At 43.9% G+C, this 72,089-nt stretch overlaps 2 protein-coding genes across 2 annotated transcripts; one reads left to right on the forward strand and one right to left on the reverse strand.

The window, feature by feature from the left end:
• Positions 1-23,750: 23,750 nt before the first annotated feature.
• LOC100285849 (uncharacterized) lies at positions 23,751-25,637 on the forward strand. Its single transcript, NM_001372345.1, has one exon. The coding sequence runs from the start codon at positions 23,965-23,967 to the stop codon at positions 25,348-25,350; it is 1,386 nt and encodes a 461-aa protein (NP_001359274.1). The 5' UTR covers positions 23,751-23,964; the 3' UTR covers positions 25,351-25,637.
• A 40,381-nt stretch (positions 25,638-66,018) lies between these two features.
• LOC100191264 (uncharacterized) lies at positions 66,019-67,303 on the reverse strand. Its single transcript, NM_001136698.1, has one exon. It carries the CDS (start codon positions 66,479-66,481, stop codon positions 66,110-66,112), a length of 372 nt encoding a protein of 123 aa, NP_001130170.1. The 5' UTR covers positions 66,482-67,303; the 3' UTR covers positions 66,019-66,109.
• Between the last annotated feature and the right edge of the window lie 4,786 nt (positions 67,304-72,089).

A 72,089-nucleotide genomic window follows, 5' to 3' on the forward strand; every position in this document is an offset into this window, starting at 1 on the left:
CTGCTCACCAGGATCCTCGGCAACGGGCTCTTCTACTCGCCACAATACAAACAAGCACAGTGTATATAGAGAAATTAACATTACACCAAACATATAAATAAAATACACAGTAATAATCTACATATTAAAATAAAATCCTAGGAACAGGAATCATAATTTTTGGAGTTATAGAATTTAAGTTATGGATTTTCAAAGGTTTTATGTGTTTAAAATAGGATTAAGTGAGAATTACATTTTCTTATTGTTTTCATGACAAAACAGAGACTCTAAGTGATAGATAATAGAATTACAAAATTTTAGGAAGTGGAATGAAGTAATTTGGAGTTCATATGCATTTTCTATGAATTATTGAAGTTCTAGCCATTATTTTCCTATTAAAAATCCATTTATAAATTATTTTCTCTGGTTTTATTATGTTCTGGACTGGGCCTCAAATCCTGTAAAGTGCAGGGGCCCAGGCGCAAAAGATCCTACGACTCAGAATACTATGTAGTAGGACGGCGGGTTGATTCAAACATTTTCCAGGGTCTCTTTTGAAATTATGGCTCGGTGAAGGGGTATCGGCAATCACGGACGGTCCGATCATCTGCTAGCGGTCAGGATTAAATCATATCTAGATTTCTCACCCGCGCCCCACGATTTGGAATCAGTGGCTTGGATTCAAAGTTCTGAATCGGTAAGCTTTCACAACCGCAGGACTCCTAATCTACGGTCACGATTTACTCAAGCGAAGGGTTATTCGTTGATCTAATCTACACCGTCCAAAACGGATCAGACGACCTAAAGTCTTTCTTCCCTACTCAACTGACCCACCGCCGGCGCAGAGCACACCACAGCGGGGCATCGCCGGCGCGTGATAGATTCGCCCCCACTGATCGCAGATCCCTGATTAAAATGGTGCTACGCACAGCCTGGACGATAAAGACAATCATAGGGGAAATCTCACCTTGACTGGTGTGCCCAGGAGTCCCAGCCACGACGGGATGCATTTAGCGGCGGCGCCTGGCGACTGCAATCGACGGCGAGCAATACCCCGGTCACCGTCGACCGATTGCGCCCACATACGGCTTCTCCGGGACCCGCATGATCGCCCGGTGTCCCGATTGGGGTCCAATTCGAGCTGTAAGTGGATGCCCGCGGCGGCGGCGAGGAACACAAAGGCGGCGGGGGCTCTGGGGAGCGCTACACTCGCGAGAAGGTAGCAGGGAGGGAAACACGGTTCACGAGTCGCGTATGAGGAACCGCGGAGAACCCAGGGGAAGATCTTATCCCCACGACGCGGTAGACCCGGTCGAGCTCCAGGATTTCCGCGCACAAGTGGCTGAAGTCCCACGCCCGAGTTCGTGCGGAGAAGAAAGCGCTGACTGCGCGGGACCACAAGTCAGCGGAAATACTGGCGCGCGTAGCTTGGCTGACGACTGGGGGCCATGGCGCAGCGTCCGACCGCGCGCAAGCTGCACAGCAGGCGCTGAGCAACGGCGAATGACAACGTGGACCCACAAGCCAGTGAAGCGAGTGCGAGAGGGGAACAGGGCTGGGGTTTGGGCCGCGCGCGAAAGTCACGGTTGGGCCGCGCGGAGAGGAAAAAGGAATGGGCCGTACTCAGGGAGTTCAGCCCACCCGCCATTTACCTTTTCCTTTTCTATTTCTAATTTCTTTTTTTTCTTCTTTCCCAATTCAAACTTCAATTTGAGTTTAAATTCGAATTATTTGGCAAGTTTGTATCCAAGTTAAATGTCCACTTAAAACATGGTATGAGATGAGTTTATTTATTTTATTTTATTAAGATTTTATTTTGTGTTGACTAATGTTTTTTTTTCTAAATTCTTGAATTTCTTTTAGATCTTAAATTCCCATCTAGTTTTTTTAACTTATTCATTTTTATATTGTTTTTACATTGTCACAAGTAATGCACACACAATAAAAGCCCAGCATGATGCATGTGTCACTTTGGGTGTCTTTGTTATTTATTTATTTGTTTAAGTGAGATGTTCACATGTGATAGTAAAATAGAAGTAACACACACATATAGATAAGGGAAATCAAACAATTTCCACTTTTTATATCTCCTTACCAACTGGGTATTACATTGTTCTTGACATAGGAGGTGAACATCTTCTTCTCCCCCGTCATGTGGTTTGTGCATCCGCTGTCGATAATCCAGCTTGAACCCCCGGATGCATAAACCTGCAAGGCAAATTTAGGCTTGGGTCTTAGGTACCCAACTCTTGTTGGGTCCTACAAGGTTAGTCACAATGGTCTTAGGGACCCAAATGCAAGTTTTATCTCCCTTGCATCTTGCCCCTAATTTCCTAGCAATTACCTTCTTATCCTTTCTACAAATGGTAAATGAAGCATTGCAAGCATGATATATTGTCGAAGGTTCATTAATTTTCCTAGGAACATTAACAACATTTTTCCTAGGCATATGATGAACAACATTTCTCCTAGACATATCTCTACCATGCATATAGGAAGAACTAGAAGCAAACATGGCATGAGAATCAAAAACATCATAACTTCTATAGGCATTCCTAGAATGTCTCCTATCATGATCTATGAAAGCATGGTTCTTTTTAGCACTACTAGCCATAGGGGCCTTCCCTTTCTCCTTGGCGGAGATGGGAGCCTTATGGCTTGTTAAGTTCTTGGCTTCCCTCTTGAAGCCAAGTCCATCCTTAATTGAGGGGTGTCTACCAATCGTGTAGGCATCCCTTGCAAATTTTAACTTATCAAATTCACTCTTGCTAGTCTTAAGTTGGGCATTAAGACTAGCCAATTCATCATTCAATTTAGAAATTGAAGCAAGGTGTTCGCTACAAGCATCAATATTAAAATCTTTACACCTATTGCAAATTACAACATTTTCTACACAAGATGTTGATTTACTAGCTATTTCTAACTTAGCATTCAAATAATCATTTATTCTCTTTAAGCTAGAAATAGAGTCATGACATGTAGACAATTCACTAGAAAGCATTTCGTTTCTTTTAATTTCTAAAGCAAGGGATTTTTGAGCCTCTACAAACTTATCATGTTCTTCGTACAAAAGATCCTCTTGCTTTTCTAATAATTTATTCTTATCATTTAAAGCATCAATCAGTTCATTGATTTTATCAATTTTATTTCTATCTAAACCTTTAAATAAACTAGAATAGTCTATTTCATCGTCATCACTAGACTCCTCATCACTTGAAGAAGTATAAGTGGTATTCCGAGTGCATACCTTCTTCTCCTTCGCCATGAGGCACGTGTGATGCTCGTTTGGGAAGAGGGATGACTTGTTGAAGGCGGTGGCGGCGAGTCCTTCATTGTCGGAGTCGGAAGAGGAGCAATCCGAATCCCACTCCTTTCCGAGATGTGCCTCGCCCTTGGCCTTCTTGTAATTCTTCTTCTTTTCCCTTTTGTTCCCTTTTTCCTGGTCACTATCATTATCGGGACAGTTAGCAATAAAATGACCAATCTTACCACATTTGAAGCATGCGCGCTTCCCCTTTGTCTTGGTCTTGCTTGGCTGTCCCTTGTGACCCTTTAGCGCCGTCTTGAAGCGCTTGATGATGAGGGCCATCTCTTCATCATTGAGCCCTGCCGCCTCAACTTGCGCCACCTTTCTAAGTAGTGCCTCCTTGCTTCTCGTTGCCTTGAGAGCAACGGGTTGAGGCTCATTGATTGGACCATTCAACGCGTCGTCCACGTATCTCGCCTCCTTGATCATCATTCGCCCGCTTACAAACTTCCCAAGAACTTCTTCGAGCGACATCTTGGTGTACCTAGGATTTTCACGAATATTGTTCACCAGATGTGGATCAAGTACAGTAAAGGACCTTAGCATTAGGCGGACGACGTCGTGGTCCGTCCATCGCGTGCTTCCGTAGCTCCTTATTTTGTTGATAAGGGTCTTGAGCCGGTTGTATGTTTGGGTTGGCTCCTCTCACCTTATCATTGCGAATCTTCCAAGCTCGCCCTCCACCAACTCCATTTTGGTGAGCATGGTGACGTCGTTCCCCTCATGTGAGATCCTGAGGGTGTCCCAGATCTGCTTGGCATTGTCCAAGCCGCTCACCTTATTGTATTCTTCCCTGCACAAAGATGCTAAAAGGACAGTAGTAGCTTGTGCATTTTTATGGATTTGTTCATTTATAAACATGGGACTATCCGAGCTATCAAATTTCATTCCACTCTCTACAATCTCCCATATGCTTGGATGGAGAGAGAACAAGTGACTACGCATTTTGTGACTCCAAAATCCGTAGTCCTCCCCATCAAAGTGTGGAGGTTTGCCAAGAGGAATGGAAAGCAAATGTGTATTTGAGCTATGCGGAATACGAGAATAATCGAAAGAAAAGTTCGAATTAACCGTCTTTCTTTTGTCGTAGTCATTGTCGTCGTTGTCCTTTTGGGAAGAAGTGGACTCGTCGCTGTCGTCGTAGTAGACGATCTCCTTGATGCGCCTTGTCTTCTTCTTCTTTCCATCTTTATGTTTGTGGCCCGAGCCCGAGTCGGTAGGCTTGTCATCCTTCGGCTCGTTGACGAAGGACTCCTTCTCCTTATCGTTGATCACGATTCCCTTCCCCTTAGGATCCATCTCTTCGGGCGATTAGTCCCTTCGTGAAGAGAACGGCTCCGATACCAATTGAGAGCACCTAGAGGGGGGGTGAATAGGTGATCCTGTGAAACTTGAAAACTTAATGCCACAAAACTTGGTTAGGCGTTAGCACAATAATGCCAAGTGGCTAGAGAGGAGCCTCAACAAAACACAATAACCACAAGAGATCAACACAGAGATGGCACAGTGGTTTATCCCGTGGTTCGGCCAAGACCAACGCTTGCCTACTCCATGTTGTGGCATCCCAACGGACGAGGGTTGCAATCAAACCCTCTCAAGCGGTCCAAAGACCCACTTGAATACCACGGTGTTTTGCTTTGCTTTACTATATCCCGCTTGCGAGGAATCTCCACAACTTGGAGTCTCTCGCCCTTACAAAGATGTTCACAAAGAAGCGCGGAGTAAGGGAGGGATGAGCAACTCACACAAGACACAAAGATCACAACAAATACGCACACACAAGACCCAGACTTGAGCTCAAGAGACTATCATGAGTTTCTCACTAGAACGGAGCTCAAATCACTAAGAATGTCGAACAAGTGCGCAAGAACGAAGTGTGAGTGATCAACTATGCTCAAAGAATGCTTGGATGTGTTCTCCATGCGCCAAGGGGTCCTTTTATAGCCCCAAGGCAGCTAGGAGCCGTTGAGAGCATTGTAGGAAGGCAATTCTTGCCTTCTGTCGACTGGCGCACCGGACAGTCCGGTGCACCACCGGACACTGTCCGGTGCGGATTTCTTTCCTTGTTTGGCGAAGCCGGCCGTTGGAGATTCAGAGCCATTGGCGCACCGGACACTGTCTGGTGCACACCGGACACTGTCCGGTGCACACCGGACAGTCCGGTGCTCCAATGTGACCGTTGGCTCGGCCACGCGTCACGCGCGGAATCCTCGGCCGACCGTTGCCCCGGCTGATCGTTGGATCACCGGACAGTCCGGTGACTCATCGGACAGTCCGGTGAATTATAGCCGTACACCGTTGATGGCTTCCCGAGACCGACGACTTCGCCTGTGAATGGCTCACCGGACAGTCCGGTGCACCACCGGACAGTCCGATGATTTATAGCCGTACACCGCCGTCGAAGTCCTGAGAGCAGCAAATTCGCCAGAGCCAGCCTGGCGCACCGGACACTGTCCGGTGCACCACCGGACAGTCCAGTGCACCCAGACTGCACAGACTTTGGCTGAACAAAGCCATCTCTTTTCCAATTCGATTTCTCCTGTTTCCAGCACTTAGACACAATACATTAGTCCATAAAACAATGTACTAAGTCTAGAAACATACCTTTTGACTTGATTTGCACTTTGTCCACCACTTTGCATAGATTAACACAAAAGCACTTGTGTTGGCACTCAATCACCAAAATACTTAGAAATGGCCCAAGGGCACATTTCCCTTTCAGTTGGCTCCTCTCCCCTTATCATTGCAAATCTCCCAAGCTCACCCTCCACCAACTCCATCTTTGTGAGCATGGTGACGTCGTTCCCCTCATGTGAGATCCTGAGGGTGTCCCAGATCTGCTTGGCATTGTCCAAGCCGCTCACCTTATTGTACTCTTCCCTGCACAAAGATGCTAAAAGGACAGTAGTAGCTTGTGCATTTTTATGGATTTGTTCATTTATGAACATAGGACTATCCGAGCTATCAAATTTCATTCCACTCTCGACAATCTCCCATATGCTTGGATGGAGAGAGAATAAGTGACTACGCATTTTGTGACTCCAAAATCCGTAGTCCTCCCCATCAAAGTGTGGAGGCTTGCCAAGAGGAATGGAAAGAAACTGTGCATTTGTACTATACGGAATACGAGAATAATCGAAAGAGAAGTTTGAGTTAACCGTCTTCTTTTTCTCGTAGTCGTTGTCGTCGTAGTAGACGATCTCCTTGATGCGCCTCGTCTTCTTCTTCTTCCCATCTTTTCGTTTGTGGCCCGAGCCCAAGTCAGTAGGCTTGTCATCCTTTGGCTCGTTGACGAAAGACTCCTTCTCCTTATCATTGATCACAATCCCCTTGCCCTTAGGATCCATCTCTTCGGGCGATTAGTCCCTCCGTGAAGAGAACAACTCTGATACCAATTGAGAGCACCTAGAGGGGGGGTGAATAGGTGATCCTGTAAAAACATAAACTTAAAGCCACAAAAACTTGATTAAGCGTTAGCACAATAAGGCCAAGTGGCTAGAGAGGAGTTCTTGCAAAACACAACAACCACAAGAGAATCAACACAGATAGACACAGTGGTTTATCCCGTGGTTCGGCCAAGTACAAAACTTGCCTACTCCATGTTGTGGCGTCCCAACGGACGAGGGTTGCAATCAACCCCTCTCAAGTGGTCCAAAGACCCACTTGAATACCACGGTGTTTTGCTTTGCTTTTCTATATCCCGTTCGCGAGGAATCTCCACAACTTGGAGCCTCTTGCCCTTACACTTTGATGTTCACAAAGAAGCACGGAGTAAGGGAGGGATGAGCAACGCACACAAGACACAAAAATCACAGCGACAACACGCACACAAGTCGCAACAAGAGCTCTCAACACAACCCGACGAGTTCACAACTCAAATAGAGCTCTAGTTGCTCTCACAAAGAATCAAATGCGCGGAATCGAAGTCTTGGTGCTTTAGAATGCTTGGGGAATGCTTGTTGTACTCCTCCATGCGCCTAGGGGTCCCTTTTATAGCCCCAAGGCAGCTAGGAGCCGTTGAGAGCATTCCAGTAAGGCAATTCTTGCCTTCAGTCGCCTGGCGCACCGGACAGTCCGGTGCACCACCGGACACTGTCCGGTGCGGATTTCTTTCCTTCTTTGGCGAAGCCGACCGTTGGAGATTCAGAGCCGTTGGCGCACTGGACACTGTCGGTGCACACCGGACAGTCCGGTGCCCCCTTGTGACTGTTGGCTCGACCACGCGTCACGCAAGAAATCCTTGGCCGACCGTTGGCCCGGCTGACTGTTGGCTCACCGGATAGTCCGGTGCACCACTGGATAGTCCGGTGAATTATAGCCGTACGCCGTTAATCATCTCCCGAGAGCGACGAGTTCGCCGGTGAATGGCTCACCGGACAGTCCGGTGCACCACCGGACAGTCCGGTGATTTATAGCCGTACACCGCCGTCGAAGTCCCGAGAGCAGCAAGTTCGCCAGAGCCAGCCTGGCGCACCGGACACTGTCCGGTGCACCCAGACTGAGCAGACTTTGGCTGAACAAAGTCATCTCTTTTCCAATTTGGTTTCTCCTGTTTCCAGCACTTAGACACAATACATTAGTCAATAAAACAATGTACTAAGTCTAGAAACATACCTTTACTTGTGATTTGCACTTTGTCCATCACTTGGGATACTTTAACACTTAAGCACTTGTGTTGGCACTCAATCACCAAAATACTTAGAAATGGCCGAAGGGCACATTTCCCTTTCACCTGTGCCGCAGACCGTCCGCGCCTGACTAGAGAGCACCGCCGCTGGTTCTTTTGATGTGATTGGCGCCTCCAAAAAAGGTGTCAACATACTTTTTAGCGACTCTGTTGGGGAAAACAAATATAGACGCATCAAATCGGCCCTCAATGGCCGGTTCAAGAGATAGCTCTGATATTTCCCCAAGCAACATCATAGAGCCAACTTGGGAGACCTTGCCGGCTGACGAACAGCTCCAATTCGAGGAGCACAAGGAGCAGATGATCCAGGAGGCAAAAGCAAAGTTCTTGGCCAACTTCAAAGTGGACAGGAACAACAAGGTCGTCCGACATAGGGCGACGGATCCGGCTTCGCTCCCACCCACACCAGAAAACCCCAATGTAAGTAATACAAACGAGCTACAATCTCTTAGAAATTATGTAGATGAACAGCGTGAGCAAATGCAAAATATCATACGGGATATGCAAAAGGATTATAGGAGACTAGTACGTGCATTTGATAAATCTAGTATAGCAAATTTTCCTTCACACGAGGTTGAATTAGGGGATAACACATGTAATACATCGGCTAGAGGTTGTCACGACCAGTCACAACCCCTTTATGGGATGCCGATGGACACGTACCCTGAGCAACCGCAAATCGGCAGCAAATCAGCCGATCTGCACATGCCTGGACCGTTTGCACATGAGCGCGGACCGTCCGGGCCTATTTTTAATGAATTACCTAGATATGCGCCCGAGCCACCACATACGGCACAAAATCTAAACTACCCAGTCGGACGGTCCGCATACAACGACGGACGGTCCGCATATAATCACGGACGGTCCGGGCCAATGTCCGGACAGTCCGCGCATGACCTTTTTTAGGAGGATTGTTACCTGAATCCTCACCCGTCCCAGCAACATATCCCATCGCACTATGCAATGCATCAACCCATTAATTCAAGGTCTAGAGCCCAGGAAAGCTTTCCGGCCCCACCTAGAAGGCCGGAAAGGAACGATCAAACATATGAACCATATAGGGCAAATGGCAATGCACCACGTAGCTCAAACCAATGGGGGGAAAGACAACATGCTAATATCCAGCCAACCCCACCTATGTTTGACCAGAGAGCCGGTGGTCTCGCATCGGCTGCTATTGATATAGTGAGGGAAGAAATAGCTAGGGCGTTCCGAGATAAGCTCGGAGTAAGCATGATCCCTGGGGGGCAATCATATCGGAGACCTTACGACAGCCGATTTGATCATCACCCATACCCACAGGGAACCAGGATACCCGAATTCTCAAAATTTTTGGGTGACCAGGAAAAAAGCACGCACGAACACGTAGGCCAGTTCCTAGCACAATTAGGAGAATTGGCCAACACAGAAGCATTTCGCGTGCGTTTATTTTCATTATCTTTAACAGGAACTGCATTCACATGGTATGCCACTTTACCTCCTAATTCTATTTCGTCATGGGGGGATTTAGAACAAAAATTCCATGATCATTTTTTCTCCGGTGACTATGAATTAGATCTGGTAGATCTAGTGGCCTTGCGACAAGCGAAAGATGAATCGGTTAATGACTATATCCGGAGGTTCTGAGATACCAGAAACCGATGCTTCCAAATTCATTTAGCTGAAAAACAGCTAGCAGGATTAGCCTTTAATGGTCTACGATATTATTTAAAAGAAAGATTAGAAGGCATCCAATTTTTTACACTAGCACAGTTACACCAGAGAGCTTTGGCTTGTGAAAGCCGAAGCAAAGAAACTGCTAAAACAGTTTGTCACAACGTGCATATAGTAGAGTGCGACCAAAGTAGCTCAGATGACGAATCAGCAGAAATGTATGCTGCTGAAATGGTTTGGCCAAAGCAGGCCAAATCTTCAGCTTGTTCCTCCTTACAGCCGGTTCAAAAGAAACGGCAAGAGGAGGTTAAGTTTACGTTTAATGTTGGTAAGTGTGATAAAATATTTGATGAATTATTCAAAAATGACAACATTAAAATAAATCACACTATTCCATCCTCCGACGAGCTAAAACGTCGTGCATACTGCAAGTGGCATAACTCATTTTCTCATGCCACAAATGATTGTAATGTATTCCATCGACAGATTCAATCGGCCATTAACGAGGGACGATTGAAATTTCAGGAAATGCAGGTGGATACAGAGCCCTTTCCGATGAACATGATCGACTTCGAGGGCAAGAAAGTCCTGGTTCGGCCAAATGCAACCGATAAAGGCAAAGGCAAATAGATAGTCATCGGCAATGCAAGAAATGCCGATGAAAATCATAAAATTTCTTGCAGGAAAGTGGTGGCAGAAACGACTCCTGACTGAGGGGAAACTCTTAAGGTGACCATCACGTCCTACGGCACTAGGGGGCAAGCACGGGCTAAGGAGCAGGAACCCGTGCTACGCACCCCGGACGGTCCGGCACACAGGCGCGGACGGTCTGAGACCCCGCCGGATGGTCCGGAGAACTCCAGCGGACAGTCCGGCCATGCTCAAGACTCACAACGGCCACGTACTTTCAAACCACGACGACCAGAGATAGGTACGTGGAAAACAAATACATTCAAGGCGGCTGGTCGGTTGGTCAAAGCCGGCCCAACTTTCGATCAATTGTTGTCTAAATACGTGAAAAAGAAGGCCGGCCCCAGTGACCGGCCAGCAAAGCGACCCCGCTCACCCATTCATGAGCAACGTCTGGTCAGGCCGATTGGACCACCCCACCAATCGAAAGAAATGAAAGGTCATACTGTACAATTGAGACCTAACATACCGACATGGACACCTCCACCCCCTTATCCGCCTATGCCATATCCATACACATATTTACCTCCACCATATGTCCCAAATCAAATGTGGGGCATGCCACCATATCCATTTGGGATGCCACAGTACCCCGCCTGGGGGGCACCCCAAACATCTGTTTTTGACAGGTTGACGCCACCAGTACAAGACCGATTGAGCACCGCTCAATCCGGTCACCAGGCACAGACCCAACAGGATTGCCGGACTACTCGGCCTCCAAGGCCGACCAATCCGGCAGGGGGGGCATGTACCTGCAGCAACCAAAAGGACAACAAAGAAGGATGTCATCAAAATAGGTACTGCAGATGTTGTCATATAGGAAGATAATAAAGGGCCGATGATTTTTGGTGAATCGGCCAACACAACCAAAAAAGAAGATACGGCTACCATCAAAACAACCGATCCAAAATACTCCATGCCTCGATGGTGCCCAGCGGGATTGACATGGTCCCAAAAGCGGAAATTACAGCGCCTAAGAGCGAAGGAGAGCCAGGAAAAGGAGGCGGAAAAGATATTCAATGACACACATCCACAGTACCCGCCACCGCAAAAGAGATGGAGACCAAAGGCCGTTGAGGAAAAACAAACGGCCACAAAAATAGAAAATGAAACAATACTTGTACAGCACCCTGCAGGTATGGTAGGTAGCCTGGCCAGCAAGACTAGGCAATCTGCACCAGGCGCGGACCGTCCGCCCTTGGAGTCTGGACCGTCCGCACCACACCAGGAAGCCTCCAACGACACGCCAACATCAATGGAAGAAGACGACCTGCTGGGAGAAGACTTGGTCGACTACGAGGCTTCTCCAGAACGCCCAGGTATGGATGTAAATGTTATTACATTTTCTGCCGATTGTACTATTATCGGCGACGATGAACCTGTTGTTGCCCAGTTAGATTTTGGTCCTAAAGAAGCCGCCTTTACTAAACCAAAGGAATTGGTAAATCATTTAAAACCGCTCTTCGTGCGCGGTCACATTGATGGAATACCGATTGCTAAGATGTTGGTAGAAGGAGGGGCGGCTGTAAATCTAATGCCTTATTCATTATACAGAAAATTAGGTAAACAAAATGACGAACTTGTCAAGACCAACATGACCCTCAGCGGTGTTGGGGATAGTTCGATTAAAGCCAGGGGAGTCACGTCCGTTGAATTAACCATCGGGACTAAGACCCTTGCTGCTGCATTCTTCGTCGCTGATGTAGAAGGAAATTACAGTTTAATCCTAGGCAGAGATTGGATTCATGCCAATCAATGTATACCTTCTACATTACATCAAATGCTAATACAATGGGTAGGCGATGATGTAGAACAAGTACATGCTGATGTATCGGCCTGCATCGCTTGGCTGATGCCCCTGTACTCTGGACTTATGAGACTGCTACATGTCTCACAGGAGTAGATTTTTCTGATTATCAATCATAAGTATAGATAAGAAGGGTTTCATTCCTGTAATGCTAGAGCCGATGGAGAATCGGCTAAATCCTAAGTAAAGTTTAAATGATGAATACACACAAAGTTTATGAGTCTTTGGTCACGGACAGTTCGGCTCCCAAAGCTGGATGGTCTGGTCTTTCACAAAACAGTTCGGATTTTAAGATCGAACATCTACCACAGCGAAAAGACAGTATTACGGATGATCCGGTCCCTGAGACAGGAAAGTCCGCCATCATACAAAGACCATCTGATTCCTCTGTGGGGGACATGATAGAGGAATTCAGAGACCTTGATAAACTAGGACAGGGATTTATATCGGCCGATCCTTTGGAGGAGATTGACATAGGAGATGGTAACACTCCAAGGCCGACTTTTGTAAACAAGACCCTGGAGATCGATCCTAGAAATGAGATGATCGGTCTATTGAAGGAATATCCAGATTGTTTTGCTTGGAATTACACTAAAAATGCCTGGACTAAGCCGAGAGATCGTCGAACATCGGCTGCCTATTAAGTCCGGTTTCAGTCCTTTCAAGCAGAAAGCTAGAACCTTTCGTCCAGATCTCCTCCCACGAATCAAGGACGAAATCCATCGGCTGCTAGAAGCTAATTTTATTAGACCTTGCAGGTACGCGGAGTGGGTCTCCAATATTGTGCCGGTAGAGAAGAAGGAGTCAGGTAAGCTTAGGGTATGCATTGATTTTCGCAATTTAAATATAGCAACTCCTAAAGATGAATATCCCATGCCCATAGCCGACACATTAATCAATAATGCATCAGGAAATAAAATTATTAGCTTTCTTGATGGTAATGCCAGATATAATCAGATTTTCATGGCCGAAGAGGATGCGTCTAAAACGACCTTTATATGTCCAGGCTTCCTTGGTTTATTTGAATGGGTTGTCATGACATTCGGTCTTAAAAATGCTGGTGCTACTTATCAGAGGGCTATGAATCTGATCTTCCATGAGTTGTTAGGAAACACTGTGGAAGTCTACATTGATGATATTGTAGTCAAATCGGCTGAGTTTAGTTATCATATAGCTGATTTGCGCAAAGCCTTTGATAAAATGCGTCGGTATGGTTTGAAAATGAACCCACGTAAATGTGCTTTTGGAGTGTCGGCTGGTAAGTTTTTAGGATTTGTCATCCATGAACATGGTATAGAAATAGACCCTGACCGAATTAAGTTTATTCAGAATGTGGGGCCTCCGACTTGTAAGGTCGAAATGCAGAAGTTTCTCGGCAAGGTGAATTATTTACGGAGGTTTATTTCTAACCTAGCCGGGAAGATTGATGCCTTCACCCCTATCCTTCGGCTTAAGAATGATGCCGAATTCACTTGGGGGGCAGAGCAGCAGGAAGCATTTGATCTCATTAAAAAATACTTGTCTTCGGCTCCCGTGTTAAAAGCACCACAAGTAGGAGCACCATTCAGATTATACATTGCAGCTGAAGATAAGGTTATTGGGGCTGTTCTGACACAAGAAACTAAAGGAAAGGAGCATGTGGTGACATATCTAAGTCGGAGGTTGGTGGATGCTGAAACAAGGTACACTTTTATTGAAAGGTTATGCTTATGCTTGTTTTATGCATGCACCAAGTGTAGATGTTATTTACTGTCTAGTCATTGCACTGTTTCTGGTCAAGCCGATGTAATCAAATAAATGTTGCATAACCCAATTATGAGTGGTAGAATTGGTAAGTGGGCTTATGCGCTTATAGAATATGACTTGGCCTATGAACCATTGAAATCTATGAAAGGCCAGGTCATAGCGGATTTTATTGTAGAACATCGGATTAATGATATTCATAAACTAGACATGACATACCTTACTATTACTCCTTGGACTTTATATTTTGATGGATCGGTTTGCAATGAAGGGCAAGGCATTGGCATCGTACTTGTTTCACCAAGTGATGTCTCCTTCGACTTCTCTAGCCGATTGAAAACTTATTGCACTAATAATCAAGCCGAATATGAGGCCCTCTTATTCGGCTTGGAACTTTTAAATTGTATGGGAGTAAAACATGTGAAGGCATTTGGTGATTCTCAGCTGGTTGTCCAATAAGTGTTAGAAGAATATCAATGCTTTGATGGTACTCTAAATAGTTACCTTGAAAAATGTTGGAGCATAATCCATTCTTTTGACGAATTCAGTATCAGCATATTTCTAGAGTTGGGAATCATAGAGCTAACAATTTGGCACAAGATGCATCAGGTTATCGGATAAAACGAGGGAGATTTCACAACGCTGAAAATATGATAACCGGTGTAGGGCCAATTCCCTAGGTCGCGGACCATCCGCGTCGAGACACCGGACCGTCCGGGGTTACCAGAAATGTTCTCTTAATTGAATCGGCTGATAATGAAGCCGATGCAAGTGATTGGAGGACACCTATACTTAATTATTTACGAAACCCCAATGTCAGGACAGATAAGAACATTCGGCGTACAGCTTTCAAGTATATCTTGGTGAGTGATGAACTTTATCGCCGAACAGTCAACGACGTCCTGCTTAAGTGCTTGGGCCCAGATGATGCTATATTAGCCATGGCCGAAGTACATGAAGGAATTTGTGGTACCCATCAATCGGCTCCAAAGATGAAGTGGTTGTTGCGAAGATCTAGTTTTTATTGGCCTAACATGATAGCTGATTGTTTCAAGTACTACAAGGGTTGCCAAGTGTGTCAAAAATTCGGCGACCTGCAGTTGGTCCCTGCAGCCGAATTACATCCTATCATCAAGCCTTGGCCTTTCAGAGGATGGGGATTAGACTTTATTGGAGAAATCCATCCTTCATCATCAAAGGGGCATCGGTTCGTGTTAGTTGCCACTGACTACTTTACCAAATGGACTGAAGCCGTTGCTCTGAAGAACATGACACACAAGGAGGTAATTGAGTTCATAACTGAGCATATCATTTATAGATTCGGCATTCCCCAGACCTTGACTACAGATCAAGGAACTTCTTTTATGTCAAAAGAGGTACGTGAATTTGCTGAATTATATAGGATTAAGTTGCTTAATTTATCTCCATATTATGCTCAGGCCAATGAACAGGCCGAGTCTAGTAATAGGACGTTGATTAATTTGATAAAAAAGAAGATATCTGATAATCCTAAGCATTGGCATAAGATTTTGTCCGAAACCTTATGGGCTCATAGAATATCTAAACATAGTGCTACTAAAGTATCTCCTTTTGAGCTTGTCTATGGGCAGGAAGCAGTGTTGCCTGTGGAAATAAGTTTGAATGCTGTCAGGTTTGCCAGACAAAATGATCTAACCGTCCCTGATTATTATGATTCAATGATGGATAATATTGATGAGGTAACCGACAAGAGAGTGATAGCTTTGGGAGCAATAGAAAAGGACAAGATCATGGTAGTCAGGGCCTACAACAAGAAGGTCAAAGCAAAGTCATTTCAAGTAGGGGATCTGGTGTGGAAGACCATCTTGCCTCTAAGGAATAAAGACCGGAAGTTTGGGAAATGGTCGCCAAGCTGGGAGGGTCCTTATAAAGTAAAACAGATAATGTCTGGTAACGCCTATTTGCTACAAACATTACAAGGCAAGGATTTGCCTAAAGCTTTGAATGGACGTTTCCTCAAGCAGTATCATCCTAGTATGTGGCAAGATGCTTAAGAAAACCGATGTAATAACATCGTGTTAAGATGCTTTTGGTTCGCTCAGCTCCACCAAAAGGCAGGAGGGCATATGTTGAGTCCCATTTTGAGCGAGCGGACGGTCCACGCGTGTGGGCCGGACGGTCCGCGCGTGCGCAGAGCAGTTTAGGGTTCCGAGTTCTGTGCTACGGTTGTTAGCTAGATTCGCGGGATTCGCTCGAAAATTAGTTTGTAAAGGGTCCAGTCCCCCTCCTCTATAAATAGAGGTATACGGCCGATTTGAGCAACGAATCAAACCTTCAATCAATACAATTTACATTTTATCCTAGGAGTAGTTCTTGTCTAGTTTAGGTTTAGTCTTCCAATCCCCAAATATTCCGCTTCTCTTCGACTCTACGTCGATTAGAGGAGTCTAGGTCGGTCTACCCGAGCCTAGACGCCACCTAGGATCTCTCCTCCCCGACGGGGTCCCTCCCGGGGCCGCCGGTGATCTTCCGCCGCCCCTGCGCACGCGCGGACCGTCCGGCCCTAGGGCGCGGACCGTCCAGCCGTCAGGCAGGGAACCCTAGCTCCTGCGCCAGGTCGCGGACTGTCCGGCCCTGTGCCGCGGACTGTCCGCGCCTGACCAGAGAGCACCGCCGCTGGTTCTTTTGAAGTGATTGGTGCCTCCAAAAAGGTGTCAACAGTTAGTTAATATACATCAATATGCGAGTTAATTTAATGATCTAGTTAGCTAATTATGTGACCCATTTAGTTTTAGTTCACTTAACTACTTGTATATGCAATAACTTAATTACTTTTATGTATTTGTATCTAATATAGATATTTATGTATATAGGATAAGAACTAGAGAACGTTGTTAAAGATGAGGAGATATAGAGGACGAAAATATAGAGAACACTGCTGGAGAAAACTCATCTGGCCTCATAAGTTACGACGCCAACACATTAGATGAAAACAAAACTAAAACGCAAAGAAATCTAAATCTAAGAGCCGGTTTGGTAGCACTCTCAAGTCTCACGCACGCCTCTCCGCTCCGCTCTTTGCTCCCTACCGCTTTCAGTCCCCTTTGGCTGCACTTCTCCGGCTCCGCTCTAATCGTAGTCGCGATGGGTTAGCGTGCAACGACGCGACAGTGCGAGAATCAGGTGACGCGACAGTGCAAAATCGGGGAGCAGATGAGCGATTTCTAGCCAGAGCGGAGGGAGTTTTTATCCTTTGGTAGCGAAGGAGCGAATCGGGCGAGGAGCAGAGCTGGGAAAGAGCTGCCAAACGATCCGCTCGAATAAAAAATGTTGCATCACTCGTCTGATCCGCTCGAATCTGGACCCCTTCCATGCTCGAACCTCGCCGGCAACAACCACCCACGACCACGAGGCCACGACGCCATAAGGCTGTCCGCAGCCGTTCCCCCTAAATTTTTCCCCCTAAATCTTACTATGCAGCCACGTCAGCAAGATTCCCTCCCCTATATTTACTCGTCCCGCAACCGTTCCCCCTAAATTTTACCCTACATATCACTCTACTCATTAAATATACATTTCCCTATAACTAACATAACCAACTTGTTTTTTTATTTTTATTGTTTTGTTTGAACACGTATTCATTACCAGATGATACTTGTTGAACAAAATTTTTTTTAATTATCCTCTTAATTTAGACATACTATGTACAACATCAAATATTATATTATTTAATTGTAATCCTTCTTACATCATTTCATTTAAGATTACAATGGTACCATGGTCACATTAATTAACCTTAGCGGTATGCGGAAATGTTCCATTGATATGTGCACGAACTTTTCTGAACCACACTTACGTTGGAAGACAAACCATCTAGTCGTACGGTATAAGCCACGACTATCTTACGATGCAAGACACCGTTGGCTTTCATACGAAGCCACGGATGGCTTTCAATGCAAGCCATCTCCCCCCCACCTTTGCTCTCCCCTATATATATTCAATCAACCTCTCCCATATTGTTCGCCCATACTACTGAGTCAATCAAGTTATCCATAGCTCGGTATGTCTCAGAGTCATCCGGAAGATGAGTTTGGTTCGAGTGATTCGAGTGATAGTGAGGACGAAACTCTTTTGCTTGTGAACCTACTAACCCTCAACATTGCGGCTCAACACCATCACCGCCGACGGTCGGGTTTACCCCGCCGTGTCATTCACAGAGATCATTTCGCTGGAGAAAACCTCATCCAACATCACCTTCGTCGCTAACCCAGTGTATCCACCGCATGTGTTTCGTAGAAGGTGCGCAATTCATACATTTGTCTTATGTTATAATTTGTTCAAGTTATGACAATTATGCAATACCATTTATATAGGTTCCGCATGAGTAGGCCTTTGTTTCTCCGCATTCTGCATGGTCTTCAACAACACGATATTTACTTTACACAAAGAGTTGACGCAACTGGTATGCCCGGACTAGGACCATTACAAAAAGTTTGTGCGGCCATGCGGATACTTGCTTATAGCTTACCTTCTGATGCGGTAGACGAGTATATTCAAATTGGGGAATCAACGGCTAGGGAATGCCTCCATCATTTTTGTCGCGCAATCATTACCTGTTTTAGTGCCTGGTATTTACGCACTCCAACTCAAGATGACATAACTCGCATCATGCATAATAGTGAGTCGCGGGGTTTTCCTGGCATGTTGGGATCCATCGATTGCATGCACTGGGAGTGGAGGAACTGTCCAACGGCATGGCGAGGTCAATTTTGTGGTCGAAATGGTAGGGCATCCATGATACTTGAAGCAGTTGCATCGTATGATCTATGGATTTGGCATGCATTTTTTGGCATGCCTGGAACAAACAATGACGTTAACGTGCTCCACCGATCCCCCGTATTTGACCCAATGACTAGTGGACGAATGCCACCTGTCAATTACACAGTTAATGGTCATGCGTACAACTTCGGTTATTACCTCGCTGATGGTATTTACCCGAACTGGCCTACTTTTGTCAAAGCAATCCGACACCCATACGAGGAAAAGAAAGTGTACTTCACTCAGATGCAGGAAAGTTGCCGTAAGGATATTGAGCGTGCATTTGGAGTTCTTCAAGCCCGCTGGGCGGTGCTCCATGGACCAGCTTATGGTTGGGATCGTAATCGTTTGACAGAGATAATGACGGCTTGCATCATCTTGCACAACATGATCGTCGAAGACGAAGGGCCTTTTGCTGCAAACATTGATTTCGGAGACAACTCTTCAAGGATTGATTCATCTCAAATTATATCGGAAGGCCGTGCCGAATGGGTTATTAACCACTTTGATCTACGTCGCCAAGAAAGATCGTGCTCACTTCAAAATGATCTTGTCGAGCATTTATGGGCTCGCCGTGGAAGTATGTAATAATTATGTGTCGTAGCTGCTTAGTTCGCACTTATATTCAGTACTTCTAATGTGTTTTCGTGTAACTAAGTATTCGAATAAATAAGCTAAGTTTCCGAAATTTTGCATACAGCCGACTACATTTGTGTTGACATACTTCGATTTTGTGTAGCACACACAAGAAAACATCAGAATTCATGTTTTCTTCTACAATATATAACATACCATTCAATAGGCAATAATCTTGTTCAAACATTTATGACATCTGAGTTCATTATTGTCTAATACAACAGCAAACAACTTAAGATACACTAGTTCGACCAAACAAATAGTGTTCTCGATAATACAATTTCTTTAACGAAGCAAGATAAAATTGTCTCAAGAAGTCTCAACAACACAAGCGCACATCGAACAGAAACGTTCAGGATTGCTCAAAAGTAAATATGAACTGCTGCAATTTTTTTTCTGTTCCTTCATGACAATCCAAACTTCAGGATCTACATCTTCTTCGTTTGTGGACAAAAGCATCTGCAAACGTTGTTCTGCCGATTTGAGTTCTTCAAGTTTCAGTTCCCTTTGTCTAATGCTTAACTTTTGGGCTTCCAATTCCAATCTCTTCTTCTATATCTCCCTGTCTTCTTCAGTGCTCTTTTCTTTTTTTCCCCCTTTTCTATGGACCTCTGTATTTGTTTCTCAGTAATTTGTTGTAATCGGCTTAAGTACTCAGCGGACGAAGAAGAACCAGCTTTCTTTCTCTCAGCTTTACTGTAATCACGGCCACGGGGCCTTTTTCCTGTCAGCCCAGCGGATCCACTGTCAGTCTCCGGTGCTTCCACAGATGGACACCCCGAAGATGGTATTGATCTTGCATGTAATCCTCTAAACGAGTGTCCTTGACATATGCTCTCCCATTTCGGTTCCCCCTTCAATTGATGCCAGCAGTGCATATAATGAAATGGTTTGCTCTCCTCATGAGCGAACAAAGTTGCTGCCTTGGATGTCTGCAAAATTGGAATTTCATATATAATTAGTTGCAGCACAGACACATGTACTACATAAAATCATCGTTTCACTAGTCATACCTTATCCTCGTCACTTAGACCACTTTGTTTCTCTCTTAGGACTCTGGCGTAGTATCCAGAGAATTTACTGACATCAGCCCTGATCTTGTCCCATCTGCTGCTAAGTGCTCTGTTAAGTCTACAAGGAAATTCCCCCCTTTGTTCATTGTACCTTTTTTCAATTCTGGCCCAAAGACCCTCCCTCCTTTGTCCAGTATGGACAATAGGGTCACTACTTATTTGCAACCATGTAGTACAAAGGAGTATGTCTTCTGGAGCTGTAAAGTTTTGTTCCTTCGATTTCTTGTGTTTTTGAACTGGAGGTGCAATTTTCCCAGGACTATTGATGTCCTGAACACTTTGTTCAGCATCTGACTCCAAGTGTACAGGCATTTGAGGTATAGTGTTCGAACCCTGCAACGGTGTACTTGTATGTGATGCTGGATAAGAATCTGTGTATGGACTCACTCCAACTGAACCTAGAGGGTTCCTCACAAAATTCATGTAGTGATTCCAATAGACTGCAGATTGCGAAGCAGGGATCATGGTAGATTGGGAACTAGTATTCCCTGGCTGAATTGGAGCCCACATTGTAGTTGGACCTTGACCAGGACTAGGAAAATTAATGTTTCCCATGATGTTGCAATCGACAGGATTCTGGTGCATGTACCCCGTTGGCCATAAAGGGGGTGGTGGTGGAAATTGCTGGGCATTTGAGGGATTTGACATCGCCTGCGACGATGTCGCATTGTTGGCAGGGTCCATGCTAGGATATGTGGAGATGGCACACATTTAGTCATATGTTATAAAGTGAAGCCAATCGACAAAACGAGGTACATATACATCAGACAAAGCATATGAACAACGGTAATAATAATACCATCATGTAATGAACTTGTTCAGGAGGACCAGCAGAACATTTAAGAGTAAACATAGTTCACATACTACAACGATCTTAACATCATAATAACTTAAGGTGACGAGGTAGCATTGAGACTTAGACATACATCAGACGACTAGTTCGACAACATCACAAGTAGGAGAACCCGAGTACTTGGATGTTCAAAAGCCTATCCTTCTTGTACTGGTGGAATACATGGAACTAATAAATATTCCAATAGCTATTACGAGTTGACCTATCTGAGTCGCTGAAGTACCACTCGTCACTCACATCCGGGCAGTAGAACTCCTCTTCGTCGACAGATGGTTCAGTAACTGTTGGAGGGGTCGACGGAGATGTCGGTTCAACAGTTATGTCATCCCCCTCGTACTTAGCAATTTCAGGAAAAGCTTGGACTTTAGCCTCTAAGGCATCTTGGTGAAGCAAATCAAGTTTTTCTTTCATGGCAAAGAGGGTTCTAGCTAATATCTCTTCATCAAGCATGTGGTCTAATGCATGATCTACTAATCCACGAAGGGATTTTGCGGCATCCTCGGCACAGTCGACAAGTACTTTAAGCAAAGACTTCATGGTATCTTCTTTTGAGGATGCCATTCGGAACTGTGCTGCAAAGAACAATATATGAACAAACACGTGCATTTGCTTATGTACCATAAAGGCTATACGAATATAATATCTCCGAAAACCTTTAACAACTATGATGCCTCCGACATGTAATGATTTGAAATGTAGCATTCAAATAGCAGCATGGAACATAAAATATTTACACAAGTATGACTGCTAAGGGAAACGTGTGACAATGAGAATTAAATAAAATGTAGTAGTAGGGTATACAGATGTTTGTCATAGCTGCCTATTGACTTATAAACATTGTTGTTGTATCATTAGTTCATGGATTGAATATGCAAGCAATGCACTCAATGTAAACCAGAAACATAACTTTCATGACAGGGTTGTACAAAACATATCAAGGATACAAAAAAACAAGCAATGCACTCCATGTAACCACAAACATAACTTAAATGTGACGGTTGTAGAAAACATTGAAGGATACAAAAAACAAGCTATGTAATCCATGCAAGCACTAACATAATGTACATAATAAAGAACTGTGTGCTCATACCATAAGATGCTGTAGAAAACAAAATGTTCATGGTCAGATATTGTGAAATACGTGAGGGGTGTACACATTAGTACAAGAAAACATAAATTAGTTGTTGTAAGAATAAACAAACCTACTATATGAAGGTCCACAATATTTTTGTATCCTCCAGTCGTATACAAGGGTGACAAAAATATTTGGGATGACATACACCTAACAATATGAATGAACATCATTCATAGTAACTAACGAAGTAATGGACCATCTGATATGTTGATGACAGTTTTAAGAAGTTTAATAAACAATGAACATTACCCTTCGTTGGCTAAGGTAACACATTTTGCCTGACCCTACGACGAATCTGTGTGGTACATTAGTAAAATGAGCTGTTGTTCTGGACAGTGGGGATCAAAAATTAATTCGCAGAAGACTTGACACTTGAACGCACTATCCAAGTGAGTCCGTAGTGTAGGGATTACAAATTAATGGAATCTGCAGACGTTGTGGCCGTAATAGTAAGAACTACCATTAGTTGCAGTAAATATGGAGGATATTAAGCGGGTGAGTACCATAGAAATGTGTAACCCTAAAAGGCACACCAGATCCGTGGAGTTCTTTGAACTGCGGATTAATCGGGTCTTCTAGGATGAAATCACTTACGGTCCAAAGGATTAGTGAGTTGGTGTACAAATTACTTGTTCAAATATGCGCGCAAGAAGAACATAAACAATAGGAGTCGAAGGGCGTACCTGAAGATCCGGAGATTTGGGCGGAGAGAAGAGGAATCGAAGCGTTGATTCCCGGAGCCGATGAAGGCGTCGATGCTCGGAGCGGCAAACGAAGCTAGCGCTCGCGAGGAACCTCGACGGAGCCGGATTTGCGGCCGCTTCGTCTTCGCTCGCGACTGGAGGTGGTTGGTGACCAACTCCACTTCGTCTTCCACAGCCCCGACGGGGACCGGCGCGGTCGCAACCTTTCCGCGCACGAATCGCCGACGCCTCGTCCGAAATCGCAGACGCCTCCAACGGGACAGAAGACGACCGCGAAGGTTCCGGTCGGTGGCGCGGGCGGAGTCTTCCGCGTGAAGCCGTGGAGGAGGAGTGCACAGTCGCGCGCTGCATCTGGGGTGAGAGAGAAGAGGGTCGCGGCGGAGGGGGCGCGTAGCAACGAGCGTTGCGGCTTCAAGGGGTGAACAGTATCCCCTATACCGTCTACAGTGATAGGGGAGGGGAGGGGAAGGGGGGAGCGCTGCAGTCAGTCTAAGGGGCCCTTCCCCGCTCCCGCCGCCAATAGGGGGCTCCCACCTCACCCCCTCCTCGCGGCTCCACCGCACGGTTCAACTGAGCCGACCCCACCCGTCAGGTCCGCGTGCCCGCCTCCCGTTGGTCCGCCGAGCACCACATCACACCGCTACATACAAATAAATAAGCGAGACACCGGCGCCCAACGACTTCCCAAATCCCGTGTGCTGGCGTGCTCGAGCCCACATCCCAACCATATACGAGACGAGCCGACGTTCCCCCGGGCCCCCAAGGAAAACCATGTGCTGTGCCCGCCAGGTGCCACTAAATCGGTAGCGCATGCTAGCACTGAGACGGAGCTCCCAGTAACGGCAACAACAAGCAGCAGCAGCCAGACAGCCAGTAGTAACACAGTAACCGGCAGAGGCCATGGCGAGATCAAGGCAGGAAGGGGAGGCCGGAGGAGAGGAGCGGAAGCTGGTCCTGGGCAAGTACGAGCTGGGCCGCCTGCTGGGGCAGGGCACCTTCGCCAAGGTGTACTACGCGCGGGACCTGAGCGCCGCCGCCGGCACGGGCAGCACCAGCGTGGCCATCAAGGTGATCGACAAGGCGCGGCTGCGGCGCATGGAGGGGATGGTGGAGCAGCTGCGCCGGGAGATCTCCATCATGCGGATGGTGCGCCACCCCAACGTGGTGGGCATCCGGGAGGTGCTCGCCAGCCGCTCCCGCGTCTTCGTGGTCATGGAGTACGCGCGCGGCGGGGAGCTCTTCGCCAAGGTGGCCCGGGGCCGCCTCACCGAGGACCACGCGCGGCGCTACTTCCAGCAGCTCGTGGCCGCCGTCGGCTTCTGCCACCGCCGCGGCGTCGCGCACCGGGACCTCAAGCCCGAGAACCTGCTGCTCGACGGGGACGGCCGGCTCAAGGTCACCGACTTCGGGCTCGCCGCGCTGCCCGAGCAGCTGCGCCACGACGGCCTGCTCCACACGCAGTGCGGCACCCCCGCGTACGTCGCGCCCGAGGTGCTCAGGAAGCGCGGCTACGACGGCGCCCGCGCCGACCTCTGGTCCTGCGGCGTCGTGCTCTACGTCCTGCTCTGCGGCTTCCTCCCGTTCCAGCACGACAACTGCGCCAAGATGTACCAGAGGATCTTCAAGGCCGAGTACCAGGTGCCGCCCTGGGTGTCCGGCGACGCGCGCCGCCTCATCGCGCGCCTGCTCGTCGTCGACCCCGCCAAGCGCGCCTCTATCCCGGAGGTCATGTGCACGCCGTGGTTCAGGAAGGGCTTCGTGCCGCCCGTCCTTTCAGTTTCACCCCCGATGACGCCCAAGAAACGGCTGGACGGAGATGACGACGGCGGCGGTGCGCTCTTCGACAGCAGCAGCAACTCTGGCGCCACCTCTCCTCGGTCGTGCAACGCGTTCCAGCTCATCTCCTCCATGTCCTCCGGGCTCGACCTGTCGGGGCTGTTCGAGAACGAACAGAAGGCCGCGACCGTGTTCACGGCCCGCGCGCCGGCGGCCACCGTGGTGGAGAAGCTCGAGTCCGCAGCGCGCGCCCTGGGATTCGAGACCACCAGGGGGAAGGGCTGGAAGGTGAGGATGGAGGCTAAGGCCGGGGGCACAAACGGACGGCTCGCTGTCACCGCCGAGGTGCTCGAGGTGGCCGTGGACGTGGCCGTCGTCGAGTTCGCGCACGACGCCGGGGACGCGCTGGACTTCAACAAGTTCTGCGCTGTGGACGTCCGTCCGGGGCTCGCGGAAATCGTCTGGGCGTGGCAGGGCGACAGCCCGGCCGCCGTCGTTGGGACCGCGTGAACCTACGGCCGCCCGTTCGTCCTGGCGTCCACGCCTGTTGGAGCCAGCCTTACACGGCTGCATCGGCATCATGTAAAGTTTCCGTTGTTGCTTCGAGACAGCCATGGCTAGTTCGTTATGAGTCGTATGTTGTACAGGAAGAGAACAAGTGCAAAACTGAAGAGAGGTTTCTGTCGACACGAGAGCCGAATCGAGCCGGGAGTGTTCGATCGGCTTGCAAAGTTTTGTAGATCATATAATCGCTATTTTGTGGAGATGCGCACATACACAATTTTGTTTTGGTCGCCATATGATTTTTGCCCATCTGAATGATTGTGCCATTCGCAATTAAATCAAATTATTACTATGTGGTTTCCAGAGCAGCTAAGGGGACTGTTAATAAGAATATGCAGATTCTTTTGGTGTACGTTTTTTTTGGTGGGTGGGGTTCTTACTTTTAAGACTAGTTTGAGAGCCACAAAACCTAAGTAGATTAGAGATGCTATAATCCTCTTCTTAATCAGCTAGAATCTCTTTTTTATTTACATTTGAATAAGGAGAGGATTCTAGCTTCTTTAATCCTCTCTGGTTTTGTGGCTCCCAAACGAGCCTTAGTATCTAGGTACGCCGATATACGGTAAGAAATTAGGAACGAGATCCTCTGACGTGAGGAGAGGGCACTGCCGCGTGGCCCCCGCGTGCGACAGGGCCCGCGTGCAGTGACCCTACTGCCCCTGCAGTACGTCAGAGGAACCTCCTCCAAGAAATTACGGGACGATGATTGGATGATTATGCTGGCATCCAGCGGAAATTAGGAGGGTGCTTTCAAGCCTTGTTCACTCATTTCCACTCTATTTGAATTGGATGAGATAAAAAAAATTAAGACCTCGTTCGGTTACAAGGAATAAAATCTCATAATGAATTTAATTTTAATCTTAATTGTGTGAATCCATACCTCACACCCAATCCCTTCATAGATTATAATATAAACTTGTGCAAATATCTTCATAGATTTGTTCCATACCTAATGAGCCATGGATAGAATTATAGCATCATGTCTTCCATAGTTTAAAAAATTCTTAAAACATTGGGTTATAATCTATGATGGGTCTAACCAAATAAAAAAATTAAGTAGGCTTGAATTATTTTGGGGCATGAATTGTGACAAGGATTTAATTCCAATCCATGATAATTTAAAGTTGGATTGGTATAAATAAACAAGGCCAAAGAAGGATTGTGACCCGTTAGGATTTTAAGTCACTCAATCTCGTTCAATTCATATAAGTTGAGATTAAAACCAGCAGGCCCTCAAGGGAAACCAATCTTGATTAACTGGTTTGTCTATGTTTATGCTATCTTTTTAAAGTATGTAAAGATTTTCCCCAATAATTAGATAACTACGGATCGTAACATGAGTAAAAAAAACATATAGACATGAATACATGATAGGTGGTGTCCTATTAACAAATCTTTGACATAAATGCAATACACACCAGAAGATTCTCAGTTTTGGAGTGGCCTTACCAAGGACGAGAATGATTTTTTGGCCGATGAAAGATTCAAAGTACGAAGCAGCAGGAAATTAGCTTTTGGGAGGATACTTGGTTGGAAGATAAGCCTTTTAGGTAGATATATCTCAATCTGTATAGGATAGTAAGGAGAAAGGGTGATACAATAGCAAATGTTCTATGGATTGTACCACTTAATGCCTTGTTCGGTTGTGTTTGGATTGAAGAGAATTGAGGAGATTAAATTTCCTTCTATTTTGAATAGAAGGAAATTTAATCTCCTCAATTCTCTTCAATCCAAACACAACCGAACAAGGCCTAATGTGTCATTCAAGATAGGTTTGCTTAGCCAAAAAAATGACTTCTTGGTATGGTCTAGTGTCTAAAGTAGTCCCTGTAAACCTTACGAACGAGAGGAATGTGTTTCTTTGGAATCTTAGTAAGAACGACGTATTTACAGACTGATCCATCTATAAGATTATGATATACTCCTTTCGTCTCAATATATAAGTCGTAACCACCTCTGCTTTAAAGAACAAAAAATACATTTAATTCTTTCTATACTACTGTATTGATGTGCGTATGCTTAAGAGAGCACGCCTTATATTATGCGACAAGAATAAAAAGTGGTTAGCTTAGCAAAAAAACAAGAAAAGTGTCAAGTGTTACTTTGTACTATTTTTGAGATTATTCAACATTTTTATTACCACTTTGTGAGATCTGTTTGGAATATTGTGCCTTTTGTATTTGGAATTCAACCATCCACTAGCATTGCTAATATATTTGGTTATTGGCTAAATGGCTTGTCTCTTTAGTTCAGAAGCCAAATTTGTTAGGGTCAGTTGCACTGTGCTATGTTGGGTTCTATGTTTGAAAAAAAATGATATAGTCTTTATTCTTTAACAACACCAAGTCTGTTATATATTGTAGGTAATTTTTAGGAGGACATAGTAGATTTTACAGTGGTCTCTGCACTCTGCTACACAAGAAAGAGTAATAACTAGCGTTCAAATATGGATGCACAAACTTAAAAATAATGACCATCGCGGTCTTCAAAAAGTTCGAGTGGAGCTTTAGGAACTAAATTGAGTCCTAATTCATTTTCCAAGCTGGTAGTCGTTTGGCTTAGATGGGTTGAACTTTGTTGCTTTTATTTCCTTCTCTTGGATATAAGAGTTTAAATTTCATCGCTTTGAATTATATTTGACTTTTAGTTGTGTGCCATCTACGGATGGTAGATGCTGAAATTTTAGTTCCATTATCTAAAAAAGGTTATTCTTAAACAGCCATGGATATTTGGCTATTCATATAAGTCTTCAGGACTACCAGTCTACCACCACGACCAGATGTTCAGTGAGGTGGAAATTTTGGTGCTCCAAAGTTAATTACACGATAATGATTTAGGGTCCTTGCAATTATTTGATATATTTAACTTAAAATCCTTTTCTTGCGGAAGTGGTCATTATAGTAGTTCCTCTCACGTGTCCTATTCGAAATTGATTATGGCTCCGACTTCGTTTTTTGGTTGATTAATTAAGATGCACAATTCATGATGGCAAGCAATAATCAAATGGCTTTTCGCCCTTTCCCAACCCCGAGTTAAATTAATGTCACATTTTTCGTTGGAACCTAATAACTGTGCTTGTGTATTATTGATAACGAAAAAACTAAGGACCACTAGTATGATCTTTGATAATAATAAAGTGAGCTGAGTATCAGATAGTTGAAAGCCCCATGTTGGCGAGGTTTAAAGCGATATGTTTAGTTTTGGTAGCTGAGACAACCAGTAGATTAATCTTTACCCTAGTGACATTGCTCTAATTTATTTGACAAAACGTTTGAGAGTTAGTAGAGTTAGTATGCTTGCGAATAGACGAGAGTATGCTCTCAGTGCAATTGATTTATATGCACCTGACGTGTTGGGTGGTACACCAAACATGTGCACTAGATACATGATTTGTTCTCTCACTCACTATAGTTTTCGTCCGAGTACCAAGAGGTCCAATGTGCACAGGATGTGCCTAACCAGATAGGAGACACAGAGAGTAGTAAAGTGAGTTATTCAACTATAACATGCATCAGACGTGTCTGGTGCTAGCACTTGATGCCACACCGAACAAGAAACTCAAAGAGCATTTGAATTGGTATTTCAGCTCTAACAAGTATCGAACTTGTGACAAGCAATAATGTCTAGTTTTGAGCTGTTGGGATGTAACCATTGGAGATGCACCGAATGTGTCCAGTGCGATCATCGATGGTCCACCAGTTATGTTTGATGCCATCACAATCAACCCACCAAGAGGATAACAACTATATTTCTTTGGGATTCCATAAATAGATCTTGTGGCTTGCTTTGGCCATACTCTTAGCATCCTATACACTTGTGCACACCTCTTGAGGGATGAGTAACACACTCCACGCACTTGCACCTCTTGAGGGATGGTGAATCACATTTAGTTTATGCATCTTGTGACACTAGTTGAGTGACTTAGGCTAGTTATTCTCTTGTTACTCTTAGTGATTCTCATCACCTAGCTAGTCCGAAGTTTGTGGAATCCCTGAGAGGCTACTGGAGATTGTTGCCAACTCCAGTCGTTGAATATAATGGGCTCTTATGGTCATCCCTCACTAGAGATTCAAAAAGAGCAACTCTAGTGGAATTGTGGATAGTTGTAGTGCCTCTCTAGTGTGGTTCTTACGATGCCCCATTGTTGGGATGGCATGTTATATCAATTATTACATCAACCACATAGCTTAGACTCACCACAATGAGGACACAAACCACCAACAAGAAATCAAACCTCGGGATAAATCATAGTCATTATTCTTTTGTCTTGTTAGGTTTAATCGCTATCACACTTTCATTTATATTCATATGTTTGTCTTGAGTGGTAGTTGCTTGAGTAGCTCTAGAGTAGCTTGTAGTTGTAACTAGTTATTAACTCTCTAGTGTATTTGTGTAGTTGCTAGTTTGTGTGCTTGAGTGAAATCAACTTAGAGACATAGCAACTAGATTTGTTCAAGGGGTATGCTTGTTGTGAAATAGATCTAGAGCAAGAAGTAGCATTAACACCACCTTCTATACTAATTAAACTTTGTTGTAGTGTTTTGTGGTCATGTAAGAAATTTTTATAGGCTATTCACCCTCTCTAGCCATTTAGGTACTTTACTAAAAAATGTTGCATATTTTGATTTGATTACCTCTCTTCATGTAGTTTATACCAAAAAATGCACATAAAATATCAAGAGAAAAAAATCCAAGAAAACAAAGCCATCTAACAACTCTAGACATAACATAGAACTCTAGATGGCATTGGAAAAAATTCCTTCTTATTTCTCATTTTAATTTTATTATTTGTTTTCCTTTCAAATTTACTAGAGCATCATGGTAACAAATTTTTTTCAAGGTTAACATATGAGAAAATCCACAACTAATTCCATTCATTCATTGTGTAGCAGCCTAAAATAGTGTGTTCTGCATTTTCTACTACAATGTAATGTAGAAGGAGACAGAAAAATTGTCAATAAGCTATGAGCACATCTTTTCATTGGTCATTAATGGTTATATACACACACAGGGGAAGAGGAGATTCTAGGAGAATGGCCCAGCTGCCATATCCCAAGATGTGAATTGTGCACATATATGTGGTCATGGGAATTCTAGTGCATGAGAGGAACTTCCACATACTACAGAACATGAGATCGTGGTTTGACTAGCAAGATATTTCCCCATCGATTTAGTCTAGATGATGAGACCATACTACAAACTATTTGTAACAATACCCCTTGATTGAATATATTTTTGAGATTAATGAATGGTATAATTCCTCCAAAAATTCCCATAGGACAAAAAGGATAAAAATATTGATAGACATGCCACTAAAACTCCTTAAAACACAATGGGAAAATAAGGAGAAAGATATAGCATATAGTGATTACTGTCTCATTATAAACTTATATGAGAAAATCTTTTGAAGAAAAAAAGTCAAGTATAGTTTAGAGGTCAATATATTTATTTGTTATCTCTTAAAAAACCCTACAAAGGAAACAAGGAATATGACATATACTTATGTTAATACTTCTGATTAAAATCTTTATATGAGAAACCTTATGAGAAAAATACATTAAAGAAAAGAGTGTAATATATATGATGCTCTAGACAAACCATGTCTAGGGAATTTCTCCCCTTGAACCTTACAGTACAAGTCTATAAGTCATCGCATACAAAGTTTTAACATATTTCTCAAATAATAAAGCTAACATGGACTTAGTGAACAACTTAGCAAATCATCACATGATTTAGTTTGCGAGATATTTATTTCTCCTCTCTATTGTAATTCATGGGGATAAAACAATATGGGAGAAATATGCTTGGCGATATTTCTTTTGATATAACATATCTGCATCTGTGTAACAAGCTACATTATCTTCATAGATAATCGTTGGTGAGTCAAGAACACCAATATTACAAGACAATTGTATGTGGCTAATCATTCTGTGAAGCCAAATACATTCATGTGATGCCTTATAGTGCAACTAATTTTAGAACAATTTGTCGATGTAGTCACCAAAGTTTGTTTGATGTTCCGACTGCCCATGTCAACTAAAGCTTTCTAGTAGTTTCAGCTGTTGGATCAAACTCTTCTAGGGCAACAACTTACAGAGAACCCTGATAAATGGTTGTATGTCTGGGGGCCAACACTACTCATAGAAATCATACACACACATGATGGGCCACTTGATAGTACAACCAACCTTTATGTTGATGTGGAAATCAAAATGCCAGCCCAAGCAAAAAATTCTTGTTTTGGATGATTCTTCAAGATAAACCGAATACAAGATTAATGCTTAGGAGAAGGAATATGGAACTGGAATCATACAATTGTGAAAACTGCATACTGTTGAAAGAAAAAACCATGTCCCATCTCTTCTTAAAATGCAATTTTGTGGGAAGATGCTAGAACCTGATTGGAGTAACCTCGTCATATACCTCCAATATTCATGTGGCAGTACACCACATGCGAAGGCAAATAAATAGGCCCGAGAACATGGAAATAATAATCATAATGATGTGGTGTACTTGGAAATGTAGGAATGGATGGACTTTTGAAAACATCCTCCAACAACATCAAGCTACAAAGAACTATTAAAAAAAGAGATGTTTCTCATTTGTTATAGAATAAAGCAAAATGTAGTTGTTGCTACCAGACTTTAGATAAGGCACTTGTAATATCTAAAACACACATGTACATATGAATTTATTTAATAAAATATTGTATGGACGCCCCCTACAGTGATTAGATAAAAAAACCAAAGTCTGTTTGGAAGACTTCTACAAACTAGTTGTTCCATTAGGTAACGAAGCCTATTTATAATTTACCATTATGGAGATCAGATAAATATACATCGTAAGTGTATCCAACCATATTAGAAATTGAGCCCCTTTTAAAAAATAGTACAACATAACATATATGAGGTTATGTTTTACCACAGTCCAATAATGTTTGGTAGGAGTGGCGTTGTGTTGATCTAGCAAGTCTACTACAAATCACAACAAGAGCTACAGTTATTTTCGGCGGCCCCCAATATTTTCGGCGGCCAGGAGAGGGCCGCCGAAAATAAGTTGTTATTTTCGACGGTCTAACACAGCCGCCGAAAATAATACTATTTTCGGCGGCCTCTGACACAGCCGCCAGAAATAGGGTGCTATTTTTGGTGGCCCTACCCTAGCCACCGAAAATAGCGTTTTTAAAAACCGTCGGGTCCCTTCTTCTCCATTGTTTCTCTCCTCTCTCTCTCACCCGAACAGAAAGCCGCCGCGTGCCTCCTCGCCACCGCGCCGCCGCCTACTCCGCCACCGTGCCGCCGCCTGCGTCGCCGCCCGCGCCCGCCCCTGCGCCGCCGCCCGCGCGCGCCGCTGCACGCCCCGCGCGCGTTGTCCGCCATCGCCGACCATCCCCTGCGTCGTCCGCCACCCTGCCCGCACGTCGCCGACCGTCCCCACGTCGTTCGTCCCCGCGCTGCTCGCCCGCCGGCCTGTCCGCCACTCCGCCGCCGTCGTCGAGCCGCCGCATCGAGAGAAGGTAATTTTTTTTGCGTATTTTATTTCTTATTTTCGGCTGTTGTTATTTAGGTGCCGCCGAAATTATTATATATTTGTAATTGCGTTTGTTTGATTACTGTTTGTGGTTCGTATTATTGTTTAATTTGATTTCATTAATGTATTAGTGAATATGTGATTTAGGGATTAGGGGCATATTGTATTTAGGCATTAATTTCATATTAATATGTTGTACTATTATATTATTAGCTTTAATAGTATATTATATTGGTACGTAGAATAGTTGCATAATTAGTGTATGTGGTACTTAGTTTCATTTGATTAATATTATATCATTGTTTGTTTCGTATATAAGTAATATTATTTAGTGGCAGCGAAGTTATGCAGCCGAATTTTTTTGGGTCCTGCTAGGTTCATGTGGGTTTAGAACCTATCCTTGCCTATACATGTAGGATCGATACCTTTGACGAAGTTGAATAATATTTTCATGATATGGTTCGGTTTAACAGTCTCAGGAATGGCTGACGATCGTGCAGGGATGTACAATGGTTGGAGTGGGAATGGATGTCATTCTGATGATTGGGTAACCAAGACCAAAGATTTTGTGGACCATGTATTCTCCTTGTCATTAACCGGCACTGTCAGATACCCTTGTAGGCGGCAAGAAAACAATATATTTCTTAATAAGGAAAGAGTTAGTCTAGATCTTTGTCAGTTTGGATTTATGCCCGGATATGAGGTGTGGAAACATCATGGTGAGGTAGTATCCAATCGGAATGTAGAAGAGGAGGAGAACAATGTTTGGGCTAGCGATGATGCGATGCATGAGATGCTAGATTCGCTACATCCAGAATTAAACCTAAGCTCCGAGGATCCTGCCACACCAGAGGTTTCTAGATTTTTTAAACTACTAAAAGACTCTGAAGAGCCGTTGCATGAACACACAGATGTGAGTATACTCACTTTTGTGACTCGGCTCATGGTCATTAAGTCTAAGTACTTTTTCTCGAACAATTGTTACAATGAGATTTTAAAGTTATTAGGAGATGTGCTCCCAAAGCCCAATAAGTTGCCTAAAGACATGTACCATTCAAAGACAATTATCAAAGGTCTCGGTATGGATTATGAGAAGATTGATGTGTGCAAAAATAATTGTATGCTTTTCATGAAGGAGCATGCGGAAGAGAAAAAATGTCTAAAATATGGACAATTTAGATTTGTGGAAGTTGTTAATGATGAGGGTGAGAAGGTGATGACAGATGTTGCACATAAGCAGCTCTGCTACCTGCCACTAACTCCTCGAGTGAAACGGATGTTTCTATCTAAAAAAACCGCTATGCACATGCGATGGCACAAAGAAGGTGTCCGTGATAACGATGACCTAATCATGCACCCTTCAGATGGGGATGCATGGAAGGCTCTCGACACGTTTGATCCTGACTTTGCAGCTGATCCGAGGAATGTTCGAATCGGCCTCGCGACCGATGGCTTCACACCTTTTGGTCAAATGGCATCATCATACTCATGTTGGCCGTCTTTGTTATTCCATACAACCTTCCACCTTCTCTTTGTATGAAATATGAATTTATATTTATTTTCTTAATCATTCCTGGCCCAGACTATCCAATTTGTAAGAAACATGAGTTCTCCAACAACACTAAGACATAGAAATTTAGGTCCCATAATTTCTTCCCCATCATCCGCGGTATCTAGGTTTAAAGACCAAAGAACCACATGACTTTAGGAGGGATATGATTTGTCCCTATTAAATTTTCCAATACCTTTTGGATATAGGTAAATTGATGCATTAAAACTCCAATTAAAAGGTTCTCAAGGTACAATACTAATAAAAATTTGGTGTGACCTAAATCATCCAAATTAAACTCTATCTATAGTTGATTGCATGCCTTATCAATATCTTATTGGTTGTCAATCGGTGTTTAAAAGTTGACTATACCTCTAGGTGAGTTGTGATGTGCCCCCAGTAAAATTAGTCTAGATGATGTGCAAACTATTTGTAACAGTTTTGTCATCCTTCATACTAATCTTGCACGTCCGCGATCGTCTTACAATGCAGGTTAACATGTCATGCATTTAATTCTCCCTTGCACTTAACAACTAAATTTAGGTAGCGTGAAGCTCTTCTAGACGAAGTTGGCTACACGATGAGCATCACCACTCTTGGAATTGAGAAGCTTTACCAGACACTTCCGAGTATCTGTGCTACATGTTGAAATGGAGTACCATGTACAACTTGTATTTTAGTTCAGTGAACTCTATCATAAGTTAGCAAGTACCCCACGTGTGTGGCAACACTTGTAGAGTACTGCTCATGCAAAGACCTTTCTCACATTTGATATCCTTGCGGTTGTCTCCAGCAGATCGTGCATATGGTCGTACAAAACACACATCGGTGTTTGTGTCACATTGAATGTTTGAATATCAGTTATGAATACTAAATATAAGCTTAATTAGGTTTAATAAATTTGTCTCGCCTTTTAGTCTTCAGCTGTGTAATTTGTTTTATAATTAGACTATATTTAATGTCAATAATTATCATTCAAACATTCGATGATATCAAGACTAAAAGGGGAACCAAACACCAATCTTCTGTTTCTTCGCGGATGGAGATGCTTGTGTAGCTCGTCGTCGATTTGATGTTTTCCTAATGATGAGTCACAACCTCAGGAGCACCAAGTGGAACGACCATGGAATTGTGAAGCTAATCCTAAGGTCACTTTTTTTTGCAATCCTACACCAGTGCAATTAATTCGTGAAAATCCTAGGTATGTGGAGATGTCTCCCAATGAGGTGATTAGTAAGTTTGTGAGTTTTGAACTTATGGTGAAAGACTCCAAATACATTGGGAACAAGGATCATGGTGCCACCTCCACTCTTGAGCCACAACCCATTGCATTAAAGGCAACCAAAGAAAAGGAGGAAACCACACCAAACAAGGGGCTCCAAATCAACACCTCCAAGCTTGATAAGGAGGAGATGGGTCCAATCATCAAGTGCTTCCGATAGATCTTCAAGCAACGGAAGGCGAAGGAGTACAAACCCCATTCCAAGAGGTTTTGCGATCGATGTGGTAAGTCTGGTCATTATATAGCTAAATGTCCATATGCTAGTGATAGTGATAGGGACGATAAAAGAAGGGAAAGGAGAAGACGGTGAAGAAGAAATTCTACCACAAGAAGAAGGGCGACGAGACACATGTTGGGAGAGAGTGGGACTCTGACGAGGCTGCCGCCAATATTGTCGTCAACAAGGGACTTCTCTTCCCCAATATCGGTCACAAGTGCTTCATGGCCAAGGAGGGCTGAAAGTCGCCTAGAGGAGGGGTGAATAGGGCGAATCTGAAATTTATAAACTTAAGCACAACTACAAGCCGGGTTAGCGTTAGAAATATGAACGAGTCCGAGAGAGAGGGCGAAAAAAACAAATCGTGAGCAAATAGGAAGTGAGACACGATGATTTGTTGTACCGAGGTTCGGTTCTTTCAAACCTACTCCCCGTTGAGGTGGTCACAAAGACCGGGTCTCTTTCAACCCTTTCCCTCTCTCAAACGGTCACTTAGACCGAGTGAGCTTCTCTTCTCAATCAAACGGGACACAAAGTCCCCGCAAGGACCACCACACAATTGGTGTCTCTTGCCTCGGTTACAATTGAGTTGATCACAAGAAAGAATGAGAAAGAAAAGAAGCAATCCAAGCGCAAGAGCTCAAATGAACACAAGTCACTCTCACACTAGTCACTATTTGATTGGGAATGATCTTTGGACTTGGGAGAGGATTTGATCTCTTTGATGTGTCTTGTATTGAATGCTATAGCTCTTGTAAGGTGTAGGAAGTCTGAAAACTTGGATGCAATGAATGGTGGGTGGTTGGGGGTATTTATAGCCCCAACCACCAAAAGTAGCCGTTGGTGGAGGCTGCTGTCGACGGGCGCACCGGACAGTCCGGTGCGCCACCGGACACTGTCCGGTGTGCCAGCCACATCACCCGACCGTTAGGGTTCGACCGTTGGAGCTTCTGTCTTCTGGGTCACCGGACAGTCCGGTGGTGCACCGGACAGTCACTGTGCACTGTCCGGTGCGCCTTCTGGCGCTGCTCTGACTCTATCGCGCACTGTAGCGCATTGAATGCGTTTTGCAGACGACCGTTGGCGCGAAGTAGTCGTTGCTCCGCTGGCACACCGGACAGCCCGGTGGTGCACCGGACATTCCGGTGAATTATAGCGGAGCGGCTCCCAAAATTCCCGAAGGTGAGCAGTTCGGAGTGGAGTTCCCTAGTGCACCGGACACTGTCCGGTGGCACACCGAACAGTCCGGTGCGCCACACCAAGGCACACTTCGGTTGTCTTTGACTCTCTTTGTTTGAACCCTTTCTTGGTCTTTTTATTGGTCTATTGTGAACCTTTGGCACCTGTAAAACTTATAATCTAGAGCAAACTAGTTAGTCCAATTATTTGTGTTGGGCAATTCAACCACCGAAATCAATTAGGAAAAGGTGTAAGCCTATTTCCCTTTCAATCTCTCCCTTTTTGGTGATTGATGCCAACACAAACCAAAGCATATATAAAAGTGTATAATTTAACTAGTTTGCATAAAGTAAGTGCAAATGTTGCTTGGAGTTGAAACCAATATACTTATCTCAATAGATGTGCATGGATGGTTTTCTTCTTTATTGAAATTTTGGACCACATTTGCACCACTTGTTTTGTTTTTGCAAACTCTTTTGGAAAATCCTTTTCAAAAACCTTTTGCAAATAGTCAAAGGTATATGAATAAGATTGAAAGAAGCATTTTCAAGATTTGAAATTTTCTCCCCCTGTTTCAAATGCTTTTCCTTTGACCTAAACAAAACTCCCCCTCAATGAAATTCACCTCTTAGTGTTCAAGAGGGTTTTAAAATTTTTTGAAGATACTAGAACTTTCTCCCCTTTTTGAACACAATAAGATATCAATTTGAAAACTTCATTTTTTAAATTTGGTGGTGGTGCGGTCCTTTTGCTTTGGGCTCATACTTTCTCCCCCTTTGGCATGAATCGCCAAAAACGGATACTTGTGAGTGAAATATAAGCCCTTTTCCAAACTTTCTCCCCCTTTGGCAAACAAAAAATATGAGTGAAGATTATACCAAAGTGGAGAATGATGCGGAGTACCGGCAAATACAATTTGAGTTGAGTGGAAGCGCCTTCTTTGCCAAATACTCCATTTCCCTTTCAATATCTGTGACTAAGCATGAGATGACACTTGAAAAACACATTAGTCATAGACATAAAAGAGATATGATCAAAGGTATAAAAATGAGCTATGCGTGCAAAGAATCAATCAAAATTCCTGGAATCAAGAATATTTAGCTCATTTCTAAGTTTGGTAAAGGATTGCTCATCTAAAGGCTTGGTGAAGATATCAGCCTATTGATCTTTGGTGTTTATATAGGCTATCTCGATATCCCCCTTTTGTTGGTGATCTCTCAGAAAGTGATACTGAATGGCTATGTGCTTAGTGCGGCTGTGTTCAACGGGATTATCCGCCATGCGGATAGCACTCTCATTATCACATAGGAGAGGGACTTTGCTAAACTTGTAGCCATAGTCCCTAAGGGTTTGCCTCATCCAAAGCAATTGCGCGCAACAATGGCCTGCGGCAATGTACTCGGCTTCGGTGGTAGAAAGAGCGACCGAATTTTGTTTCTTTGAAGCCCAAGACACCAAGGATCTTCCCAGAAACTGACAAGTCCCTGATGTGCTCTTCCTATTAATCTTACACCCAGCCCAATCAGCATCGGAATATCCTAATAAATCAAATAAGGATCCCTTGGGGTACCAAAGACCAAACTTAGGTGTTTGAACTAAATATCTCAAGATTCGCTTCACAGCCCTAAGATGAACTTCCTTAGGGTCGGCTTGGAACCTTGCACACATGCATATGGAAAGCATAATGTCCGGTCGAGATGCACATAAATAGAGTAAAGAACCTATCATCGACCGGTATACCTTTTGATCTACGGATTTACCTCCTGTGTCGAGGTCGAGATGCTCATTGGTTCCCATGGGTGTCTTGATGGGCTTGGCATCCTTCATTCCAAACTTGGTAAGAATATCTTGAATGTACTTCGTTTGGCTGATGAAGGTGCCCTCTTGGAGTTGCTTCACTTGAAACCCTAGAAAATACTTCAATTCCCCCATCATAGACATCTCGAATTTTTTAATCATGATCCTACTAAACTCTTCACAAATAGATTTGTTAGTAGACCCAAATATGATATCATCAACATAAATTTGGCATACGAACAAATCATTCTCAATGGTTTTAGTGAATAAAGTAGGATCGGCCTTTCCGACTTTGAAGCCATTAGTGATAAGAAAATCTCTTAAGCATTCATACCATGCTCTTGGGGCTTGCTTGAGCCCATAAAGCGCCTTAGAGAGTTTGTAAACATGGTTAGGATACTCACTATCTTCAAAGCCGGGAGGTTGCTCAACATAGACCTCTTCCTTGATAGGTCCGTTGAGGAAGGCACTCTTTACGTCCATTTGGTAGAGCTTAAAGTCATGGTGAGTAGCATAGGCAAGTAATATTCGAATTGACTCAAGCCTAGCTACGGGTGCATAGGTTTCACCGAAATCCAAACCTTCGACTTGTGAATACCCTTTGGCCACAAGTCGTGCCTTGTTCCTTGTCACCACACCATGCTCATCTTGTTTGTTGCGGAAGACCCACTTGGTTCCTACAACATTTTGGTTAGGACGTGGAACTAAATGCCATACCTCATTCCTCTTGAAATTGTTGAGCTCCTCTTGCATCGCCATCACCCAATCCGAATCTTGAAGTGCTTCCTCTATCCTGTGTGGCTCAATAGAGGAAACAAAAGAGTAATGTTCACAAAAATGAGCAACACGAGATCGAGTAGTTACCCCCTTATGAATGTCACCGAGGATGGTGTTCACGGGGTGATCTCGTTGGATTGCTTGGTGGACTCTTGGGTGTGGCGGCCTTGGAACTTGCTCATCCTCCTTGTCTTGATCATTTGCATCTCCCCCTTGATCATTGCCGTCTTCTTGAGGTGGCTCATCTTCTTGATCTTATTCTTCTTCATATTGAGCCTCATCCTCATCTTGAGTTGGTGGAGATGCTTGCATGGAGGAGGATGGTTGATCTTGTGCTTGAATGGGCTCTTCGGATTCCTTAGGACACACATCCCCAATGGACATGTTCCTTAGCGCGACGCACGGAGCCTCTTCATCATCTAATTCATCAAGATCAACTTGCTCCACTTGGGAGCCGTTAGTCTCATCAAACACAATGTCACAAGAAACTTCAACTAGTCCAGTGGACTTGTTAAAGACTCTATATGCCCTTGTGTTTGAATCATACCCTAGTAAAAAGCCTTCTACAGCCTTAGGAGCAAATTTGGATTTTCTACCTCTTTTAACAAGAATAAAGCATTTGCTACCAAAGACTCTAAAATATGAAACATTTGGCTTTTACCCGTGAGGAGTTTGTATGATGTTTTCTTGAGGATTCGGTGTAGATATAACCGGTTGTTGGCGTAGAAAACAGTGTTGACCACCTCGGCCCAAAACCGATCCGAAGACTTGTACTCATCAAGCATGGTCCTTGCCATGTCCAATAGAGTCCTATTCTTCCTCTCCACTACACCATTTTGTTGTGGCGTGTAGGGAGAAGAGAACTCATGCTTGATGCCCTCTTCCTCAAGAAAGCCTTCTATTTGAGAGTTCTTGAACTCCGTCCCATTATCGCTTCTGATTTTCTTGATCCTCAAGCCGAACTCATTTTGAGCCCGTCTCAAGAATCCCTTTAAGGTCTCTTGGGTTTGAGATTTTTCCTGTAAAAAGAATACCCAAGTGAAGCGAGAATAGTCATCCATAATAACTAGACAGTACTTACTCCCGCCGATGCTTATGTAAGCGATCAGGCCGAATAGGTCCATGTGGAGGAGCTCGAGTGGCCTGTCAGTCGTCAAGATGTTCTTATGTGGATGATGAACACCAACTTGCTTCCCTGCTTGGCATGCGCTACAAATCATGTCTTTCTCAAAATGCACATTTGTTAGTCCCAAAATGTGCTCTCCCTTTAGAAGCTTGTGAAGATCCTTCATCCCAACATGGGCTAGTCGGCAATGCCAGAGCCAACCCATGTTAGTCTTAGCTATTAAGCAAGTATCGAGTTCAGCTCTATTGAAATCAACTAAGTATAGTTGACCCTCTAATACTCCCTTAAAAGCTATTGAATCATCACTTCTTCTAAAGACAGTAACACCTGTATCCGTAAAAAGACAGTTGTTTCCCATTTTACACAATTGAGAAATGGAAAGCAAGTCGTAATCTAATGAGTCTACAAGAAAAACATTGGAAATGGAATGGTCAGGTGATATAGCAATTTTACCCAATCCTTTGACCAAACCTTGATTTCCATCCCCGAATGTGATAGCTCGTTAGGGATCTTGGTTTTTCTCGTAGGAGGAGAACATCTTTTTCTCCCCTGTCATATGGTTTGTGCACCCGCTGTCGATGATCCAACTTGAGCCCCCGGATGCATAAACCTACAAAACAAATTTAGTTCTTGATTTTAGGTACCCAAACAGTTTTGGGTCCTTTAACATTAGATACAAGAACTTTGGGTACCCAAACACAAGTCTTTGATTCCTTGTGTTTGCCCCCAACATATTTGGCAACTACCTTGCCGGATTTGTTAGTAAGCACATAAGAAGCATCAAAAGTTTTAAATGATACATTGTGATCATTTGATGCTTTAGGAGTCTTCTTCTTAGTCAATTTAGCATGGGTTGATTGCCTAGAGCTAGATGTCTCACTCTTATACATAAAAGCATGATTAGGGCCAGAGTGAGACTTCCTAGAGTGAATTCTCCTAAATTTGTGTTCGGGATAACCGACAGGGTATAAAATGTAACGCTCGTTATCCTGAACCATGGGAGCCTTGCCCTTAACAAAATTAGACAATTTTTAGGCAGGGCACTAAGCTTGACATTGTCTCCCTTTTGGAAGCCAATGCCATCCTTAATCCCAGGGCATCTCCCACTATAGAGCATGCTTCTAGCAAATTTAAATTTTTCATTTTCTAAGTCATGCTCATTGATTTTGGCATTAAGTTGAGCTATGTGATCATTTTGTTGTTTAATTAAAGCTAGGTGATCATGAATAGCATCAACATTAATATATCTACATCTAGTGCAAATAGTAACATGCTCAACGGAAGATGTAGAGGGTTTGCAAGTATTAACCTCAACAATCTTAGCATGCAAAATATCATTCTCATCTCTAAGATTGGAAATAGTAGCATTGCAAACATCTAGTTCCTTAGCCTTAGCAATCAATTTTTCATTCTCATTCCTAAGGCTAGTAAGAGAGGTATTCAATTGATCAATCTTAGCAATTAAATTGGCATTATAATTTCTAAGACTAACAATTGAATCATCACAATTATCAACCTTCCTAACCTTAGCAATTAAATTGGCATTCTCATTTCTAAGGTTAGAAATAATATCATGGCAAGTGCTTAGCTCACTAGTTAATTTTTCACATTTTTCAACTTCTAGAGCATAAGCATTTTTCACCTTAACAAGATTCTTGTTTTCTTTAATTAGGAAGTCCTCTTGGCTATCCAAGAGCTCATCCTTATCATGAATAGCACTAATTATTTCATTTAATTTTTGTTTTTGTTGCATGTTTAAGTTGGCAAAAAGAGTAAACAAGTCATCCTCATTATCACTAGAATTAGCCTCATCGCTAGATGTTGCATATTTAGTTGAGGATTTTGATTTTACCTTCTTCCTTTTGCCGTCCTTTGCCATGAGGCACTTGTGGCCGACGTTGGGGAAGAGAAGCCCTTTGTTGATGGCGATGTTGGCGGCGTCCTCGTCGGAGGAGGAGTCGGTGGACCTCTCGTCGGAGTCCCACTCCCGGCAAACATGGGCATCGTCACCCTTCTTCTTGTGGTGCCTCTTCTTTTCTCTCCTCTTTCCCTTCTTGTCGTCGCCCCTGTCACTATCACTAGAAATTGGACATTTAGCAATGAAATGACCGGGCTTACCACATTTGTAGCACACTTTCTTGGAACGGGGCTTGTAATCTTTCCCCTTCCTTTGTTTGAGGATTTGACGGAAGCTCTTGATGATGAGCGCTATCTCCTCATTGTCGAGCTTGGAGGCGTCGATGGGGATTCTACTTGGAGTAGAATCTTCTTTCTTCTCCTCCGTTGCTTTGAATGCAACGGGTTATGCTTCGGGTACGGAGGAGGATGCGCCTTGCTCGATGATCTTTTTGGAGCCTTTGATCATTAGTTCAAAGCTCACAAATTTACCTATTACTTCCTCGGGAGACATTAGCTTGTATCTAGGATCACCACGAATTAATTGTACTTGAGTAGGATTAAGGAAAACTAGTGATCTTAGAATAACCTTGACCATCTCATGGTCATCCCATTTGGTGCTCCCGAGGTTGCGCACTTGGTTTACCAAGGTCTTGAGCCAGTTGTACATTGCTTGTGGCTCCTCCCCTTGGTGAAGCATGAATCGACCGAGCTCCCCCTCGATCGTCTCCCTCTTGGTGATCTTGGTCACCTCATCTCCTTCGTGCGCCGTTTTGAGTACGTCCCAAATCTCTTTGGCGCTCTTCAATCCTTGCACCTTGTTATACTCCTCTCGACTTAGAGAGGCGAGGAGTATTGTGGTGGCTTGTGAGTTGAAGTGCCGGATTTGGGCAACTTCGTCTGAATCGTAGTCCTCATCCCCTACGGATGGTACCTGTACACCAAACTCAACAACGTTCCAAATACTAGTGTGGAGTGAGGTTAGGTGATGCCTCATCTTGTCACTCCACATGTTATAATCTTCACCGTCAAAACCGGTGGTTTGCCTAATGAAACGGAAAGTAATGGAGTACGTTTAGAAATGCGAGAGTAGTGTAGGGGAATCTTACTAAACTTCTTGCGCTCATGGCGCTTAGAAGTTACGGACGGCGCGTCGGAGCCGGAGGTGGATGGCGATGAAGAATCGGTCTCGTAGTAGACCACCTTCCTCATCTTCTTCTTCTTTTCACCACTCCGATGCGACTTGTGTGAAGGGGATTCCTTCTCGTTCCCCTTGATGCGGGACTCTCCCGATGGAGCCTTCCTGTGGCTTGTAGCGGGCTTGTCGCCGGTCACCATCTCCTTCTTGGCGTGATCTCCCGACATCACTTCGAGCGGTTAGGCTCTAATGAAGCACCGGGCTCTGATACCAATTGAAAGTCGCCTAGAGGGGGGGTGAATAGGGCGAATCTGAAATTTATAAACTTAAGCACAACTACAAGTCGGGTTAGCGTTAGAAATATGAACGAGTCCGAGAGAGAGGGCGAAAAAACAAATCATGAGCAAATAGGAAGTGAGACACGATGATTTGTTTTACCGAGGTTCGGTTCTTTCAAACCTACTCCCCGTTGAGGTGGTCACAAAGACCGGGTCTCTTTCAACCCTTTCCCTCTCTCAAACGGTCACTTAGACCGAGTGAGCTTCTCTTCTCAATCAAACGGGACACAAAGTCCTCGCAAGGACCACCACACAATTGGTGTCTCTTGCCTCGGTTACAATTGAGTTGATCACAAGAAAGAATGAGAAAGAAAAGAAGCAATCCAAGCGCAAGAGCTCAAATGAACACAAGTCACTCTCACACTAGTCACTAATTGATTGGGAATGATTTTTGGACTTGGGGGAGAGGATTTGATCTCTTTGATGTGTCTTGTATTGAATGCTATAGCTCTTGTAAGGTGTAGGAAGTCTGAAAACTTGGATGCAATGAATGGTGGGTGGTTGGGGGTATTTATAGCCCCAACCACCAAAAGTAGCCGTTGGTGGAGGCTGCTGTCGACGGGCGCATCGGACAGTCTGGTGCGCCACCAGACACTGTCCGGTGCGCTAGCCACGTCACCCGACCGTTAGGGTTCGACCATTGGAGCTTCTATCTTCTGGGTCACCGGACAGTCCGGTGGTGCACCGGACAGTCACTGCGCACTGTCCGGTGCGCCTTCTGGCGCTGCTCTGACTCTGTCGCGCACTGTAGCGCATTGAATGCGTTTTGCAGACGGTCGTTGGCGCGAAGTAGCCGTTGCTCCGCTGGCACACCGGACAGTCCGGTGGTGCACCGAACAGTCCGGTGAATTATAGCGAAGCGGCTCCCAGAATTCCCGAAGGTGAGCAGTTCGGCGTGGAGTTCCCTGGTGCACCGGACAGTCCAGTGCGCCACACCAGGGCATACTTCGGTTGTCTTTGGCTCTCTTTGTTTGAACCCTTTCTTGGTCTTTTTATTGGTCTATTGTGAACCTTTGGCACCTGTAAAACTTATAATCTAGAGCAAACTAGTTAGTCCAATTATTTGTGTTGGGCAATTCAACCACCAAAATCAATTAGGAAAAGGTGTAAGCCTATTTCCCTTTCAAGGGCAAAAGAAAGGTACAAACTAGAACCACGCCCAAGTATACTGTTTTCGATGATGAGGGTAATTCTAGTGATAATGAAGAAGATTTTTCTTTGCTCTTTAAAGACCTTAGCTTCAAACAAATTGAGAAAAATCAATGAATTAGTAACATCCATTAATGAGAAGGATGGAGTCTTGGAATGCCAAGAAGATCTACTCGTTAAGGAAAATGAGAAATTTGTGAATCTTAAAGATGCTCTAGCTCATGAAAAGGAAAATTCAAGAATTTGACTAATGGGATAAAAACTTGCAATGATTCAATTTCTTGTCTTAAAACTAAGAATGTTGATTTGATTGCTAAGGATGAGAATTTGAGTGCTTGCCCTGTCCCTACACCTACTGTTGAGCATGTTAATATTTGTACTAGATATAGAGATGTTGATACTATTAGTGGTTACCTTGCTTTAATTAAAAACTAAAATGATCACATAGCTAAGTTGGATGCAAAAATTGCCGAGCATTAGGTTGAGAATGAAAATTTTAAATTTCTCGTAGCATGCTTTATAATGGGAGACGCCCCAACATTAAGGATGGTATGGACTTCCAACCTGGGAGCAAAGACAACACTAAACTTAAAGCCTATGAAAACAAAGTTTCTCAATTTGTTAAGGGCAAGGCTCCTATGGTGAAGATAGGAAAGGTTACATTTTATATCCTAACAACTATCGTGCTCATAAGATTCCTAGGTAATCACATGCTAAGAATGCTCATGTTCATCATCATGCATCTATTTATGCAAATGATGCATCTAGCTCTAGGCGTTCTACCTCACATGCTAAAACTACTAAGATGCCTAAAAATAAGATTGTTCAAGCATCCCATAAGCCTAATTTGTCTTTTAAGACCTTTGAATCTTTTGTGCTAACTAACAAATTAGGCAAAGTAGTTGTCAGATATGTTGGGGGCAGGCACAAGAGTCTAAAGACTTGTGTCTGGTACCCGAGGTGCTTGTTTTTAATGTGAAAGGACCCAAGACAGTTTGTGTACCTAAAGACAAGGTCTAAATAGGTATTGTTGGTTTATGCATTTGGAGGGACAAGTTGGATAATCGGTAGCCGGTGCACCAACCATATAATAGGAGAGAAGATGTTCTCCTGATATCACAAAAATGATGATCCCCAAAGGGCAATCACAATTGGAGATGGAAATCAAGGTTTGGTTACAGGATTGGGTAAAATTGCTATATCACCTAACCATTCCATTTCTAATATATTCCTTGTCGACACTTTATGTTATAATATGCTTTCTGTGTCCCAATTATACAAAATTGGCTACAAATGTTTATTTGCTGATGTTGATGTTACCATTTTTATAAGAAGTGATGATTCATTAGCCTTTAAAGGAGTAGTAAAGGGACAACTATATTTAGTTTATTTTATTGATGACAATGCTGAACTAGACACTTGCTTAATTGATAAGACTAGTATGGGTTGGCTCTTGCATCGCCGACTTGCCCATGTTGAGATAAAGAATCTTCACAAACTTCTAAAAGGGGAACAAAATTTAGGACTAACAAATGTTCAATTTGAAAAAGACATGATTTCTAGTGCATGCCAAGTAGGAAAACATGTTCCAGTTCATTATCCACACTAGAAGAACATGATGATTGAGATGTCGCTTGAGTTACTCTACATGGATCTATTTGGCCTGATCGCTTTCATAAGCATCTACGAGAGTAAGTATTGTCTTGTTATTGTGGATGAATATTCTTGCTTCACTTATGTAACGCCCTGAATTTGAGGGGTATAATTTTTCTTCTCTGATACTCACCAATTTTAGGCGTTACTCTCTTTTCTCTTCCCGTTTCGCTCCTTCCAATTTTCAAAGTAGTAGTGACTGGTGTCCGTATCGTGTGTAAACAAAAACCTAAGTTGACATGGGTGTTGCATCATGCCGAAGCATGTTTATTTGTCTGATGTTGTGTTTAATCGCGCGTCTGTCTCGTTTTGGTTTTTGATTCGCGATTTGATTCCGATTAGTGGTCGTGCGTGCAGTGGGTTTTCGGCCCGGCCCGTGGTCCGGCCTAGACCGCGACCTGACCTGGCCCGGCCCCTAGCGCGTGCCCCTGGTGCCCCCACCCCCCATGCACGCCCCCTCTCCTCTCCCTCTCATTTTCTTTTCCCGCACAGCAACTTCCTCTCCCTCTCTCCCACCTCTCTTCCACCTCCTTTGCCCTAGGTGTGATCCGGTGGACGCTTGCCACGATCGTCGAGCCCCGAGGTGAGCTCCCACCTCCCTCTCTCTTCCCCTCTCCTCTCCCTCCTCCTCCCTTCCCCGTGCACCCCTGCTGGCCCCCGGCTGCGCCCCCGCGCCCTCGAGCGCGTCCTTGGCCGCGCCCTTACTGGGCCCTGGCCGCGCCGCTCCCTGGTCGCGCGCCCCTAACGCCCTCCCCCGCTCCGTGCGCGCGGTCCCATTCCCGCACGTGTAGCCCTAGCGTGCAATGTTTAAAATTCAGTTTAATTTTACATTATTTAGTGTGCTACATCGCGTGCTTCGTCGCGCGACGATTAATTTTATTTTAGATTATTTAATGTGTTGTGTCACGCGTTTAGTCGCTCGACGATTTATTCTAAATTCAGTTTAAGTGGCGTATGCTGTTGTGCGCTTTGTCGCGCGACGCTTTGCGTCATTTTCATATTTAATTCAAGTGTTTCGTTGCGCGCTTCGTCGCATGACAATTCATTTAATTTCAAGTTTAGTCTAAGTGTTGTGTCGCGCACTTCGTCGCGCGACGACTCATTTTATTTTCATCTTAGTTCGAGCGTGCTGTCGCGCGCTTCGTCGCGCGGCAACTCGTCCCAATTTTCCAGTTTAGTTCCCATGTGCTATCGTGCGTTTCGCCGCACGACAATTCTTTTGAATTTACCTTGACCTGTTTATAATAATTAAACGTGTATCGTAACTTTATTTTATGCATAGCGCGATTGTCAAAGTAATATGGTTATGTTTAGACAAGTATTCTAATCCATAACTGCTTAACATAATTGTCTTTCGACCGTAGCCTCGACCGTTGTGTTCTCTTTCTTGCTTAGTCGTAGGTGTGAGCCCTATGCCAAGCGTCTGCTTATTTGTTATATTCTACTGTGTGATGTACTGTTCTTTTTATATTAAATTTATGGTATGTATGTTTGAACTCGTATAGATAACGGTCAGTTGGCGGAGTCCGAAGGAGTTGCAGGTGAAGACACTGAGCAGCAGCTGGTTGGTGAAGGCAAGTGTCCTTTGACCCATCTATGTCCTACTCATTTTATAATTCACTCCCCGCATTTACACAATTTATACCTAAGGATTGACTCGCTTTGTTTATCATGTCCTTGTTTACCTATATGGGTTGGGTTATTTTGGTTTAGCTCTATGCTAGTACCTCAAACTAATCAATGAACATGATGAGATTATTTATGATACGTTGTTTCCCCTTTTAATTATGATGATAATATTATGACTCGAGCGGTTTCTCGAGTGCCTCTCCATAAGGACTGGTTCGTTGGATGACCGCCCGAGAAAACAGTGCAACCATGAAGGTTGTATGGGACGCCCTTAGCTGAATAATTAGAGGAACTGGGTGTAGTTCGCTTCGCCGTCGTGCCGTCAATAGGGCTCGGCGTATGCGGCTCGCTCTGCCGAGGGTGGGGAGGAGTGCGGTACGGTTAGGAAACCTAACGGGTGGCTACAGCCTCAGGGAATCTTTATAAAGGCTACGTAAAGAAGCCTTGCCTGTTCACCTTGGTACTGTTTAAGGGTTTGATCAGCCCGAGGCAAAAGGGAATCACAACTTGTGGGTAAAGTGTTCAACATCTGCAGAGTGTTATGAAACTGATATATCAGTCGTGCTTGCGGTTATGAGCGGCCAAGGGAGCTCCATTGATTAGAGACACATTGATCAGAGATGTTTGGTTTATAGGTGATAATGAGGATGATGGTTTTGATTATCATTATGGTAATGGTTTCTGGTATTCTTTCCGTTTGGAAAGGGTACTTTTGGGCTAACAACTTGGGTTAACGCTAAAACATGGCTCTCTACTAGTAATAATAACCTGACCAACTAAAAGCAACTGCTTGACTTAACCCCACATAAAGCTAGTCCACTACAGCCAAACGGGACAATTGCTGAGTATGTTGATGTGTACTCACCCTTGCTTTACACACCAAACCCCCCCAGGTTGTCCACGTTGCAACCACCACTCAGGAGAAGATTAAGTCGTGGAGGAGGACTTCCAGGAGTTCCAAGCGTACGATGAGTTCTAGGCGTGGGTTAGCGGTAAACCCCAGTCGGCTATCTGTGAAGGCCGTGTTTATCTACCTTTCATTTTCGCACTTTGATAATTGTTAATGACTATGTGGATGTCTCGGACATTATGATGTAATCAAATATTACCCTATGTTATAATTCGAGCACTGTGTGATGATGTCTGATTATGTAATTGTTGTGTACGTGAATTGCTGATCCTAGCACATACATGGTTCGCATTCGGTTTGCCTTCTAAAACCGAGTGTAACTGTTGGGGGCCTTCGGCTTCCGAAGGTCCTCAAAAACATAATTTAACAATGTTTCTGGAGTAAAGTACATTAACAGGTATCTTCGAACTTGGATCAGAGCCACAGTATGAAGAAGCACAAGGAACACGAAGGTTGGCGCAGAGCCGAAGCTGTGTGTAGAAGAGCTTCGGGAGAACGACGGAAAAGGAACCCGACTTAAAGATGAAAAACCAGATTAGACCTCGAAGAATTATCATAGAGTTATTGATAAATGTAAAGGGCATTAATGTAATTTTGCATGGGCTGCGACCCGTGTCTATAAATAGGTGAACAGTATCCCCGTACTGTTCACGCTGATTTGGCACTGGCTTTTGTGTCACACTTGTACTTTTACCTTCTTACAAGCTGAAGGTACATTTGTAATTTGATATCATTTCTATTTATCCATTATAATAAAATAGAAATGAGTTATCAATAATACTTATATGTTTCATATGATTCCTTCTTCATTATTATATTTTATGCTGATGAAGGTATGTCCTTCATAACCTTCGTCCGAAAATCATTATATCCTGAGGGAAATAATGCTTCGAAGGGCGAAGGATATTAACATTTAACATTTTGTGTTGCCTTGTTCTTAATTCATAGCATTTGAGAACAAGTCCCCAACATTGGCGCCCACCTCCGGTGAACTCACTTCCATTTCTTGAGTTTTGAACAACTTCGGCAAGCATCACCTTCGTCATGCCGCCGAAAAAAGCTTCAGCGACAGGGGCTGGTACATTACAGCCGCTGGATCCCAATCAGGATGTCCTTTCTCTCAGAGTGGCCCGAAGCCAGAAGAGGAAGGCTGTTAGTCCAACACCCCCGGAGGATGACCTGGATCAGGAGATCCAAAACCTGGAGATCCTTCATCAACAAGTGCAACGCAAGAAGGAGAAGATGGCTCGTCTAGCTGATCTTCAGAGATAGATAGACGAAGCTTCTGAGGAGGTTCGTCATCTTGTTCAAGATGATCAAAGTCGAAGGCCTCCACACAGAGAGCTTCATCAGGAAGGCTTCCACAATGAGGATGACTGGTATGAAGATTTCCATCATGGAAACTTTGCTTTTGATGATGCTTCTCCTCTCTCAATAGAATTGCAGGCTACACCATGGCCACAGTCTTACAAGCCACCCCAGCTCCCCATGTATGATGGTCACACAGACCCGAAGCAATTCCTAATGAGCTATGAAGCAACCATATCTTCGTATGGTGGCAATACGGCAGTCATGGCAAAATCTTTTGTCATGGCCGTCAGAAGCGTTGCTCAGACTTGGTACTCTTCTCTTCGACCAGGGACAATCACTTCTTGGCAGAAATTGAAGGATATGCTGATAACTAGCTTCCAAGGGTTTCAGACGAAGCCAGTCACCGCTCAGGCTCTCTTCCAGTGTACCCAGGACCATGAAGAGTACCTTCAGGCGTATGTCCGGAGGTTTCTGCGCCTGAGGGCACAAGCGCCAACAGTGCCCAATGAAATTGTCATTGAGGCCATGATTAAGGGGCTTCGGCCGGGACCATCAGCGCAGTACTTTGCCAGGAAGCCACCACAAACGTTGGAGAAGCTGCTCCAGAAGATGGACGAATACATTCGAGCTGACAATGACTTCCGCCAAAGAAGGGAGGAAGCATTCAGGTTCTCTAAAATGACCAGGGGCTTCGGAGGAAGATTTCACCCGAGGCATGTTAGGTCAATCCATAACTCTGCTCAAACTGATGATCGAGGGAGCCAGCAGCAAAGGCCACAACACTCGTCACAAGCTTCGGCCCAACAGCAGAGTTCTTTTCGGCCGCCAGCGCCAAGGGGCAGAGGCGCCAGGGGCTTCGGGGGAAGGTTTGGAGACCAGCCAAGAAAGATATATTGCCTATTCTGTGGTGAAGACAAGGGCCATACTACCAGGATGTGCCATGTTACCATCCAGAAGCAGAAGGAAATAGCGGAAGCAGCAGCGCAACAGAGTCAGCCGAAGCAGGTCATGCATACTGCTTCGTATCACTCACCTTATATTCCAGAATATGTAGGCAACCACCCTGCAGCTTCTGTTGCTTCGGCGAGCCAACCCCAAGCATCTTGGCAGCAACCTCCACCGCCACCGCCGACCCAGCGAGGACAACAGCCAGAAGGGAGTCAGCATAATCATCTTCAGAGGGATTTCAGAGAGGAGTCCGAAGCTCGCACAGTCAATAGCACTGTGCCAGAGTCGAAGCACATTTATTGACAAATATCCTACCTCAACAGCAGTTCTTTTGCATTTTCTATATTCACTATTACCCTTTTGTCAATAAGAAACAATTATGAAGAGTTTAAATGTCTTTTATTGAATTTCAATTCCTTGTAATACTTTCGTCTTTTACCATAATAAAAATATGTTTTTTCCATAGGCTTGAGTTGCCGAAGCATACGAACTTATACTGATTTGGAGGACCTTTGAGTTATCAAAAATTTGATCTAACGGACACAGTACAAATTGTTCGAAACAGTAAAAAGTCGTTCCTAAGGGAGCGCAGTGTAAGTTTTCTAAACCTACAGCGAAAAATAAACGCTGATTCCGCTGAAAGTAAAAGGCGAAGAAGCTCCTAAGGGAGGCTTACAGCGAAAAATAAACGCTGATTCCGCTGAAAGTAAAAGGCGAAGAAGCTCCTAAGGGAGGCTTACAGCGAAAAATAAACGCTGATTCCGCTGAAAGTAAAAGGCGAAGAAGCTCCTAAGGGAGGCTTACAGCGAAAAGTCAGCGCTGATATAAAAAGTGTGTGTGCTTTATTACAGGGATATGTATTTGCGACACAAAAATCATTTTGCATAACATAACATCATCACATCATTTTTGCATAACATAAGCATCATACAACATACTGCATCTGGAACAAGAAGGGGATACAGTGTTAATCTTCGGAGCATATTTTGGAAAAGAGAAAATCGTGCTAAGGCACAAGACGAATCGAGATGAAGAGTAGCCTCATTGGAGAGGCAACACGAAACTTTTTTATGGCTTCGGAGAATAGTTCACGAAGCTTGGATGTTTTTATCAGAGAAGTAAACAAATTCTTGTGATATAGAAAAGATCTTCTTCACGAAGCATGAAAAGAAGGGAAGGTGTTTTTTCGCCGAAGGCTCAAAAAATGGTATGTATGCAAAGTTTCATGCATCGTAAAGAATTAAATTATAAATAGACTATATATTACATTCAAAGTTACAATATATTACACATGTTATGTTCCAAATGTTTCTACAATAACGATTTAATTCTCCTTGAGAACTATCTCTGCAGCTTCGTTCAGTAGCTGGTCAACAACCTTGTCCATAATGGCTTCGGCCATTTTTCTAATTTCATCGTCCCCCTCTGGGTGGGGGCCCGGAGATGCCTCAGCAGGTTCTGAGGGAAGAGAAGATACGACTACATTACTATTACAAACCGCGAACAAAGTCTGGAATTAAAAAATTACAACACAATAAGAACGACTAATTAATACCTATTTGCCCTTCGGGCTCTGTACTTTTTCGGCAACTTCTGTCACTTTCCTAGCATCATGGATGCCTTTTTCACTCTTTTGAATAATTTCTTGCGCCATTTCTCGACCGCTGTTGTCCCAGATATCAGTAAAGAATTTTCCGCCAACCATGCTTGCTTCGGCCGAGGGGTCTTTGATGTCTTCGGAGGACAAGGCAGCTTCGGACTGAGCTAAGGATTTTACATGCTCACAACCTCTCTTCTCCAAAACAGTAGCAACTCCTCTAGCACCCGAAAAAGCGCAGATGTCACCGCGACTATTCAGGATTTCCTCGAAGGCCTCCGCTTCGTGACTGATCCATTCCATTGGACCTTCGGGATTGCCTCTTGAGAAGTTCTCTTCACTAGAGAATGCGCCAACGCTGGCGAAGCTGGATTTTATCTTTTTGATGCATTCTATGGATTTAACATAGCATTTCCTCTGGGACGCACGAAGCTCTTTAACACTCATCTCTAAATGATTGGCCAGTTGATCACTAAGCTCGCGTTTTGTTTCTTCAAGTATACGCTCTTCTTTAGCTCTAGCTAGCTGTTTCTGAAGATCTTTGATTTCACGTCTTTGGGCTTCGGCCTCGGCCTTTGAGGTAGCTTCATCCTTTTTACCTTGTCCACCAATGTAAGCAGAATTTTATCCTTTTCCAGAGCTTCATTTCTCAGTTTAATAACTTCTGAACGTAGGTTGTTGAATGCAATTTCATAGCTCTCATCTTCGGCACTCTTTTGTGCTCTCAATGCGTTGCTTAAAATTAAACCCTATATGTAAAAAAGGTTGGTATAAGAATAAAAGAATGAGTTACGAATTATAAAATTTGTAAACATCCAATTCCCATACCTTCAGGCTATTGTACCCAAGACTATCCGCAAGATCCTCCTTCGTCATAGCACATAATCCAGCCTCAAGCTTCGGAAACCCCATACTCCTAGACATTTCCCGACAAACGGATAATTCTTTGTTGTCTGGGAGGCAGTATAGGAAGTCATCTTCGTCTGTCCCATTGAACACTAATGCCCCCTTCGGATATTTCAATTCTCCGGCATAGTGATTAGCTTCAAAGATTTCTTCTTCGGACAATTTCTTCCCCGAAGCATGCCGTACGATATAATCGTACATTTTGGAAGGTGCTTCGGGGGCACGAGTGTTAGTTTCTTCAACCAAAATTGGTTCTGGTACTTTTATTTCTTTGGTTGCCTCTGCAATTTTTGCTTCTTCTGCTTTCAAAGGTATTACCTTGGCCGGTTCTGAAGGCCCGGTTTCAACTCCAGTCTGCTGCTTCGGAGCTTCAGCAACGGATACTTCAGCAAGCGCCTCAGAAGTTTCAGCAGTCTTCTTTGAGGTTGCGCTTGGAAGTTTAATTGTTTCCAAAACATCTAACACATTAACCATTCTTTTTCTTTTTGGGGTCACTGTTGGCCCCTTTTTAATTTTTGCTGCTTCAATTTCTTCTGGAGGACTTAAAATTTCTGATATTTTCGCTCCCTCAATTGATGCTTTTGCTTCTTCCATCTTTTCTGTCGATGGCGCTTCGGCCAGCTCTTTAGTTTCTGGTAACAGAGTCTTTGGTTCCTCCAATTCTTTTGTTGTTGGCACTTCGGCCAGCTCTTTGGCTCCTGGCAGCGGAGTGGATTCCTTAGCTTCGGGGGCCGAAGATGTTTCACTGCCGAGTTCAGGCACTGTGGCTAGTTCAATGTAACGTGGCCGGTGTGTGAGAACTTTCACCCTTTTTCTCTTCGGCGCTGGCTCGCTAGGAGCAGCTGAAGCAGTTCCTTTCGCAGAAACCGTACCTTTCCTTTTCTGCCCTCGTACCGGATAATGGTAGTCGGGGTACACGAACCCAATTGCATCAAAAACTCGGTTCAGTCTTTTCTTTCTTTGGCCTCCGAAGGCTGCTGACATTGCAGTATCTTCGGCCTTCGAATATGCCCCAAGCAATTCATCACTTACAGTTTCAATGCTCTTTAACCAATCATCATCTGGTTCAACGAATTTGTCTCCATACTTGAATGTATACTTCAGCCTGACTAGCCCACCTTCGTCAGTATCTTTAACAGTTTCTTTCGGCATTTCCCAATTATCTGCAAGAGGCCATACTCTGAAGGCAATGTGTTCTTGTATCAAATCCCTTGTCCCAATAAAGGCGCAGACTACGCCGAAGGCTCGTTGGCATTCTTCGGCTGCTTCATCCATTTCTACCTTCGGTTTCCGGAGTCCGAAGCGCTGCCAGATGGGGCGCATGATGACATCCTTAATATCCTCTCGAACCTTCAAATCATTTTTTACATAGAACCATTCTTTCATCCATTCTCCGGGCCATCTCTTACGAAAGGTGGGCACGGGGCAGCTTGACCCAGATCGAGCGCCGAAGCTGTAGCAACCAAAGTTGTTATGATATTGCTCTTTACCCCAGGGTTTCGTTTCGTATAACAATTCATGAATATTGCAAAAACTTTTTGCACTTGGCTCTAGGCCCTGACTCTTCACAGCCCAGACGAAGATTCCCATTCTTATTATTGCTTCAGGGGTAAGTTGATGAAGGTAAACTTGATATATTTTCAGAACTTCCACCACGAATCTGCTTAGAGGGAATCGTAGCCCAGCTTTTAGAAAGCTTCGGAAAATAACGACTTCATCATCTCCGGGAGTCGGCACAGTTTTTTCTCCGGCATCTGCTCTTACAATAGACATATCCCGAAAATATCTTCCCTTCATGTTTTCAAGGTGATTTTCCCCGATAGTTGATTTCCCGAAGACTGAATGGCTTGGTCGCCATGGCCGATCTTCGGAATCTTCACCCCCACTATCTGCGTCATAACTGTCACTATCACCAGTATCTTCAGATAAACCTTCTAAAATCTCTCTTGTAATCTTCTCCGTGTTCGTCTTCGCTATTGACTCAAGAAAACCCAGATGCATCTCTTCAGAAAGGCTCAGCTTCGTTTCGGCAGCAACCTTCTTCTCCTCAGACATCTCTTCGGAATTCTTGCCTCTTGTTTCCGAAGCTTAAAACTAAGGAGAAAACCAAATATTTGTGGGCAGAAAGCTTTTTGAGCAGGCAAAACAGATGGCAGGAGAGCGTGCCAAATAATTTGTGGTGAGCCCCTATTTATAAACCCATTATGTCGGAGACTGGAGGGTCCCATTTGCCAATGACTGTTGCTATTCTAGCAAGAGGAAGGTGTTTTTTCGGACCTTCGGCTCATAGCCTTCGTCCATTTCGCAATCTGAATTTATTATTCTAACAAATTAATATTGCGAGGGGCTACTGTTGGGTGCCTTCGGCTTCCGAAGGTCCTCAAAAACATAATTTAACAATGTTTCTGGAGTAAAGTACATTAACAGGTATCTTCGAACTTGGATCAGAGCCACAGTATGAAGAAGCACAAGGAACACGAAGGTTGGCGCAGAGCCGAAGCTGTGTGTAGAAGAGCTTCGGGAGAACGGCGGAAAAGGAAACCGACTTAAAGATGAAAAACCAGATTAGACCTCGAAGAATTATCATAGAGTTATTGATAAATGTAAAGGGCATTAATGTAATTTTGCATGGGCTGCGACCCGTACCTATAAATAGGTGAACAGTATCCCCGTACTGTTCATGCTGATTTGGCACTGGCTTTTGCGTCACACTTGTACTTTTACCTTCTTACAAGCTGAAGGTACATTTGTAATTTGATATCATTTCTATTTATCCATTATAATAAAATAGAAATGAGTTATCAATAATACTTATATGTTTCATATGATTCCTTCTTTATTATTATATTTTATGCTGATGAAGGTATGTCCTTCATAACCTTCGTCCGAAAATCATTATATCCTGAGGGAAATAATGCTTCGAAGGGCGAAGGATATTAACATTTAACATTTTGTGTTGCCTTGTTCTTAATTCATAGCATTTGAGAACAAGTCCCCAACAGTAACATAAGTGGTATCAAAGTCGTGTTGACTGTAGGACCGCTAATCTAGAGTAGAGTGGTCGTTCTAATGATTATAGACCCCTATTCTCACCTTGACCTTGGTGTCCCTTCAAAAGTTGGTCATCTAGACCAATTCTATGTTTATTATATATATATATATATATTATACCTTGCTGAAAATTTTGTTTTATTCTATTTCCTAATTTTTTATTGTCTACTTGCTGGTCATACTACTTCTGTTTTCACTCTTATGCTTACGGTGTCTTTTGTAGATGGCTCGTCCTAGACACACCGCACGGAAATCAGTCATTCTTTTCTTGCCTTCTCGTCTCGCGGAGTGTCCGCTTCGCCGTCCGGTGGTTGGTCAGTGTAGCCATTTGGAGAGGCTGCACCACCGCCTGCACGAGGAGCAGGAGCGTCGGCGACATGAGTTGGAGCAGCAGGGCTCTTCTTCCTCGCCTCAGCAGGAAGTAGAGTCTGAGGCGCTGCTCTCCTGTTCCCCCGCTGGAGGCGCCCCCTACACCACCACTAGGCATCCCAACCGCTGGAGTAGCTGTTGGAGGAGACCCTGACGACGGAGGTGATGACAGCAGCTCGAGCCACAACACCGACCTTTCAGAGGACCAGGAGCCAGAGGGATGGGTTGCTCGACCTATCACTCGTGACGCCGCTCGCGGGTGTCACTTCCATGATGCGCTCGACACCTTTCTATGCCAGGCACTCGACCGACACACTTGGTCCATCGAGTATCGTTGTGTTGTCTTCCAGCACAGTCACAGGGTTTACCCGGACCGCTGGGAGGCGACTTGTTTGGTTCGCCATCCAGAGGATAGTCTCCATGGTGCGGAGGTCTGCTCAGAGCATTATTCTATCTCTGAGCGGGACTCAGCTGAGGCAGCCATACAAGATGTTGCACGGTGTTTGCTTTCGCACTATTGTTCAGTGTTCGGTGGGGTGGCCGATGGTCTTGACTGAGGTATTACCCCCGCCATCCACATGACAGAACAGGAGGCGTGATTGTCTCACCTGTTGGTGAGGACAATCCTAGGTTGAGCAGCACAGTCAACCTAGCTGTCGTGCTAAACATGGAGCTGGACCACGCTTTAGATGAGCACAGTCAACCTAGGTGAATCAGGTTTCTAGGAAGTGCTTCGCGCATGTCCGCTCGGGTTCTTCTTCAACACTCGTGGAAATCACTGTGAGTAAATCTGCATTTTCAATTTATTGTGATAACGGTCTTATGGTTAGATCCATTGTCGATTCTTCTTTTATGCGTTAATCTTGTTGAGTTAGTTAAGATTTGTTCTGTTCTAATGTCGTGGATATTATCTGCCAGTACATCTGGGTTTTTCGTTTTATGTTGCACTATCAAATTAATCTTAAGGCCTGTTAATTTTTCCAACAATCTAGAAACCTCATAGAATTAACATGGCTGGACCTTTAGATGCACTAAAACCTGACCAGTTTGCTGGTGGTCAAAACTTTAAGAGATGGTAGAGTAGGGTTAAATTCTGGCTCATGTCGTTGAGGATCTGGTGGGTGGTTTCCCCAGTTCTTCCTCTCACTTATGAGCAGGACCGTAACTTCAAGTCTGATAACGAAACATGTGATGGTTGTATCTTGACACTGTTGTTAGATCAACTATATGACATACACATGCACCACGAAGTGGCTCGTGATTTATGGGAAACCCTGGACCGGATGTATAATGAATCAGATGTTGGACGTGAACTTTATGTTAATGAGCAGTACCATGAATACTGGATGGTCGATGACCATTCTGTCGTGGAATAGGCTCATGAAATCTAGCTTCTAGTGGGGGAACTTGCACACTTTGATTGTGTCTTGCCTAACAAGTTCGTGGTTGGTGGCATCATTGCCAAATTACCTCCTACTTGGAGGAATTTTGCCACGACTCTCAAACACAAGAAGGAGGCAATGACTGTTGAAAGTCTAATTCCTACTCTTGATGTTGAGGAGAAGGCGAGATCTAAAGATGTGCCCCGTTCTAGTCCAATGGATAGTGGTACCTCTAATGCCAATGTGGTTGAAGGCAAATCTGGTGGGAAAAACAAAACAAGTCGAACTGGAAACCAAAGGCCAAGCAGAACACCAATTTTAAGAAGAAGAATAAAAACCTTGCAGACTTGACTTGCTTTGTATGCGGTGAATCTGGTCACATAGCCATAAAATGTCGTAATAGGAAGGGCAAGAAAGGTGATGGTCAGAAAAATGCAAATGTGGCTATTGCTGATGCTAGGAATTCTGGGTATGTCCCTCAAATTCTTTTAGCATGTCAATCCACCGATTGGTGGTTAGACACTAGAGCCAATGTACATGTTTGTTCTGATCTCAACTTATTTTATTCTTATCAGGCTACCGACAGTAGCGCCATCTTGATGGGCAATGGGTCAAGGGCTGCTATACATGAAATAGGAAGAGTTGATCTAAAGTTGACTTCTAGAAAGACTCTCTCTTTGAAGAATGTGCATCATGTTCCTGGAATAAATAGGAACCTTATTAGTGGTTCTCTTTTATGTCGTGATGGCTTTAACTTAGTGTTTGAGTCGAACACGTTTATTGTCTCAAAATTTGGTTTGTTTATTGGCAAAGGTTATGACAGTGGTGGTTTGTTCCGCCTTTCAGTGGTTGATGATTGTAATAATATGGCAAACTCAGTTTCATATTCTGAATTGAATGTAGGCGAGGCTGCTGTTTGGCACTCTCAACTTTGTCATATTAGTTTTGATTGCATTATCCAATTGTCGAGGCTTAATTTGATTCCAAAAATTTCTGTTGTTAGGAGATCTAAGTGTCATGCTTGTGTGCAAGCTAAGCAACCACGTAAACCTTTTAAGAGCATGGAAGATAAAAATTTGGCACCTTTAGATCTCATTCACTCAGATCTATGTGAAATGAATGGAATTTTGACGAGAGCAGCTAAGAAATATTTTATCACATTTATTGTTGATGCTACTAGATATTGCTAGCTCTATCTTGTTAAGACGAAATATGAGGCACCTAATTGTTTTAAGATCTATAAGGCAGAGGTAGAAAACCAACTAGAAAAGAAAATTAAACGAGTTAGGTCTGATAGAGGAGGGGAGTATCTTTCTAATGAATTCGGTGAATACTGTGCGGAGCATGGAATCATCCATGAGACAACAGCTTCCTACTCTCCTCAATCAAATGGGGTGGCTGAATGGAAAAACCAAACTTTGACAGACTTGGTTAATGCCATGTTGGATAGTTTTAGTTTAACTAAGTAATGGTGGGGCGAAGCTATTTTGGCCGCATGCTTTGTTGTAAACCGAGTTCCATCAGCTAAGGGTGATAAAACACCCTATGAAGGATGGAAAGGTAGAAAGCCTGCTCTTGGATTTCTGCGCGCATGGGGCTGTTTAGCCAAAGTTAATGTGCCTGCGTGCAAACATAAATTGGTACCAATAACCGTTGATTGTATCTTTCTAGGATATGCACATAATAGTGCAACCTATAGATTTCTGGTGATTAAATCTGATTTTCCAGATGTGCATGTTAATACCGTGACTGAATCTCGTGATGCCACCTTTTTCGAAAATATATTCCCTATGAAGGATAGAGTTGCAGCACGTAGCGAGGCATCTACTAGTTATACTCCTGAACCTAATACAGTTTCTTTAGCTCCTGCTTATTTTGAACAACACAATGAGGATAATAATATGGTAGCTCCTCGTAGGAGCAAGAGACAAAGGACTGAAAAATCATTCAGTGATGACTTTATTGTTTATCTTGTGGATGATACTCCAAAAACCCTTGTAGAGGCATATGCATCACTAGATGCAGAGCGTTGGAAGGAGGCAGTCCACAATGAAATGGAGTCCATTCTAACAAATAGGACTTAGGAAATATGTGACCTGCCAGTTGGGTGTAAACCTGTGGGATGTAAATAGATATTTAAGAAAAAAACTGAAACCAGATGGTACTGTCGATAAATACAAGGCTAGGCTTGTGGCCAAGGGATTTACCCAAAAGAAAGGTGAGGATTATTTTGATACCTATTCACTAGTTGCCAGATTGATCACAATTCGTGTGCTAATAGCACTTGCTGCGATTCATGATCTACTCATCCATCAAATGGATGTGAAGACATCTTTCCTTAATGGTGAGCTTGACGAGGAGATCTATATGAAGCAGCCAGAGAGATTTGTGATGCATGGATAGGAGAACATGGTGTGTAGACTAAGGAAATCCTTATATGGCCTCAAGAAGGCGCCAAAGAAATGGCATGAGAAGTTCGATAGAACTCTGACGTTAGCAGGCTTTGTGGTAAACGAAGCTGACACTTGTGTGTACTATCGGTTTGCTGGTGGTAAGGGAGTAATATTGTGCTTGTATGTGGATGACATACTAATCTTTGGGACTAGTATTGATGTGATAAATGATGTGAAATCATTTTTATCTCAAAATTTTGATATGAAGGATTTGGGAGAGGCAAATGTTATATTAAACATAAAACTGATTAAGGGTGAGAATGGGATTATTCTGAAACAATCTCATTTTATGGAGAACATTCTAAACCGCTTTGGGGATTCTGACTCCAAAGATTCTCCAACACCTTTTGATCCTAGTCTAAAGCTTCACAAGAATAGAGGACAAGGAATTAATCAGTTGAGATACTCACAAATTATTGGTTCCCTCATGTCACTTCTAATCCAGGAAGCAATCACTGGTGTGCACTAGAATGTGCAATGAAATACTTGAGAGGTACTTCTGCGTATGGACTTCACTATACTGGGTACCTTGCTGTACTTGAAGGGTATACTGATTCCAACTGGATCTCAGATGCGACTGAGATCAAGGCCACAAGTGGATACATATTCACAATTGGGGGGGCTGCAGTTTCTTGGAGGTCTCGTAAGCAGACTATCTTAATGAAGTCTACTATGGAGGCAAAACTTGTAGCACTTGAGTCAGCCACTACTGAGGCAGAGTGGTTGAAAGAGCTCTTGATGGACTTGCCAATGGTTGATAAACCGGTACCAGCCATTCTATTGCATTGTGATAATTAAAGCGTGATCACAATTGTAGGCAATGCAAAGGAAAATTCAAAGTTCTCAAGACATGTGAAACGGCGTATCAAATCAGTAAGGCATTTGAGAAATACTGGAGAGATTGTCGTAGAGTATATTAATACTGATTGAAACATGGCGGACCCTTTTCCAAAGGGATTAGCACGTGCTATGATTGATGGAGCATCAAGGGAGATGGATTGAAGCCCACGTGATGTTATCATACAGTGGTAACCCAATATATGTGATCGGAGATCCCGTGAATTAGTAATTGGGAAGAACAAATTGTTTTGTATAACAAGAGAGTACATTATTTTACTCGTTTCCCGCTAGAAGATGCGTAGTCTTAGTACTGCAAGGGAGGTTGACTTTTGTCTTAAGGTATTCTGAGGCCTGTAACAGGCAAGGTACTGCCCTGCAGGGTACACTTGTAAGAATACACCTATGTGAGTTTGACTATGAGGTCGTAGTCTATGAGATGTGGGTAATCTCAAATAAATTCACTAAAAGACACGGGAGCATGATCGGAACGCTCCAATCAGAGGCATGACTTTAGGCGGCCTAGTATCAGTGATGCCTATAGGTGAAACCATCTTACACAAGACTAGAAATTCAAGGCTTTGCCCATTGCAAAGTCGTGAGGAGGTGAATCCTGTACTGCAAGGTGTAGCTCAACCCGTATCGGGTCTGCACTGTAAAGCTGGTATATGAAAGCGTAGAGATTAAGTCAATTGGAGACCTTGGCTTTGGTGGGGATTGTTGGAATTAGGCCCACTAGTGTGTGGCCCAATTCAATAAGGAAGTCAATGTGGTGTGTAGAGATGGCACGGGACTTTAGTCCCATATCGCTCATCTAGATAGGAGCAAACCAGCTTATATGTGGGAGTGTTCCCTACTCTTTACATGAGACAAATAAAGGGCTATGGAGGCTGCCACACGCACGTGCTCGCTCGCGTTTCGCATTGTTTCGCGTTATTTATCGCGTGACTTGTGACTTGCGACTTGCGACGATGCGCGATCGCGTCGTGACGTGTTCTAAATGGTAGTTTAATTTTTGCCTTTTGTTTATTTGGTTATCAAATATCACACCTAGACTGCCACGTCAACCAGGAGTAATGGCACACACGTTACGTGAGAGATCTTCGGATGGTTGCACATAGAGATACTCCAGGGGGTGGTTCCTGAAATATTGCAGATCGAATCAAGCGGTTTCGGCGGCCCGTCTATAAAAGGTAGACGTCCTTCAGGCGGAGGACACAGGCGAATAGCAACCGACTCATCCTCTTCTTCTCAATTCTCTGCGTCGTCGCTTCTCTGTCGTACCGTCCCTTCATCTGTCGTGCAGCAGATCAAGGGAGAGCGGTATCTCCGAACCACCGCCAGTGTTTTGACGACCTGCATGGGTGTCGGCGAATCAGGTTTCTGGGAAGTGCTTCGCGCACGTCCGTTCGAGTTCTTTAACACTCGTGGAAATCACTATGAGTAAATCTATATTTTTAGTTTATTATGATGACGATCTTATGGTTAGATCCGTTGTCGATTCTTCTTTTATGCGTTAATCTTGTTGAGTTAGTTCAGATTTGTTCTGTTCTAATGTCGTGGATATCATCTACCAGTACATCTAGGTTTTTCGTTTTATGCTGCATTATCAAATTAATCTTAGATAGCCGGTCCCAAGCCCGGTAAAGGAGGAGGGTTGTGTTAGGTCCGGCAAACCAACGTAAAAACCAGCCAAATCTTATGGAGATGAAACCACAAAGAAAATCATTGGGGCGTAACCCTCTTAGCGACGTGCCATATCGGAACCCGGGTATGGTGTTAAATGAGCAAGGGCCGGGCCGTCACCCCTTAAGTGACGCGTCGTCTCTTGATCTGGAGCCAGTGATAAGTGAGCAAGGATCGGGTCGTCGCATCCTTAGTGGCGCACTACATTGGTGCCCGGGTGTAGTGGAAAATGAGCAAGGGTCTTTGCATCTTCCTCGACGGGTGCGAAGGGTAAGGAAGCTAGTCGAGCCAACTAGGGTCCATGTAGGTAGTTGGAACGTAGATTCCTTAACAGGTAAGTTATGAGAAATAGTCGACGTTGCGGTGAGGAGACGGGTAAATATTTTATGCGTTCAAGAGACCAAGTGGAAAGGACAGAAAGGCGAAGGAAGTGGAAGGTACAAGCTTCAAGTTGTGGTACACGGGGACTGCAGCAAACAAGAATGGAGTAGGCGTCTTGATCGATAAGAGCCTTAAAGATGGGGTAGTAGATGTTAGGAGGCTAGGAGATAGAATCATCCTAGTCAAACTGGTCATTGGGGACTTGGTTCTCAATGTTATCAGCACGTATGCTCCTCAAGTAGGCCTTAATGAGAACTCAAGTAGGCCTTAATGAGAATCATCCTAAGTCAAATGCTCACTTAATAGCCTTCAGTTAGTGCAGTGCTACCAGAAAACCATCCTCTTTCTCCAAGCAGTTGAATAAACTCTCATCACTTGATACTTTGTGCCTAATAGATTGTGACATCATTGAGATGCCTTGTCCACCAGTAAGCATGTGGCACTTGAGGATACTAAAACAGTTGGCCCTTTATAAATATGATTGGATCACATTTTCAAGAGATTAGAAGCATTGGTTTTCATACAGGGTCGTGCACAAGCACGTGCAACCTGTTCGATTGAACATGGTCCCCATTTTTTTGGGCCCCTAAAATTCCATCTATGAAGGCCTATTTAAATGACATGCCATCTCTTAAGAAATTTGTATATGAGATGTTGTCCTCAAGTAATGTGTTTGTCTAGTGCTGTCTACCAGACAAGATTGAAGGAACTGGTCATAAAATCTTGTGATGCACTATCATCACAAAGAGAGTTGCAAGGCCTTGTCTCCCTTAGTGAGCTTATGGTTACAAGATGCTTAGAGTTGGAATTGCTGCATGATATGGATTCCTTTTATGCACTTGGGATTCTGATTATCGAGGATTGTCGTCTTCTTAGTTCACTACCAAAGAGCGATCTTCTTGTATCACTTAGAACTTTTGTATTGAATGGATGTCATCAAGCATTAGAGGAGCAATTTCAGAAGGGGAAGGTCTAGACAGGAAGAAGATTGCTTCACTTCTAGGATGCATGCGCTCTGAACATAATACAAAAGATGTGTGTGTCTGGTATTCACTCGGTAAGGTTTACTCCTAGTATAGTTGGTGTCAGCTGTGCTTATTTTCGATTGTTGTGGCATACCCCTATATACATCAAGTTTTTTAAAAATACTGGGCTGATTTAGACGTAAATTACTTACTCCCTGTACATTGTTTCTGTATATTGAGGCAGATTTCAGTTTAGAAACTAAATAAGATTTTTCTGTAAATTCAGAAAATTTTCAAACATTTTTGAAGTTCTAAAATATAGAAAGGTCTCATGAATTTCTATAGAAACATAGATTTAGCATAGCAAGTGTAAAACTACAAATCCTGACACACCAACATAGCTCATTCTATTTATGCGGTATATTCTAGAAGATTAATAGTTGGTTTGTTGTTTTCTAAAAATAATAATCTACATACCTCTCAATTCTTTAAAAAATGCAATTAAGTGGAAATTTCTTTCTGGAACGAATGAATATTCCTCTCCAACCTACCAATTATATGTGCCATCATTTTCTATTAAGACACGCCATTTCCATACAAAATGCGAAGTGCAAGCATGTTCCTGTATCCTTTTTGTTGGTCTACAATTCTACTTGTACTCATCTCTCCACTTTCCAACACATACCCGAGGACTTGTTCCATGAATCGAAGGAAAATACACACAAAGTAGTGGACAAAGATACACAACTTTGGTTAGCCAAACAAACCTGTACCCACAATAGCACTTCACACATCCTAGGTCACGAACGGCCCCCTGAGAGCAACCCATGAGGCCACGAGGACGACAGTCGGTGGCAGCGAGGTAAACCAATAAGGACAAAGGAAGATGGATTTGGGGAAAATGTAGGCGAAGGGCTCCAAAAGCGCGAGATGGGGATGCAGAGGAGGAGGGAGGAGGTAATAAAGTGTAGGAACATACAGCCGCTCTGTCCGTAGAGATGAGATTCGCGATGACGTCCATGTCCCGGCCCCAGCTACGTCATGCGATCGCTGTGGAGACGTGCGCCCGCACGCTCGGCGAGCACAAGGCTTGGCAAGCTCACTCGTGACGTCCTCAAATCCTCTTCAGTCTTCACCAGCAACTGCACGCGGGGCCGCTCAGAAGCTGGGGCCACCCAGCAGCGGTAGATCCGTATCCACGGGAGAAAGCGAGGCTGGTTGGAGCGCATGATGATGCCGGTCGTTGAACCCGACGTCGTCATGAGTGGAGGGGAGGGCCGCGTGGAAGATGGGACCAGCCCAGTGCCCCAGTAGAGGTAGATTTATGTCCACAGGAGGAAGCGCGGCTGGGTGGAGCGCAGGCTACTGCCGGTCGTCGAACGCACCGTCGCTGTCAGTTGACGATGGTCGTGGCAGGCGCCAATGCCGCCGACAGCTAGCAAACGCCTCCGCCGCCGCCGCGAAGCAACGCCCCAATCCATATCCCGTGGCAACTGGATGTGGGGCCACGACGAGGCCTAGGCCAAGATAGAAGTGCCTCCCCGCTAAAGGAGCCCGATGGCGTCATATTCCTCCCGACGATGTACTACACTTTCGGCAGAGGTGGCAAGCGAGGCGAGAGTGAAGAGAAGTCGGCCACGGAGGTCGCCGTCGGGTGAACAGGTAGAGGGGTTGCTGGCGGAGCTCGACCGGGGGCGGGGGAAGCGGGGGAGAGGAGGACTGATTCTTGGAGACGCCACGACGAGGAAAGCTGGTGGAGCCGGCCTGGCACGGACGACGGCGAGGACGCAGGCTCGACGGCGAGATCGAGGAGGCAGGGACGCGATAGGAGAGGGAGGGCGTGGGAGGGAGGGAAGAGAACATTGGGAGGGACACAGAACTGCTCAGCGTTTGCAGCATCATTGGATGAAAGACTCGCGTCCGTGCCTCTGGAGCGGTGTCAACGTGTCGATCCGCGATGGGCGAATGTCCCGTGAAGTGCGGACGTCGCTTCAAATGGGGTCATGTTTTAATAACTCTGATAAGATATGTGAACCTAGGATCACGTTTTAGAGCATGTACAGTGCAGAGACACCAAAACGGTTCTCCAAGCACAAGAGACAACTAAGAGACTCTATTGTACAATGGAGTGTCTCTAAACGTAGTCTATTAATAAATACAGAATTAAATGTATTTGTATAGCATCAGATCGATAGAACAGACGACAAATTCGTACAGTGGGAAGTGAGGCGTCTGTTGTTACTTGGTTTACGAGCCAGAGGCGTCTCTTCACGGAGAGACGTCTCTAAGATTTTTTTGCAAATAACCCCCTAAAACACATTAAGAGCCCCCACATTAAACACCACTGTACATGCCCTTAGGTCGGAAAAGGGCGCGTCACGCGTCGTCTCTGCTACTGTCATCGAACGCCACAATGACAGAAACCAGAATGACGGGGAATCAGAACGGCCATGAACCAACAAGCATATCTGCGGTGTGTAGACACTGTTGCGGGCCTAAGCCGAAGTAGTATATAGCACGCCAGCATGAACCAGACCACGGTGACCTCAATAACTCGCTATTAGCCTGCAGTTTCAGTCCTGACTACAAATTCAAATCAGAAAAAAAAAACATTCTGACTACAAATGGGACCTAGCTTACGCTGATGGGCTTACATGGAGAAAAGGGCCCATGATCCTGCCCCAGCTTCATACAGACACTGTGGTCCATTTCTTGCCTAAGATTGAATCCCGCATAATGGTCGTGAGTCACGTTGGGCCCAGACACAAGGCCGTGAGCAGTTCGATTATTTTTTCTAAAAAAAAAATAAATGTGACAGAACACACTATAATATAATGCTGAGTATTATATGAAATCATCACACGACTTTAATTTTATCTTATGTTCTTTGTTATAAAACTATGCCTTCCACTTACGACGTCGGCCGAGTTGGCTAAAGTCGGAAAGACACATCAAAAGGGAACTAGTACCTTATAATGACATGACAAAGTGAAGAGACAGACGGTCTTTGTTTATTTTGCCTCCAATGATGGCACAGCTGGAGGTGTGTGTGTGCTGCATGCAAATACATTCAATCTAGAATGTAAATAAAAAAGATTAATCTAGATGTTTTTTTGGCGTACCTCTAGCTAGCTTTAAAGATTTCTCTAGCTAAAACGGCGGCTTAAATCTAAAAAAACTTTGAAGGATATTACAAGTTAGTGGCAGCACAAAATGCAACAGAGCCAGGATATCAGATACCAACATAAATTTTGAATATTATGATTTAGAATCTGGCAGAATTGCGGTAAGCCGGTAAGGTGAGTTCTAACGGCGGAGCCTAACAACCGCTGGCTTGGCGTGGCCGGTGCTCGATATCGATTCGAGTGGTGGAAACGGCGCATGATAGTTTTGGTTGGTCGGTTGGGCTGTCTATCAGTCACAGCGGACAACAGCAGCTACGATGGGAATGGGATCGGGTCGGTCGGTACTGACTGGTGTTGGGACAAGCAATGTCATTGACTAATAGCGGTCGATAGCAAGTGTCAATTGGTGACATGGCACCATAGGATTGGTCTATGCTATTTCATCCATTTAAAAAAATTCAAAAAAATAAAAATAAAAATCCTAAATCCATTATATAAATAGAGGAAGCTGGGTTCATTCGCACTCATTTATATCCAATTGATAATCCCTTTCCTAACTTGCATGTGGGGAAGGTCAACGGCTATCCACGGAGTTACCCCACCAGGAGCTTAGCCCTTACGTTGGCATCCTTATTATGTAAAAAATTTGTCGACGACTCTGATATTTTTATCGAGATATCAAAAAATGTGAAAACTTCCCTTAGTCTTTGTTGTAGCCTCTCATAAGGATGCCAACGTAAGGGCCAAACTCTTGGTCGGGTATGGATAGCCACGTGAACGCTATGGGGGAGATTTTTCTCCCATCCCCGTCCTTATCGGGAAATTTATCTCTACGGGGAATCCGTCCTCGTTAAGAATACAATAATTAGAGACAAATTCAAACTAACTATATCAAATCAATATAAATTGAACAAACAAGATTTAAAATTACAAGAGATATATACTTTAGAGTTTAGTTTTTTATAATAGGCTATGTATTGAGTTTTAGTATATTTTTAGCATACCAATGAACTAATTTAGATAAAAAGAAGTTTGTGGGGGCGATACATGTGGGGATAGGAATGGTTCCCCATCTCCGTCCCCATGAACCTGGCCCCAATTTCGATCCCAGTTTGGATTAATTTACCCTCATCCTCGTCCCCTATAGATGAATTCCCTGTGTACAATCGGGTATCAAGTCTCCATTGCGATAGTTTATCAAAACCGTAGTTGCACGTAGATAATTTATTTATTACATTTATCTTGACTAGCTAAAGAATAGATGTCTTAGTTAAAAAAACATATTGTCTAATTCATCTCCTCCTATGTGTCAAGTGTCTTAACAATAACAATTTCTCTATGTACCGTTTTAGCACAAATTTACATAAAATCAATTCTACAAGCCACATAACTTTGTTGTTTTCAACATCACCTTTGAAAAACAAATTCAAACAAAACCTACTCAGAACTTCTCTACATATGGGAATGGGATCGGGTCGGTCGGTACTGACTGGTGTTGGGACAAGCAATGTCATTGACTAATAGCGGTCGATAGCAAGTGTCAATTGGTGACATGGCACCATAGGATTGGTCTATGCTATTTCATCCATTTAAAAAAATTCAAAAAAAATAAAAATAAAAATCCTAAATCCATTATATAAATAGAGGAAGCTGGGTTCATTCGCACTCATTTATATCCAATTGATAATCCCTTTCCTAACTTGCATGTGGGGAAGGTCAAGGGCTATCCACAGAGTTACCCCACTAGGAGCTTAGCCCTTACGTTGGCATCCTTATTATGTAAAAAAATTGTCAACAACTCTGATATTTTTATCGAGATATCAAAAAAATGTGAAAACTTCCTTTAGTCTTTGTTTTGTTGTAGCCTCTCATAAGAATGCCAATGTAAGGGCCAAACTCTTGGTCGGGTATGGATAGCCACGTGAACGCTATGGGGGAGATTTTTCTCCCATCATCGTCCTCATCGGGAAATTTATCTCTACGGGGGATCCGTCCTCGTTAAGAATACAATAATTAGAGACAAATTCAAACTAACTATATCAAATCAATATAAATTGAACAAACAAGATTTAAAATTACAAGAGACATATACTTTAAAGTTTAGTTTTTTATAATAGGCTATGTATTGAGTTTTAGTATATTTTTAGCATACCGATGAACTAATTTAGATAAAAAGAAGTTTGTGGGGGCGGTACATGTGGGGATGGGAATGGTTCCCCATCTCCGTCCCCGTGAACTCGACCCCAATTTCGATCCCAGTTTGGATTAATTTGCCCTCATCCTCGTCCCCTATAGATGAATTCTCGTAGAATCGGGTATCAAGTCTCCATTGTGATAGTTTATCAAAACTGTAGTTGCACGTAGATAATTTATTTATTACATTTATCTTGACTAGCTAAAGAATAGATGTCTTAGTTAAAAAACATATTGTCTAATTCATCTCCTCCTATGTGTCAAGTGTCTTAACAATAACAATTTCTCTACGTAACTTTTTAGCACAAATTTACATAAAATCAATTCTACAAGCCACATAACTTTGTTGTTTTCAACATCACCTTTTGAAAAACAAATTCAAACAAAACCTACTCAGAACTCCTGTACATATCTTGCCTTTGATGTACTTGGTAGTTGTTAATAGTAATTCACAAACAAAATGAATAGGTTAATATGTAAAAAAGAAATTGGTGAAGTAATGAAACAATGCTTAGATTATCTCCAGCAACTTAGTCATAGGCATACCCATATTCAAACTCCACTATAAGAATAGTGCAGTCTACATGCACAACAGTATTTTAGGTGATCTTATGGGTGAACTGCTCGATTGGGGCTTACATGTTCATTTGTGAAAGGGAGAAGGGGAAGGTGGGGTTGGTTGGCCCCACCATGCTCGGAGCAAATGCTTGTGAACTGTGACATTGGAATTTGAACCTTAGCATCTCCAATAGTTATGCAAAATTAGCACCCTAAATTATAGATTTAGAAAGTTACTAGAATACTTTAAGGAGTAAAAAAGTGTTTGGTCTCCAACAGTTCTCTATTTATTAATTACTAATTTCTAAAGTTGTCAGTCAAGCTGACGACCAGACTGCCGAAAATAAAGTTATATTAACAGCAGCTCGACTCCTTCTCTCTTCTCTCTTTCTCTCCTCACGCCGACGCTCTGTCTCTCGCTCCCGCGCTGCTGCCTCTGCCCACCGCACCACCCGCCGCCGCTTCTGCCCCGCCGCCGCCGGCCGCGCGCGGCCCGCCCTTGCCCACCCTTGCGCCCGCCACCCGCGCGCCCCGCCCCTGCACCCGCGGCCGCCGCAGCGCCGCCCGCCCGCCGCGCCCAATCCCGGTCGTCGGTCTCCGCCAACGTCGTCCGCCGCCGCCAGCGCAAAGCTCTACTCCTCCCGCCACTCCGCCGTCGTCGCCAAGCTCGTCGCCATCCATAGGTTATTTTTTCGTATTTTATTTCATATTTTCGGTGGCTGTTATTTAATTGCCGCCGAAATTATTATATAT

This window comes from Zea mays, chromosome 2, assembly GCF_902167145.1.
Source record: "Zea mays cultivar B73 chromosome 2, Zm-B73-REFERENCE-NAM-5.0, whole genome shotgun sequence".
NCBI classification, from domain to species: domain Eukaryota; kingdom Viridiplantae; phylum Streptophyta; class Magnoliopsida; order Poales; family Poaceae; genus Zea; species Zea mays.

Bases quoted from the DNA above. Each gene is read 5' to 3' on its own strand.
- LOC100285849 (NM_001372345.1), top strand. From the start codon at position 23,965: ATGGCGAGATCAAGGCAGGAAGGGGAGGCCGGAGGAGAGGAGCGGAAG.
- LOC100191264 (NM_001136698.1), bottom strand. From the start codon at position 66,481: ATGGACGTCATCGCGAATCTCATCTCTACGGACAGAGCGGCTGTATGT.